We start from the raw sequence: 72,089 nt of genomic DNA, 5'->3' as shown, positions 1-72,089 counted from the left end.
CAGGACCACGATCCCCCGACCAAAGGCGGGCGAGCACGTCAGGTGGTGTTAATTGGCTTGCAACTTGGCAACCCAATTTTTTAATGTTAATGTTCAGTAATTCACTCAACAGACGGAGCTGAATAGCCCTATAGTATAATTTGATGTCCGGCAGACCAAAGCCGCCTCTATGTTTTGGCAGGGTTAACAAGCTATAAGCCAATCTCGGACGAGCACGCCTCCAAATGAAGCCCGAAATAATCCTACGCAGGTCCTGGAAGTAAGAGTCAGGCAAGTATATAGGTAGAGTCTGGAGAAGAAACAGCACTTTGGGAAGGATATACGTTTTAATTATATTTTTTCGCCCCATCCAAGAAACAAATGGAATATCTAAGTGTTTCAATTGATCTTTAATGTCAGCAAGGAGAGGGGCATAGTTTAATTGGAAGGCCTGATCTATACTGGCTGAAATCTTCACCCCTAAGTAGGTGATACTGGACGACCACTGAAAGGGATGATCCTGTGACAGCAATGAGATGGTCGCATCAGGGACACCAACCCCCAGTGCCATGCATTTAGATAAATTAATCTTAAAGTTGGATATATGGCCAAAAGACTCAAAAAGACCCAGGATAGCTGGAAACGCCTTTATTGGATCTGGCAGGAGGAGCAACATGTCATCGGCAAAGGCCGCGACCTTATGAGTCAACGAGCCAACCTTTAGCCCGGCAATGTCATCATCCTGCCTGATGGCCTGTAACAACGTTTCCAGACAAAGGATGAAAAGGGAAGGAGAGAGGGGGCAGCCCTGCCTGGTCCCATTGGCTATGGTAAAGGAGGGCGAGAGCACCCCATTGACTCTAACTCTCGCGTGGGGCGAGGAGTACAGGGACAGCACCGCACGGATAAAATGAGGAGGGAAGCCAAATTTGTTAAGAGTGGCTTCCATAAATTGCCAGTCGACCCTGTCGAATGCCTTCTCGGCATCAGTGCTAAGAAGGGTGAGCTGCTTGTTACTCTTCAAAGAGTATTCTATGGCTTGCAATACCCTGTAAGTGCCGTCCCTGCACTCCCGACCCCCCACGAAACCGGCCTGATCACCCCCTATCAGTCTCTGGAGCAAAGGGTTTATTCTATGGGCCAGAATCTTTGCCCATAATTTAGTATCTGCGTTTAGCAGGGAAATGGGCCTATAGCTGGAAGGAAGAGACAAATCCTTCCCCTCTTTAGGGAGCACCACTATATGCGCCTCCAAAGCCTGAGAATTCATGGCGGTACCAGTAAGTAAAGCGTTGAAATAGGAAACGAGTTGGGGGCCTAAGACCGGGAGAAATTTTTTGTAGTACGTGATCGGAAACCCGTCGGGGCCAGGGCTTTTTCCCTGGGGAATGGAGGAGAGGGTTTTCTTAATTTCTTCAAGCGTTATAGGAGCCAATAAAGAGTCCCTTTCTGGTTCCGACAGGGTAGGTAAGGCGAGAGAATCTAAGAAGTTTGCCACTTTTATTGACCTAGAACCAAGTACATCAGGAGTCTCGCACTGACGAATGTTATATAAAGAGCAGTAATAATCAGTGAACGCCTTAGCGACTTCTGAAGTATCAGAAACTAAAGCACCTGCAGTGTTCCTCATGGAGCTAATGTGTGTTTGCTCTTTACGTTTTTTGATCAGAGCCGACATTATCTTGTTGCCCTTGTCGCCATGGGCATACTGTCTGTGACGCAGTTTTAAGTAAGCATTAGCGGCCTTGGTGTTTAGAAGCGTTTTTAGTTCATTCCTCAGAGATAAAAGGAGCTTATGCTCCTGAATAGCCAGTGACTTTTTATGTGTGCATTCTAATGTCGCAATTCTAGATAGAAGGGAGTTGATGTCCGCAAGACGCTCCTTCTTCAGGAAGGCACCAATCGAGATCAACTCCCCCCTAATCACAGTTTTGTGGGCTTCCCATATAGATGCGGGAGATACCTCTGCGACTGAGTTGGTCTGGAAATAATCAGTAAGTGAACGTGAGATAGCAGCCATTTGTGAGGGAGTATTAAGAAGAGTGGGATTCAGCTTCCATGTCCACTCTCTAGAAGCAACCCCGGGCAGTGACAGGGACATAACAATAGGGGCGTGATCAGAGACTGTGATAGCGTGGATATTCACCCCATGCACCTGCTGCAAGTACCTGTCTTGGATAAGGAAGTAGTCGAGCCTCTGGTACGATCTGTGTGGGTTAGAATAAAAAGTAAAATCTTTAGCATCTCCATGGATAGACCTCCAGACATCACACAGGTTAAGGTCCCTCAGGCGACCCTGCAGACTCCCCAGGGCACGGTATGATATAGCTGATCTCCCTGATGATGCATCTAAAATAGGATTTAGAGTGAGATTCAGATCACCGCCAATTAGTAACAAACCAGTAAACATAGCAGAAATATCCCTAATGATCTTGGTGAGCCAGGGTACAGTTTGCTTGTTGGGGGCATATAAGTTGCACAAAGTGACCGCCACATTCCCAATTTTACAACTAAGAAATATATAGCGACCCTCCGGGTCTGCAACTATAGTGGGATCGGTGAGGGGGACATCCTTATGTACCCCAATACTAACCCCCCTGGAAGAGCTAGAATGACACGCATGAAACCATTTGGAATAGCTAGATCTGGATAAATTAGGAACATGCCCTGCTCTAAAGTGGGTTTCTTGGAGTAAAATGATGTCAGCCTTATGTCTCCTTAGTATTTGGAAAACCCGACTTCGCTTGATGGGATTATTACAGCCGTTCGCATTGAGCGAGGCTACATTGATAGTCAGAGCCGCCATGTCATTAGAACACCAGATAACCGCACGTACCGACAAGCTATGTCCTCGATAAACTTAACTGAAAATAAAAGAAACAGGCAAACATTGCCACAAAAATGTAGAGTAGCAATACACATAAATATGGAGCAAGTGTAGATATGATGCGCTCTATAATGAGCGAGAGAGGGGGGGAAGTAAGGATTCAAAACCTCTGGCCTGATCTGCCCAAGCTGCCAAGCATTTCAGACCGAAGCACATAAAGTGCAAAAAAGAAAAAGGTCTAATCCCGTGCAGGTAAAGATATGGTCAGTAACAACAATGGGTGAGGAGGGGAGGCAAAAATTATGGACAGACAAGGGGGAGGGAGGAGAGGGGAGGAGGGGGGGGGGGGGACAAACCCAACACTACATAGGGAAATCACATTAGGGAGAGGGGGAAAAGAGTAAGTATATAGCCTATTATATAGAACCTATTATACATAATCAGTACAATATAAAGCAATATAACCCATCAGTATGGACCGAAAAACTGGTCTAGGAGAGTGGTCCTAGAGAACCACACAGGGAGAGGGTGGCAGGAGTGAGGAAAAAGACCAAAAAAGGCCTCATCCTCACAACTCCAACCCCAACCCAATAACCTACAAGTAGAAAAGAAGAAACTGAAGTGACCCTTAAAAAAGGGCCTCAATCATTAGAGTCCAACCGCGATGTTCTGGGCTTCTTAAGCTTCTGCTTTCCAACGGTCGTCCACGGAGTAGGGAGTTGCGGGAACGTGCCATCATGCTGGACTGGAAGCCATGAAGGAATGACGATTGGTGGGATCCGCAGGGCATTCCAGAGCACAGGTAAGTCCTCGGGTGAACGGATTATAATGCGCCTATTTCCAGATGTGACCTGGACCCCGAAGGGGTAAAGCCATTTGTATGGGATCCTGGCTTCACGCAGAGCCTCTGTAAGTGGTTTCAAAACTCTCCTTTTTTGGAGAGTGGAAGGGGCGACATCCTGGAACAACTGGACTATGGAGTCTGCAATTTTTACTTCCTCCATACCTCTGGCTTTGTTTAAAATGGCGTCAGTGTCCCGAAAACTTAGTAGGCCGCAAATAATGTCCCTAGGATTATCCGCCGGAGACGGCTTGGGACGCAGGGATCTGTGCACTCTCTCCACTATGATGTTTTTGGCGCGCTCAGCACCCAGGAGGTAAGTAAAGAGCTCGTGCATAGCCGCAAAGAGATTTTCTTTGTCCGCAGCCTCTGGAAGGCCTCTCACACGGATGTTTTTGCGGCGACTACGATTTTCCTGGTCCTCTATTAACAGCAGGGCCGTGTTGATCGCCTCTGTGTGGGTCTCCAGGGTTTTAGCAACGGACGCCGCTTGTGAAAAGAGCGCGTCCTGCGATTGTTCCAGAGCCTCCACGCGGTTGCCTATATGGCGTATATCTACTTTAATAGAGGACAAGTCCGCAGCGATCGGGGCTAAGGCTCTCTGCAAGGCCATGTCAAAATAGTCCTTAGATAGGTGGGTAGAATCGCTCACCCCAAGTTGCGGCCGGCCATCTCCCTCCAGGGGCGGAGTGCATTCTCCTTGAGCCGCGTCCGGTCTGCGATTCAGCGCTTTCGGCGCCATCTTTTCTTCCCTAATGGGGAGCTGTGCCGCCCGCTTGTGAACGAATTTCTCCATACTGTTCACCTCCTGCTCTTCCCGAGAGCCTCCAGCTAGTACTCCTGTACCAGGCTTAGGCTGGATCTTGACCATGGCACGGGGATTAGAGTGCTAATGAGGCTGAAAGCAGCTTGGTGGCGGGAGCGCTCCTCTCAAGCAGCCGCCATGTAGCACGGTCAGGCTCCGCCCCCTCGACTTATAACCTTAGTTGAAGCTCATCAGAGGTGTTGGATGGGGTTGAGGTCAGGGTTCTTTCTTGGCCCATCATGTTCTTCCACATCAAAGTCATCCAACCATGCCATAATGGAACTTGCTTTGTGCACTGGGGCACAGTCATGCAGTAACAGAATAGTGCCTTCCCCAAACTGCTCCCACAAAGTTGGAAGCGTACAATTGTCCAAAATGTCTTGGTACGTTGAAGCATTATGGTGCATTCACACAACCATATAAATGGATCCGCATCCGTTCGACAATTTTGCAGAACGGGTGTGGACTTATTCATTTCAATGGGGCTGCCAAAGCAACACACTGTGTGCTGTCCTCATCCGTTGTTCTGTTCCACGGCCCTGCAAAAAAGATAGAGCATGTCCTATTCTTGTCCATAATCTTGTCCATGGACAAGAATAGGCATTTCTATCACAGTGCCGGAACACACATGGCCAGTGTCTGTGTTTTGCGGATCCACAATTTGCGGACCGCAAAACACTTACGGTCGTGTGAATGCACCCTTAAAGAGGTATTCCCATGACAGATAATGGGGGCATAGCACTAGGATATGTCCCCATTGTCTGATAGGTGCAGGTCCCATCTCTGGGCCCCGCACCTACACTGAGGACAGAGTGGGGAAAGGTGATGGAAGGCAGACTGCTCATGCGCAGCCGCCCTCTATTTATTTCTATGGGGCCGCCGAAAATAGCCGAGTGCCGAGTTATATGCCCACTCGGAACTAAGGAGCCTAGGCCTTCCCTTGAAGAACACCCCCCATAGTATTGTATCTCCTCCACCAGGAGGTCTAGTGGAAAAAAGGTTTCTACACAAGAGGATTCTTTACGGTAAGATCAGTGAGACTATGGAACTCTCTGCCTGAGGAGGTGGTGATGGTGAGTACAATAAAGGAATTCAAGAGGGGCCTGGATGTATTTCTGGAGTGTAATAATATTACAGGATATAGTTATTAGAGAGGGGTCTTTGATCCAGGGAGCTATTCTGATTGCCAGATTTGAGTGGGGGAAGGAATTTTTTCCCTAAAATAAGGAAAATTGTCTTCTACCTCTTGGGGTTTCTTTTTGCCTTCCTCTCAATCAAATTTTCAGGATACATTTTCAGGATAACCGGCTGAACTGTATAAACGTATATAGTTCTCCTTTAAATCTGTAGATCAGGGGTGCACAACCTGTGGCCCGGGGGGCCACATGCGGCCCTCGATACCATTCTTTGCGGCCCCCAACCATCTGGTAACAGATTTGTATGCCTATGTCTAGTGTCTGCTCACATGTATCGTTCATGTATTTTCCCATTAGATGGGAGTACTAGAAGTGTAACCAGACATTAATGATATATACTGTATGTTTAATATGCCATAAATACAATATTTTAGTTGGTAATACCTCCTTTAAGTTATATTTTCGGCCCTTGGAATAGGTTCAGGCTGACAATGTGGCCCCCAACCAGAAAAGGTTGGGCACCCCTGCTGTAGATAAATACTACAGCCCTTCTTTCATCATGTGATCCAAATTCAGAGAAATACTTGTACACCGTATGGAGAGAAGCCAAACACAACAGAGATATGGTTGGATCCGAGTTCAATAAGCTTCTCTGTCTAATAGCCCATGCCCCTTTACTTTTTGCAAACATCATACAAAAAGTAACCATTCACCGTTATACCGTACACATCATACTGCAGCAAAGCTTTGCCAATCACAATGAAATGGTTAATTGAACATGCACATATCTTAGCTGTTGTACATGGGCAGCACAGTGGTTAGCACTGGTGCCCTGCAGCGCTGGGGTCCTAGGTTCAAACCCAACCAACGAGAACATCTGCATGGAGTCTGTATGTTCTCCCTGTGTTTGCATGGGTTTCCTCCGGGTACTTTGGTTATCTCCCATACTTAGATTGTGAGCTTCACTGGGGACAGAGTGATGCTAATGTCTGTAAAGCTTTGGGAAATATGCCAACGCTATATGAGTACGTAAAATGAATAAGTATATCTTATCTACTACCTAGCCTCCCACACTTCTAGCTCAAACTGCAATTTTTTGGCCTAATCTATTCTTTTGCATGAGATATACCCAAGTGACCTTCTTTGGTACAGATACAATGGACTTTAATAGCCTTTTCTTGGTACATTAAAGGGAACCTGTCACATTGAACATGGCGTCTGCTCTGAATGCAGCCTGTTATAGAGCAGGAGAAGCTGAGCAGATTCATATATAGTTTTATGGAAAAACATTCAGGAAAACTTGTAATTTCCCCATTTATATCCGTGCTCAATTTGGACTTTGAAGTCCAGGAGGCGGTCCTATCAGTGATTGACAGCTATCTCTCTATGACTGTGTATACAGAGCTAGCTGTCAATCACTGATTGACGTGCGTGATAAAAAACTGAAGGTTTACAAACTACATCTCTTAGCAACCATCAGTGAAAAACGCATCGCACCCACACTTGCTTGCGGATGCAATGCGTTTTTCACTGAAGCCCCATTCACTTCTGTGGGACCAGGGCTGCGTGAAAAACGCAGAATTTAGAACATGCTGTGATTTTCACGCAACGCAGAAGGCCCCTTTCACACGGGCGAGTTTTCCACACGTGTGCAATGCGTGAGTTGAACGCATTGCACCTGCACTGAATCAGGACCCATTCATTTCTATGGGGCTGTGCACATGAGCGGTGATTTTCACGCATCACTTGTGCGTTGCTTTAAAATCGCAGCAAGCTCTATTTTGTGCGTTTTTCACGCAACGCAGGCCCCATAGAAGTGAATGGGGCTGCGTGAAAATCGCAAGCATCCGCAAGCAAGTGCGGATGCAGTGCGTTTTTCACGCACGGTTGCTAGGAGACGATCGGGATGGGGAGCCGATCATTATTATTTTCCCTTATAACATGGTTATAAGGGAAAATAATAGCATTCTGAATTATTTAACTCCCCTTAATCCACTTGTTCGCGCAGCCTGCATCTCTTCTGTCTTCATCTGTGAGGAATAGGACCTTTGATGACATCACTACACTCATTACATGGTCTATCACAAGATCTTTTACCATGGCGATGGACCATGTGATGGACCATGTGATGACCGCAGTGACACCAAAGATCCTATTCCTCACAGAACAAGACAGAAGAGATGCCGGCTGCGCAAACAAGTGGATTAAGGTGAGTTAAAATTAAATTTTTTAACCCCTCCAGCCGTATTTTACTTAGCATTCTGTATTCAGAATGCTATTATTTCCCCTTATAACCATGTTATAAGGGAAAATAATACAATCTACACAACCTTGAACCCAAACCTGAACTTCTGTGAAGAAGTTCGGGTCTGGGTACCACATTCAGTTTTTTATCAAGCGCGTGCAAAACGCATTGCACCCGCGTGATAAATACTGAACAACGGAACGCAATTGCAGTCAAAACAGACTGCAATTGCGTACATACTCGCGCGGGTTTGCCGCAACGCATCCGGACCTTATCCGGACACGCTCGTGTGAAAGAGGCTGAAGTGATGCGTGAAAAACAACGCTCATGTACACAGACCTATTGAAATGAATGGGTCAGGATTCAGTGCGGGTGCTATGCGTTCAAGTCACGCATGGCACCCGTGCGGAAAACTCGCTCATGTAAAAGGGGCCTATGTGTTTCAGCATGGTGTCCTGAATCATGGTAAAAGATTATTTTTAAGCAGATAGCTTTCCGGTCTCCATTATTGGTTTGTGTCAAAATCTACATGAATTTTGCAAAAACAATACATAAAAGACACCATAATGGATATTTAAAAAAAATGTATGTTTTAATGTGGAGTGAATGAAACCACTGCGGTGCAACAACGGCAATATGCGCTCTTTCACCTGAGCGGATGCCGTGCGGGTAATCCGCTGCGTGAAAGAGAGCCAAGTCCCGTTCCGGACAGCAGAGACACGGAGCAGTAACATGATTGATAATGCTCCATGCCTCTCTGTGAAATTTTATCTCACTGTGATTTTGTAGTAAAAAGATCACAGGGAGGCATGGAGCATTATCAATCATGTTACTGGTCCGTGTCTCTGCTGTCCGGAACGGGGCTTGGCTCTCTTTCACGCAGCGGATTATCTGCACAGGATCCGCTCGTATGAAAGAGCCCTATGACACTACAAGACAGAGAAAAGTCTTCTAGAACATTCAATAAAAACACATTTGTTTATTTTATTGATCTAAAACTTTATTGTAAGAACAAAAGAGTTACATTAAGTAGCATAGCATGAGATAACCAGCCGAGGTAGGACAACCCTCATATTGGGATGACTTGTCCTGCCCACAATACCATTCGGAAATAGGTTGGATGCAATGCTTCGACTATGGGCTGTGATGTAAGGCAATGTTCCAATGTGATGATACCAGTTCCTGGGGTGAGGTACCCTTGCATGATGCCACCCATGGGTGGATTATTGAAAGGCCTTAATACAATTTTAGCATGAAGATCTTTTGTTACCATGAGAGCCCTGTTCCTATCTCATCTTCTCTTTGGAATGGCATGGTCTTTAAGATCTATGCTGCCTTTTTTTAGACACCAGATCTCAGCTATCCAGGATAACAAGTGTTCTGGATTAGAAAAGAAGGGTCTGCTTTCTTCCATTCAAGTGAACAGGGCTGAGCCCCTGTACCCACCACAGCCCATGGACAAGTGTGTGCAGCAGACACACTTTTCTAATACTGGACCTACACTATTGAGTGATGTCATACCTTGATAGAGCACATAAGTGGACTGTCTAAAACAATTCTGGTCAGTAATATATCTACATATTCTAAAACCCCACCTGTGCTGGTGGTGATGTTTAATCCTAAGCATTTCTTGGTCGGTACTTCAAAACTGCTTTATAGCTACTCACACAGGGTCCATTCCTTGGCCAGACCATTGAGTCATCCACACCATTGCACCATGTACAGGTCCACCAAAACACATGCTCTGTAAACATGGATGAAACAGTACAAAGCTTAGAAGTTTTCTGAAGATTATAGGTCTTTGAAGGCCTTGTGTACCAGCTGCGATGCTACGTGGGTCATATAACATATTTAGATAGTAATAAAGTAAGGGAGTGGGAAACGGAGTAGAGCAGGTGTTCTGTAAAGGAGAGAAAGGGGAATAATACAATTGTTAGTTTATTTAATGAGAGAGATGGGCTGGAGGGTGGTAATTAAAGGAAAATGTAATGAAACACTTTGGGTGGCATTTGTAGAGATCTCCCACACAAGGTTAAGGGTTCCCAGGGTCATCATGTATGGTCCAGATGACCCTATATGACCTACACAACCTCAGATATGGAGGTCACATAGGGTCAATATGGGGCATCTGAAAATCTGCTGTCACTTCACACAGGCAAAAACATCATCTGCCAGTAACACCTGGTGAAAGTCACCCCTTACCACAATGTCCGAATCTGCTCAGAACTACAGATGGAATGAGGTTTTGGGGTGGTGGGCCATGAAAAGCATCACCAAATAATAAATCAATAAATGAATGAAAGCAAAGGAGTAAGGGTATATTATTGGGTATATAATTGACAACTGACAAAAATGGGAATAACGTTAAGATGACTACATAGTACATAGTAAAGCAGTCAAATAGAATGAGAGCAAAAATATAAAGTGCTGCATTAAAAAATACTTAAGGGTTGTGAGACAGTGACAGGTCTCACACAGGTTGGAGGCAAGGAAGGGGTGGATAGTGCGGTCCACACCCCTATTCCACCACAGGTGAGACCAGTTGGAGGTACTCAGGCTGGCATAAAGCACCTCCCAGGGTGTCAGCAAGGGGGGAGTGTGTTACCTGTAGACAGAGGCCTGGAGGCTCTGTCTGTGTGGTCTCAGCTGAGCTCATTACGGGACTGCATTAATTATAGCCAAATTTTTCTGTGCGGTGGCATTTACACCATAGATTCGGATCCATTCCCCACAGGAACTTTTATTCAGCGAACATCTTCAGCAAATTGCGCTATTACGCGCTGGATTTCAACCACTATTGTTCACATTAAGTCACTTTATATATATTTTTTCACTATGTTTATTAATGTAATCTCATTATAATCAAGTTTATATTGCAGCACTAGTCAATTTATTTCATCCTATCACTTTGTATAATTTATTATTGGAATCCCTATTTCTTGCTGCATTAATTTTATGGTCGACCATAGCTATTGTTTTAAATTGTTTTATATCTTATCCATTTTATGTCATTCAAATCAGTGATATTTTAAATAATAAAATCTGAGTGTGTGCCATAGCTCTGAGTGCTCGCTTCTATATTTCTGTTTATCGTTTTCTTACTTGAGGTGTGGCGTCCTCAATTTTAGTTTGAAGCACCATACCGTCCATTGCCAGCAGTGAGCCACTTCATTTAATTAATTCACTTCCCTGAAAGAGATGACGTCTGGATGGGAGCATATGTTGTTCTAGAACCTGAATATATTTTTCTGCATTGATGGTGCCTTTCCAGACATGCAAGCTGCCCATGCCACACGCACTCATGCAACCCCATACCATCAGAGATGCAGGCTTCTGAACGGAGCGTTGATAACAACTTGGGTTGTCCTTGTCCTCTTTGGTCCGGGTGACATGGCGTCCCAGATTTCCAAAAAGAACTTCAAATCGTGACTCGTCTGACCACAGAACAGTCTTCCATTTTGCCACACTCCATTTTAAATGATCCCTGGCCCAGTGAAAACGCCTGAGCTTGTGGATCTTGCTTAGAAATGGCTTCTTCTTTGCACTGTAGAGTTTCAGCTGGCAACGGCGGATGGCACGGTGGATTGTGTTCACTGACAATGGTTTCTGGAAGTATTCCTGAGCCCATTCTGTGATTTCCTTTACAGTAGCATTCCTGTTTGTGGTGCAGTGTCGTTTAAGGGCCCGGAGATCACGGGCATCCAGTATGGTTTTACGGCCTTGACCCTTACGCACAGAGATTGTTCCAGATTCTCTGAATCTTCGGATGATGTTATGCACAGTTGATGATGATAGATGCAAAGTCTTTGCAATTTTTCGCTGGGTAACACCTTTCTGATATTGCTCCACTATCTTTCTGCGCAACATTGTGGGAATTGGTGATCCTCTACCCATCTTGGCTTCTGAGAGACACTGCCACTCTGAGAAGCTCTTTTTATACCCAATCATGTTGCCAATTGACCTAATTAGTGTTAATTGGTCTTCCAGCTCTTCGTTATGCTCAAATTAACTTTTTCCAGCCTCTTATTGCTACTTGTCCCAACTTTTTGGGGATTTGTTGACACCGTGACATTTTGAATCAACGTATTTTTCCTTTAAAATGATACATTTACTCGGATTAAACGTTTGATCTGTCATCTACGTTCTATTACAAATAAAATATTGACATTTGCCATCTCCGCATCATTGCATTCAGTTTTTATTCACGATTTGTTTAGTGTCCCAACTTTTTTGGAATCCGGTTTGTAGTTTTATCGGAAAAGATTCAGAAAACTTGTAATTTATTTATATCCCTGCTCATTCTGGGCTTTGAAGTCCAGGAGGCAATCCTATCAGTGACTGACAGCTATCCCTGTATACACAGCCATGGAGGGAAGGCTGTCAATCACTCGTAGGATGACCTCCTTGACTTCAAAGCCCAGAATGAGCAGGGATATAAACAAATTACCAGTTTTCTGAATATTTTCTTAGATAATTATTTATCAATTTGCTCAACTCTTCCTGCTCTATAACATGATGTCAACGTGACAGGTTCCCTTTAACCACCTCCGGACCGCCTAACGCACATGTGCGTTCCGGAGGTGGCAGCGCTGCGCACAGTCACGCATATACGCGTCATCTCGCGAGACGCGAGATGACGCGAGTATGCGCCCGCGCGTGCGCAGTTCGTGCTGGCATTTCGTTCAGGACCATTTCGTCAGCAACCTGCCAGCCAATGATCGTGGCTGGCAGGTTGCTGATTTTTAAAAAAGCCAATCACAGAGCCATATAGCAGATCATATTTGTAAATATGATCTGTTATATGGCTGCCTGCTCCTCTGCTGGTTCTTTTCGTCGGTTGGATCCAGCAGAGGAGCAGGCTTCACAGTGAGTACACCAAACACTACACTATAGCCCCTGATCACCCCCCTGAACCCCAATTAACCCTTTGATCACCCCTTTGATCACCCCTGTCAATCACAAGTGAAAAGAAAAAAGTGATCAGTGCAAACTGTCACTTTTTTTTTTCACTGTTATTGACCGTTAGGTTTTAGGTATAGTTTAGGTCCCTTGGTTAGGTAGTTAGCGATCAGTTAGCGCCCAGCCCACCGCACCGCAGTCCGTTATTCGCTGATTAGCGTATCGCTAATCAGCATTTGTACTTTTATAGTATCTGGAAGTGATCAAAACTGATCACGGTCAGATCTATAATTGTATTAGTGTCACTTTAGTTCGCCCTCCACCCAAAACGCAGTGTTTGCCCGATCAGGCCTGATCGGTCGCCCACACGTGCGTTCGCCCACGCCCGCCCCACCGCAGTGACAAAAAAAAATTTTTTTTTTGATCACTGCACATTCACTTTACACGCACTGCGGCGATAAAAAAATCAGTTTTGATATTTTTTATCAACCGCAGCGGCCTCCGGTACTTCGCTAGCCTCCCCTTTGTAAGACAGGCTTGCTTTTTTTTTCTTGGGTAGTCTCAGGGAATACCCCTAAATTTAGTTGCCCACATGTCTAACAGGGGGTATTCCTCTGAAGAGGCCTACAGGCTTCTGACCCAGTCGGATGAGGAGTGGGAACCCTCATCTGATGAATCCAGCGGGTCAGAATACGAACCTGTAGAAAGCAGTGGCTCTCTGACCCAAAGTTCGGACGAGGAGGCTGAGGTCCCTGATACCACCAGGCGTACCCGGCCCCGTGTCGCTAGACCGCAGGTTGCGCAGGATCCGCTTCAAGAGCAGCAGAGTGGGGCTGGTGCTGTCGGATTACGTGGTGAGGCATACACCAGCAGCCCAGCCCTCCCTGGACCTAGTACCAGCACTGCCGTACAACCTGGTGAAGTAGCGAGCACCAGAAGGGCAGTTGAAGCTGGTACGGTGGCACGTGCAGTAGTGACCCCGTCGCAGCCACCGCAAAGACGTGCCCGTAGAGCCCCTAGAATCCCAGAGGTGCTGGCAAACCCTGATTGGCAGTCCCCAACTTCAGCCGCACCTGTAGTTTTCCCTTTCACTGCCCAGTCTGGAGTTCGGGTTGAGACGGCTCAGATCGGTTCGGCCCTGGGATTTTTTGAGCTGTTCTTGACTGCGGAGCTTTTAGACATAGTTGTGGCCGAAACAAACAGGTATGCCACACAATTTATCACCGCTAACCCGGGAAGCTTTTATGCCCAGCCTTTCCGGTGGAAACCAGTCCAAGTTTCCGAACTTAAAACTTTTCTGGGCCTCCTCCTCAACATGGGCCTGACAAAAAAGCATGAATTGCGGTCATATTGGTCCACGAACCCGATTCATCACATGCCCATGTTCTCTGCTGCCATGTCCAGGGCACGTTTTGAGGCCATCCTGCGGTTCCTGCACTTTAGTGACAACACCGCCTCCCGTCCCAGGGGCCACCCTGCTTTTGACCGGCTCCACAAAATTCGGCCCCTCATAGACCATTTCAACCAGAAATTTGCAGATATTTATACCCCAGAGCAAAACATCTGCATAGACGAGTCCCTGATACATTTTACCGGGCGCCTTGGCTTCAAACAATACATCCCAAGCAAGCGCGCCCGGTATGGGGTCAAATTGTATAAGCTCTGTGAAAGGGCCACAGGCTATACCCACAAATTTCGGGTCTATGAGGGAAAAGATCAGACCCTGGAGCCGGTCGGTTGCCCTGACTACCTGGGGAGCAGTGGGAAGACAGTTTGGGACTTGGTGTCACCCTTATTCGGCAAGGGGTACCATCTTTATGTGGACAATTTTTACACAAGTGTGGCCCTCTTTAGGCATTTGTTTCTAGAACGGATTGGCGCCTGTGGTACCGCGCAAACTAGTCGCGCGGGCTTCCCCCAATGGCTCGTTACCACCCGTCTTGCAAGGGGGCAGAGGGCCGCACTGTGTAACGAAGAACTGCTCGCGGTGAAATGGAGAGACAAGAGTGACGTTTACATGCTCTCCTCCATTCACGCAGACACGACAATCCAAATTGAGCGAGCAACCCGTGTCATTGAAAAGCCCCTCTCAGTCCACGACTATAACCTCCACATGGGAGGGGTCGACTTCAATGACCAGATGTTGTCTCCGTATTTAGTTTCCCGACGCACCAGACGCTGGTATAAGAAGGTGTCTGTATATTTAATTCAATTGGCTCTGTACAATAGTTTTGTTCTCTACAGTAAGGCTGGGAGAACTGGATCCTTCCTCAAATTTCAGGAAGAGATCATCGAGAACCTCCTGTATCCAGGAGGTTCCGTGGCCCCAACCACCAGTGTAGTTAGCCGTCTACACGAGCGACATTTCCCCAATGTCGTTCCTGGTACCTCAACCCAACCGTCACCCCGAAAAAGATGTCGTGTCTGTAGCAGGAGTGGAATAAGGCGTGACACCCGCTATTTCTGTCCTGACTGTCCGGACCACCCTGCCCTATGCTTTGGAGAGTGTTTCCGGAAGTACCACTCACAGGTACACTATTAGCATAGGGATCATCTCACCAGGATAGGCACACAGGGCTATTAGGGCCCATTCACTCACTGCTGCTGCAAACGTCTCCTTTCACATGGGACAAAGTGCATAACGCACTTCGCCACATCTTTGGGCGATTTGCGCTTTGCACATTATCCCATGGGGAAGGAGAGGTTTGTTCTATAAAGGTAAAAAAACAAAACAAAAAAAAAAAACAGGTAAGCAAACAGGTTAATGTTTAGTTCCAAAAGTTAAAGTTACATGTTCTGTTCCAAAGTTAATAAAATTATTGCGTTGTGGCCTGGTTTTTTCTTTTTTTTTTTTTTTACCTTCCAGGTGGACCAACCGATCGACCAGCTGCAGCACCGATGTGCATTCTGACAGAAGCATTGCGCTGCTGTCAGATTACACGCAAGTCGGTGTATGCGGCGCTGCAAGACGGGATTTTCTCCTCTGCAGTGACAGATACGTTTGCTGAGGCATACGAGCTGAGGAGGAGGCGGCGTTCCTATGCTTTGGCAAACACTTTGTATATATATAAAAATAAAAATCCCGGCAATGATTTATTCATCCACATCGATTGATGTGAATGGAGAAATCTGGTTTGCCAGGGCATACGAGCTAAGTGGGTATGGATGTAGGGCGGAGCTCCTATGTCCTGGCAGACGCCTTTCCCCTCCATTTTTTTTTTTTGGCAGAGATTTTTTCATCCACATTGATCGATGCGAATGAAGAAATCTGTGCCGTTCATTTTTTTCTTTCAGCCCAGAGGCTGAACGGAAAAAAAAATCTCATTACCTGTATGCTCAATATAAGGAGAATAGCAGAAACTCCTAATGCTGGCCATACATGTAATGATTGCGGAGACCCTCAAATGCCAGGGCAGTACAAACACCCCACAACTGACCCCATTTTGGAAAGAAGACACCCCAAGGTATTTGCTGAGGGGCATATTGAGTCCATGAAAGATTTAAATTTTTGTCCTAAGTTAGCGGAAAGTGAGACTTTGTGAGAAAAAAAAAAAAAAATCAATTTCCGCTAACTTATGCAAAAAAAATAAAAAATTCTATGAACTTGCCAGGCCCCTCATTGGATACCTTGGGGTGTCTTCTTTCCAAAGTGGGGTCACATGTGGGGTATTTATACTGCCCTGGCTTTTTAGGGGCCCTAAAGCGTGAGAAGAAGTCTGGGATCCAAATGTCTAAAAATGCCCTCCTAAAAGGAATTTGGGCCCCTTTGCGCATCTAGGCTGCAAAAAAGTGTCACACATCTGGTATCGCCGTACTCAGGAGAAGTTGGGGAATGTGTTTCGGGGTGTCATTTTACATATACCCATGCTGGGTGAGAAAAATATCTTGGTCAAATGCCAACTTTGTATAAAAAAATGGGAAAAGTTGTCTTTTGCCAAGATATTTCTCTCACCCAGCATGGGTATATGTAAAATGACACCCCAAAACACATTCCCCAACTTCTCCTGAGTACGGCGATACCAGATGTGTGACACTTTTTTGATGCCAAGGTGGGCAAAGGGGGTCACTTGTGGCGTAGTTATACTGCCCTGGCAATTTAGGGGCCCAAATGTGTGAGAAGTACCTTGCAATCAAAATGTGTAAAAAATGGCCTGCGAAATCCGAAAGGTGCACTTTGGAATATGTGCCCCTTTGCCCACCTTGGCAGCAAAAAAGTGCGACACATCTGGTATCGCCGTACTCAGGAGAAGTTGGGGAATGTGTTTTGGGGTGTTATTTTACATATACCCATGCTGAATGAGAGAAATATCTTGGCAAAAGACAACTTTTCCCATTTTTTTATACAAAGTTGGCATTTGACCAAGATATTTTTCTCACCCAGCATGGGTATATGTAAAATGACACCCCAAAACACATTCCCCAACTTCTCCTGAGTACGGCGATACCAGATGTGTCACACTTTTTTGCTGCCAAGGTGGGCAAAGGGGCACATATTCCAAAGTGCACCTTTTGGATTTCACCGGTCATTTTTTACACATTTTGATTGCAAACTTCTTCTCACACATTTGGGCCCCTAAATTGCCAGGGCAGTATAACTACCCCACAAGTGACCCCATTTTGGAAAGAAGACACCCCAAGGTATTCCGTGAGGGGCATGGCGAGTTCCTAGAATTTTTTATTTTTTGTCGCAAGTTAGTGGAATATGAGACTTTGTAAGAAAAAATAAAAAAAATTAAATCATCATCATTTTCCGCTAACTTGTGACAAAAAATAAAAAGTTCTATGAACTCACTATGCCCATCAGCGAATACCTTAGGGTGCCTACTTTCCGAAATGGGGTCATTTGTGGGGGTTTTCTACTGTTTGGGCATTGTAGAACCTCAGGAATCATGACAGGTGCTCAGAAAGTCAGAGCTGTTTCAAGAAGCGGAAATTCACATTTTTGTACCATAGTTTGTAAATGCTATAACTTTTACCCAAACCATTTTTTTTTTTGCCCAAACATTTTTTTTTAATCAAAGACATGTAGAACAATAAATTTGGCGAAAAATTTATATATGGATGTCGTTTTTTTTGCAAAATTTTACAGCTGAAAGTGAAAAATGTCATTTTTTTGCAAAAAAATAGTTACATTTTGATTAATAACAAAAAAAGTAAAAATGCCAGCAGCAATGAAATACCACCAAATGAAAGCTCTATTAGTGAGAAGAAAAGGAGGTAAAATTCATTTGTATGGTAAGTTGCATGACCGAGCGATAAACGGTGAAAGTAGTGTAGTGCCGAAGTGTAAAAAGTGCTCTGGTCATGAAGGGGGTTTCACCTAGCGGGGCTGAAGTGGTTAAAGGAGTTGGCCCAAGATTTAAACTGATCACCCATCCACAGAATAGAAGACTAGTGTCCGATCCTGGGGGTCTGATCACTGGGACCCTGCTGATCACGAGAACATGTCCTGTGTTCCCCGTATGGATCGGCAGTCAAGCATGCATGCTGCCGTTCCTTCATCTCTATGGTACAGTTGGAGATAACCGGGTGCTGTTCCCGACTTCTCATATGTCCCATAAAGATGATTGGAGCAGCAATGCGCATGTTCCTCCACCTGTGGATAAGTTTAAATCTCTTGATTTAACAATCTTGAAGAAGAAAATCCTCCCACTGCAGCCACTCTGGTGCTCCCACCAATTTCTGTTGTCTTGAAATGATGTCACAACCCGCATTTGACAGCTGCAGCAGCCATGTGCAGGTGGTCGGAACATCATCACTGCAGGACAACAACAGAAACGAGCAGGAGCACCGGAGTAAGCAAATAACATACACCCTAAATTAAAGATATACCTGACTAGTGAGATGTTCTCTTTAAAGTCAAAGTTGACCCCAACACCTTTTTGTTAAAGCGGTTTTCCAGGACCCACAAACCCACCTTATTTACACACATGCGCCTGCAGAAGAAAATTTGGAATATACCCCCTATTCCATAGTTGCATGGATGGAACCCGGTCACATGTTGCTCACCTTGTGAAAATCTGCTTCAACTGACGTCACATCCTTTACCACAGTGTTCCCCAGCTCCAGTCCTTAGGTCCCACCTACCAGTCATGATCTGAGAATGACCCACAGAAGGAACACCTGTGAAAAATCCTGATGCATTGACATAGAAACATAGAAACATAGAATGTGTCGGCAGATAAGAACCATTTGGCCCATCCAGTCTGCCCAATATACTGAATACTATGGATAGCCCCTGGCCCTATCTTATATGAAGGATGGCCTTATGCCTATCCCATGCATGCTTAAACTCCTTCACTGTATTTGCAGCTACCACTTCTGCAGGAAGGCTATTCCATGCATCCACTACCCTCTCAGTAAAGTAATACTTCCTTATATTACTTTTAAACCTTTGCCCCTCTAATTTAAAACTGTGTCCTCTTGTGGTAGTTTTTCTTCTTTTAAATATTCTCTCCTCTTTTACCGAGTTGATTCCCTTTATGTATTTAAAAGTTTCTATCATATCCCCTCGGTCTCTTCTTTCTTCCAAGCTATACATATTAAGGTCTTTTAACCTTTCCTGGTAAGTTTTATCCTGCAATCCATGGACCAGTTTAGTAGCTCTTCTCTGAACTCTCTCTAGAGTATCTATATCCTTCTGGAGATATGGCCTCCAGTACTGCGCACAATACTCCAAGTGAGGTCTCACCAGTGTTCTGTACAGCGGCATAAGCACTTCACTCTTTCTACTGCTTATACCTCTCCCTATACATCCAAGCATTCTGCTGGCATTTCGTGCTGCTTTATTACATTGTCTTCCCACCTTTAAGTCTTCTGAAATAATTACTCCTAAATCCCTTTCCTCAGATACTGAGGTCAGGACTGTGTCGAATATTCTATATTCTGCCCTTGGGTTTTTACGCCCCAGGTGCATTATCTTGCACTTATCCACATTAAATTTCAGTTGCCAGAGTTCTGACCATTCTTCTAGTTTTCCTAAGTCCTTTTCCATTTGGCGTTTCCCTCCAGGAACATCAACCCTGTTACATATCTTTGTGTCATCAGCAAAAAGACAAACCTTACCATCGACACTAATGATATCACCTGCTGAATACTAAGGAAATCCTGAAAACCGGACCGTTAGGTGGGCTCTGAAGACTGGAGTTGAGGAACACCGCTTTACCAGGTTTACAGTTGGGCCTATGGATGGGATGGGAGGAATAGTTCTGTAGCGAGGGACAGGTCTATTCCTCTCCTTGGAGCATGCACAGATGAGCTGGATTCAGGAGTTTGCACAAGCACCAGGTAGAGGAATAACTCTGGCCCCAACCACAGCAGAAGTGACATCCCATCCATTGCCCAGACTAGAAACCTGGTAAAGGACGTGACATCAGCAGAAGCGAGATTAGAGGAGTATTACATGACCGGGTTCCTGAGCGGCCATTCCAGCCAACTTCAGGATGGTAAGAATATTTCAAATTTTTTGATCTACAGGTAAGTTATGTGCAATTAAGGTGGGTTTGTAGGATCTTCTGGGTCCTGGAAAACTCCTTTAATCTAAAAGGGTTAGAAATTCTGTACTGATTAATATCTTAAGGGTATGTTTATGCAGTGTATGAAACCACCTCAAATTTGCCTCCCATTGATTTCAGTGTGCCAAAATTTATAGAATTTATAGATTAAAAAGCTTAATTCCTTAAGCCTCATTCACAGGTCCGTGTCCATGATGACATCAGTGACAAGATGGCCAGTGTTTCATCTGTGAAGATGTCCGTGAAGGATCCATATTTGGTTGTTCTGCTCTGCTGAAATGTAATTTCCAGAGCACCTCCTATCAGTGGTCCATGAAGGGCTCATGCACTTGACCGTTGGATGTTTTGCGGGTTGCAAATTGCGGATCCACAAAACACGTATACTGGCCATGTACATTCCGCATTTTGCAGAATGAAACGGCCAGCCCCTAATAGAATAGTCCTATCCTTGGCCATAATGCTGACAGTAATAGGACATGTTCTATTTTCTTTTTTTGCAGATTGGCCATGCGGTCATACAGACACGGATTGCACATGGAGTCATTAACGTTTTTGCGGCTCCATTGAAGTGAATGGTTCCGCAAAAAAACAGTATGGACACTGAAAAAAAATACATTTGTGTGCACGAGCCCTTAACACAGATGCCATCCGTGTTGTGTTAATGGTTTTTCATGGACCCATAGACTTCAATGGGCATGTTTGGTCCACATCACGGACCAAAATAAAGCATGTCTCCATGGTTGATGTGTGAATAAACAGAATAAAATCAATGAGCACGTGTGGAGAACACAGACAGCACACGTGATTCACTGACGTGTCAATAAGGCCTTATTTTGGAGCAGAATCAGCGCCTGAAATTCCAATTAAAATGAATGGGAAGCAGAAAAAATTGTGCAGAAAAAGTGCAGATTTTAAAGTTAAAAATTAATAAAAATGAATGATATAAAAAAAAGTGTTAAAACTATCTTTGAAAGAAAAAACACGAGTATTTTGAAATCTGCATCCAAAATTTGGTTGAAAATGAACTGATTTTGGAGGCGGAATCAGCGCCTGATTTTTCTGCCTCTATATCATGTGAACATGCCCTTACAGTTTTATTAGGGTCTGAGACACTGTCAAATCCCTTTTATAGACATGACGTGAAAGTGTATCTGTACTTTTAAAAAGGTTTGATATGTCATAGAGACATATCAAAGTTTTTGATCGATGGGGGTCTGTCTCTCCTTGCTCCTTTAGACAGGCTCAATAGAAACTCTATGAGCCTGTTTCCAGACCATCTCCAGCAGTGAGGAGAGACAGCACTCTGTGTGATTGCTTCCATCTCCTCATTTTAGCCATAGGCGGGGAGGGAGCGGGATCAGCAGTCAGACACCCACTGATCAGAACCTTTGGGATGTCACTATGATTTCAAAAGTACAGGTACACTTTTATGATAAGATTCTGTGCCTGCTGCCACCACTAGGGGGAGCTCAGGAGCTTACTGCATAAAGTAGAGTTGAGTAAACTCCTATCTCCCCCTAGTGGTGGCTGCCATCATTTAACTCCATATCTTTGCAGGAGATTTGGAGCTCTGGATCAGAAAATCTGCGCTCGTCATTAGCACCAAATGTTGGAGCTGAAACATCATGACATGGAATGGTGGAGATTCCTTTAGATCATTTCATGTTTACCGATATCAATTCTATTTTCTGATTCCAAGCAACTCTATGGCCTGTAAATAAACTCTCGGCTTACTGCTGTACAGGATAAGTGTCTTCTGTTCATTTCTCTTCTATTAATTGTACCAGCAAATACACAAAGCATAGTAATTCATCAGCATAAAGTACAAACAGCACAAAAGCTTAGATTATTGCACAGAACAGTCTGTTGACGTTTCTTCTTCAGTTTCTTTTTCCTTCATAGACTTGTAATTTTTTTGTAAGCTCATCTAGTGCATTGAGGTTAAGGGACAATATACACAGATCCATAGTCCATACCCATGCACACGGTTGTATAGATAGAAGAAAGGGGCCCCTATTGGAGCAATTGAAATGAGCCCCTTATTGGAGCAGCTTCACTCCTGCACATTCATCTCCATGATGTCTTCAGCTCCCTTTCCATCCCCTGCAGGGATTAAGGCGGCCTGACATAGGACCCGTAACGTTGTGGAGGTTGTAGAGGGCAACCTCTGCATATGCTTACACAATTCAAGGTCTGAGGGTTGGTTCCAAACTGATCTGCCCCCATGTAATAGCCACTAACACTGCCTACATGGTATATACAGCCTGGCACATTTCGTCAACGCTTTGTTGGCCCTGGATCGTAGAGGGGACTAAGCAGCGTAACCCACCATATTCTAGTATATCCATAATCGGGGATGGATTCAAATGTTAACAACAGGATCTCAATTAGGGGCGTAGCTGTAGGGGGTGCAGAGGTAGAAGTCACAACTGGGTCCAGGAGCCTAAGGGGGTCCAAAGACCCTTGTGCAACATAAGAAGACACCTGCATTATAGAAAGTGCATGCAGGTCAAGTTACACCTCTGGCTCAAGAATTTGGCATGGGGGGTCATTTCAATGTTTGCCTAAGGCAGCATGAAAGCTATTTGCTACCCTGCCTATGCTGTTACACAGTTAATATTTACATTAATGTATATGGGAATGTATATAGTTTATTCTTTTGTACCATTTTCTATGGATATTTCTATGATTAGTTATCTAGTGGCCTCTTTTGGTAATGCACTTGTTTTTCATGTTCCATTCCCTGAGATCGATGACTCATTTCCTTTTTTGCAACGCTCAACCCTTTTTCTGGAGTACAGCACTTCCTGTGTCATGGATGCAGCTAACAGGCCACATGTAATAGGGACACATGTATTCTTAGTGGTACGCTAATGAAAGTATCATCTTTTGACCGCATAATACTGAGATCCATTCATTCTGCTGTATCCTGTTGTTGGATGTACAGAATAAAGCAACTTGTGGATGAACACAGTATTGGTGAGTTCAGCTATCTGATGAGGATAGTCTGCAGTGTTTATATCCGCTTATACAGGCCAGGCATAGAGGTCTTACAAGGGATAGATCGCTATTACAACAATCAGAGTCAGAATACTGCCCCTGGCCACAAAGTCCGCAAAGAGGGAAGAGGGGCCCAAGCAGCTACGACCCTGATCTCAATATGTGTGCAAGTTGAGTATACAAGTGGTGCCTAGTATAATAATCAAATAACACAATTATAATATTCCAAATGAAGGATACACTGATGTGAAATATAACTATATGAGTGCTATAGTCACCTACCACCAGCAGTCCCATAGAGAATAAACAAGTGACAGTGTGTATGATCGTCCTACCCCTCCATTCAGATGTGGCAATGGGACCCCTGTTCATGGGATCGGTGGAGGTCCCAGTGGTTAGACCCTAATGGATCTAAGAGATATCCTGTACCCACTGGATAGGGAATAGCTTGCTCTAACACTATGTATACACTATGTATATAATATCCCAGACAGTGCCATGTTTAGCGGTATCTGTCAGCATTTTTACAAACCGGCTGTCAGCACTAGGTAGAGGTTGGGTAGAGAAGGGTAAACATACCTGCAGAGCTGTTATTATCAGGAGTAGTGTGAAAATGAAGTTTCATTTTGCCAGATTCTTCTGCAATTGCCCAGAAGGCGGAGCATCACTGTGAAGTGCTCTCTGTATTGATCTGCTTCACAGCACCTCCCCTCTGCTCGACTGTAGCATCCAACCAGTAGATCACTACAGCTGTCACTCAGAGCAAATCAATGCAGAGCGCACTTCACTGTGAAGCCCCACCTCCTGGGCGCTTGCAGGAGAAAATCCTGGCAGAATAAAACTTCATTTTCACACCACTCTTGATAATAGCAGCTCTGCCTCCTGGGCAGTTACAGGAGTAAAACCTGGCAGGATAAAACTTTATATTCAACACTACTCCTAATGACAAAAGCTCCACAAATGTCATGTTTATCCTATTCTCCCCAGCCCCCTATCAAGACCTGTCAGCAGTTTATCATAGTCAAAACTACTGACAGACTCCCTATAAACTGTTCTCCTTTAAATAATAATGCCACCCATGATGCAACATAAGGGTCCATTCACACGTCCTGTTTTTTTTCATCCTGAAAAACGGTCCGTTTTTTGCAGATCCGTTGTTCCTGAAAATGTTTCCGTATGTCATCCGTTTTTTGCGGATCCGCAAAAAACGGAAGCATGTATACATTTCAATAATCAAATAAAGTTGTTTGGATTTCTTTGAAAAAAATTTGAAAAAAAAAAAAAATATATATATTTGTTATGTGTTTCCAGGAACGGAATCCGCAAAAAACGGATGACATACGGAATGACATCCGAATGTCATCCGTTTTTTGCGGATCCATTGACTTTGTATTGTACCAGGATCCGATTTTTCAGGACAAGAATAGGACATGTTTTATATTTAAACGGACATGCGGAACGGAACAACGGAAACGGACAGCACACATTGTGCTGTCCGATTTTTTCCAGGACCCATTGAAAATGAATGGGTCCAGATCTGGTCCTGATCTGTTCCTGAAAAAACGGAACAGATCAGGAAAGAAAAAAAGGACGTGTGAATGGACCCTTATATAACCCATGATGCAACATAGTACTGTCCCAGACTGTGCAAAATAATGATATCCAACACTGTTGACCATAAAAATCACTGGGGATGTAAGTCACTGAGATACTGAGTGAGGTGTTGGGCTGAGGCGCAGTGGAGTGAATGACATGGATTCCCTGGTCTGTCCTGTTGGTGCTCATTCCTACAGCTGCATGTCCAGATTTCGTAGGGAAGGGTCAACGCCAGCAGGATTCACAGCAAATGCCTATTTACATGTGAAGATGAAGGCCACAGTACAGTGCACCATGATCTGTGCACCAACCTGGAGCGGGATGAGAGGAGAATCTAATATTCCCCCTCTTTTTTGGAGCATTTGCTTATATACACCACTTATAAACCCAGCCTATGGCAAGAATAAACACCACCAGGGACTTCGGATTCTGATTCTCCCCGGTTTGGTGATCTGGCGCTGTTTATAATAACCCAACCCTGTCCATAATACCTAATAAGGTACTTGCAAATGGGTTGTCCATGTGGTCTTACCGACATAAGGCATGGCAGATCTCTTTGATAAGTCATAACCAAGAGAGTAGCTGTAGAGGGTACAGAAATTAAAGTCATTCTAGTCCGCCGGTAATATAAATGGCACATTGTAGATGGAGGACTCCGATACGCACAGTATTTTGAATTATAGCCCAGGAGCTTATAGCTACGCCTATGTGAAGACCTGGAACCCCTAGCTGATTGCAACAGCCTCTCCAGATGTTTTCATCTGCACAGCACCACACCTGGTGTAGTTATGGTACTGCAAGTCAGCTCCATTCACCTCTGCACAAGGCTGTATACCTTGGCTTTTTTTTATCATCTGTAATTATAGCTCTCACGTGCCATACAAAGGATATGTTTTGTAGTCAGAGACTCAATATAAGTGTTGACTTGGCCTTGAAAGGCGACCAGATTTTCACATTTGCAGGGATCTTCTATCTGAACAACACTTCGCGCCTCCTCTGTAACAACAGAAGAATGTTAATGCAGGCAATAAACATACGCCAGTCTATGTCCTTATAATAACTCTCTAAGCGAGCAGTCCGCCGAGCCAAGAGCAGTTATTATGGCCAAAGGCCAACAGCCTTATCCACCAATGCAAGAAAAGAGGTCGGTATGTGCCAAGGTGTGTCCTTACAAAGAGAAGATGTTGTAAGCAATAAAAAGAAGGTATAACTAGCAGCATACATTAGATAGAATATTATAGGACGACATATAGAAGAGTGGAAAGGGAGGCTCCACGTCTGCAGCAATGAGGTGTATTACATACCGTACTTCTGAAGCCACCATGTCTTCTGAACGTAACCCTCCATATACAGAGCATAGTAGACAGTGTTTTGCGCTCATGTACAGTAATGTAGATTTTGTCATTCTTCTTTTATTCCAGGGCTATATGCGCTCCTCACTCGTGGCAGTGTCACAAATCGTAACTAATGACAGTGAATGTGGTTGTGTTGGGACCTGCAAGGAACGTGGTAGTCACATGGCAGCCATCAGAAATCCAAACCTGCGGGATTTCAGCAGGGCCACATTCAGTATCATTAGTTGTGATTTCAGGGGTGCAAAATTTCAATTTGTTGTAGACCCCTAACTCTTCATGTGCTGAGCTGACAGTAATAGGAACACAAAGAGGCGTTCCACAGTGCCCATTATGTGTCTGGACAGCCAGCCACTGTTGCTGTCGTTTGCAATGGCTTTGTGAACAAGAAATCTGTACAGTTATAGACTAAAACTGTATCATCGTTAGTGGAAAATCCAGGTTCTTTAGGGATTTGGGTTCAAGTATGGTGAGTACTGCCTGGTGGTGAGCACTTCAGACCTGCCTTTGCTGTGGAGCGACACACTGCCCCTACAGCTGTTGTGATGATCTGGGATACATCGTATACGACAGTCGGTCACCTCTAGTAGTGATACGAGGGACACTAACAGCTCAGTGATATGTGCAGGACGTCCTGCGGCCACATGTGTTCCTCTCCTGGCAGGACTTCCAGCTGGCGCCTTTCAGCAGGATAATGCTCACAACACACAGTAAGGGTTTCCCAGGAATGTCTCCTCCAGATCACAAGACTTTCTTCACTGCCTGGTCACCAGATTTATAACCAATCGAACATTTATGGGACCAGCTGGGACACCAGCTTCAGTAACCTATGAGTGTGCAGGACCTACAGGCCCAGCTACCACATCTGTGGGCAAATGTGCCGCAGGATACCATACAGAACCTGTATGCCTCCATGCCCAACCATATGTCTTACTGTAACCACTCTAGAGGCCGTATCTCATCCTGTATCCAGGCTAGAGGCCGTATCTCATCCTGTATACAGGCTAGAGGCCGTATCTCATCCTGTATCCAGGCTAGAGGCCGTATCTCATCTGTATACAGGCTAGAGGCCGTATCTCATCCTGTATACAGGCTAGAGGCCGTATCTCATCCTGTATACAGGCTAGAGGCCGTATCTTATCCTGTATCCAGGCTAGAGGCCGTATCTCATCCTGTATCCAGGCTAGAGGCCGTATCTCATCCTGTATCCAGGCTAGAGGCCGTATCTTATCCTATATACAGGCTAGAGGCCGTATCTCATCCTGTATCCAGACTAGAGGCCGTATCTCATCCTGTATACAGGCTAGAGGCCGTATCTCATCCTATATACAGGCTAGAGACCGTATCTCATCCTGTATCCAGGCTAGTGTCACGCCTTGACCTGTGAATGTGCGGAGGTCTGTCAGACTGGCTGCACATGTCTGACTTCTCTGTTTTGGTTTGGTTTGGTTTGGGTTTGAGCTGGATCCACCTTCCCTCAGGTGTACTGGGTTTGATTGTTAGTGAGGCTATTTATCCCTCCTTCCCCCAGTGGCCTGTGTGGGTTATAGTTCTTTCCTGTAAGCTCTGGATGTGTGGTGGATCGTCTGCTCCAGCTCTGCTCAAGATAAGTCCTCTCCGTTATTTTCCTTTGTGTCTTTTATCTAGGCCTCTAGGGAGACGCTTGCTTCCTCTGGGTTTGAAGAAGCAGGTTGCCTCTTCCCTTTTCCCTATACGGGGCATGTGCATATCCACCATTAGGGTATGCACATGGGCACAGCAGTTTAGGAAAAACTTTTAGGGATTGCTAGGAGTTGACCCTTTTCTCCCTAGCTTTTGGGCCTAGTCATTTGTTCTGTTTGTTTTCCTGTGTTTGGTTATTTCCCCGCTTACCTACCTATTGTGACATTATAACCCGCCAAAAAACTGTCATTTCCCTGCTGTTTGCGAAATGAAGGCTATGGATGCTTTGGTTGATCGCATACAGGGATTATCGGTGGAGGTTGCTGACCTCCTCAGTTCTGTTGCACGGTGTCAGAATGCTCTGGTGTCTGGCGCCATTGGAGGAAATCAGGTCTGCTTAGAGCCTTAAGTCGCTCTCCCTGATAGGTTCTCAGGGGGTGGTGATGACTTTATTCGGTTCAGGGAGTCCTGCAGGTTGTATTTTTGTCTGCGGCCGATGTCATCTGGTGACGAGAATCAAATAGTGGGGATCATTATATCTCTGCTCAAAGGGGACGCTCAGTCCTGGGCTTTTTCTCTGCCGACTGGTTCACCATCCCTCCGGCCGGTGGATGAATTTTTAAGAGCCTTGGGCTTGATTTATGATGACCCAGACCGAGTCTCTATGGCTGAATCTAAGTTGCGCAGTTTGTTACAGGGAGAACGTACTGCGGAGTCGTATTGTGCTAGAGGACGTATTTCATCCTGTATCCGGCTAAGGGCGCCCAACAGGGTCCTAGAGCCTCCTTCCAATTGTACAATTTTCCTATAATACACTTCTCCTTTCGTTCTAATTTGCAATCACTTACATTTATCATCATTACAGTCACACATAGAAAGCTTCATTTGATCCCAACACCTTTATTTTCTTCAGTGAGTCAACTATTCCGCAGCTTAAAAAGTGACAACCGATTGATGAGCCAGAATGTGTTCCAAGAAGTTGTCACTTTCATTCCCCCACTTAATGGGGTTGTCCAACTCCATGAATGTACTGCTTGCACTAATATTAGTAAACACATGACTGCTGCAGACAAGGATTGGCTGCAGCAGTTATGGAGTATCAATGTGTCATTGCTGGAGCAGGAAGAACAGAGACCAGCAGAGAAATGGGTAAGCATCAGAACGGGAGTGGCAGGAGAAAAAAATTCATGCGGTTGGACAACCCTTTGAATAAAAAATTGCATTATTCAATGGGGCGACAGTGATCATGTCAATAAAAAAAAACACATTCCATGGAAGAGGGAATAAAAAATTACTGTTTCACCCTGACTGAGGCTCCCACCGCCAACCCCCCTCCCTTCCCCCAGAAAAAAAGAAAAATTCGCTGAAGAGCTAAAATCTTACGTGAACAGGTCTTCTCGTCGGGGTTGAGAGAATAGCCATCGCGACACTTGCATTGATAAGACGTAGTGGATGCCACACAGATCTGTTCACAGTCGTGTCTCCCCAGTGCACATATATCTACACCTGTCACGGTAACACAAAGTCATACGGTATTTTTTTATATGTATATTCCTAAATAAATCACAACACCTTTCACAGAGAATGCTGGAGAGACATACATGTGCAAGCAAACATGGCGCATCCGACAAGAACTTCTGTGCTAAATAATTTGCCAATACATCCTTATAGTGACTGGAGCTCCATGTTTCTGATACAGAGCTCCAGACCTAATGCTACTAAAGCTGTAGGCCAGTTTTCAGGCAAGTTTTTGCACAAACATGTGCTACTTTTTGAAATTTTCTGTCACAGCACTTTAAAGGGAGTCTGTCATCAAAGTTTCACCTTTTTAACCCTTGCCATAGCTTTCTAGCAGCCTTACAGTTAATAAAAACGTTACCTTTATGAGCAATCCTGGACTTATAAAACCGGCAAAAAACATCTTAGTAGCATATGCAAATGAGGTCTCGAAAGTGCCCAGGGGCAGCGTTACCCTCGTAGGTGCCCAGCTAGCTCAGCCTTATCGTCGCTTCCCCCCGCCCATCCTTTCCCTCTGACCGCCCATCTACTTACTTCTTGTTTCGCCGAGATCCCGCGCCTGCGCACTCAGTCCGTCGGCTGGCACATGCACACTGCGATGCCCATTCCTTGTACAGCATCACAGTAATTAATGCGCATGCTGATGGACCGCCTCCTTTGTGGTGTTTTCGCCGGCGCATACACATTAATTACTGTGATGCCGTACAAGGAATGGGCATCGCAGTGCACATGCGCCGGCTGACGGACTGAGTGCGCAGGCGCGGGATCTCGGCGAAACAAGGAGTAAGTAGATGGGCGGTCAGAGGGAAAGGATGGGCGGGCAGAGGGAAAGAATGGGCGGGGGGAAGCGACGATAAGGCTGAGCTAGCTGGGCACCTACGAGGGTAACGCCGCCCCTGGGCACTTGCGAGCCCTCATTTGCATATGCTACTAAGATGTTTTTTGTCGGTTTTATAAGTCCAGGATTGCTCATAAAGGTAACGTTTTTATTAACTGTAAGTTTTTATTAACTGTAAGGCTGCTAGAAAGCTATGGGAAGGGTTAAAAAGGTGAAACTTTGATGACAGACTCCCTTTTAAAAGAAAAAAAAGTGGGCAATGCTTAGCAGAAAGAACGGGACCTCTTTGGCTCATCACATTTCACATAATTTACACCATAAGACTGTGTAAATTATCACTGAAATCTATGCCAGATAGCGTAAGATGCAACAGGTTTATTAAGAGGTGTGCATGTCTTTAACCCCTTCCAGCCATCCACTGTACATGTACATGGCGGTGGAAGTCAGCTCATCTCCTGTTTTACACTCACCGATAATGGATTTTGAGCCCAATTGTGAACCCGGCATCTGAGCAAATACCGGGAGTGCCCCGGGAGCCGTTCAGTTCCTATGGCAGCCTCAGGCCTTCTTAAGGCTCGAAGCCTGCCATCAGTGTTGGACTGGGGTGCCTAGGGCCCACTAGTAAAATTTATTTTGAGGGCCCACCGTATGGATACATTCAAATATTACCTGCTCACACAGCAGCAGACAAGGTTCCCTGCAGCGACTTTGAGAAAGTAGGTCCCCCAAAAAAGGATACTGGTTGGTCTGCCTCTGTACCTAGAAGCCATCTCAGCCACCCGATGCATCTATGATAAACTGGGTGGTTTCTTAAATAATCTACTCATTTTTTTATATGAACATAGATTGGTTGAGGTGCTGTATACTACCTATCTATATGTAGTACAATCACTCTACTGTGTTATGTGCCACTTGTGCAGGGGGTAGTAGACTAGGGGCCCACCAGGGGATTCCCCTGTACCCCTGTGGGCCAGTCCAAGCCTGCCTGGCATAGTCAAGTTCCTATGCTTGATAGGAGCGGGTGATTGACCCATAGACTGCGATGATTTACCAATGCAGTCTATGGGAGAAGCAATCAGACAACCGCATGTTAAAGTCCCCTAGGGGGAGAAAATAAGTGTAAAGAAAGTAAAAGATAAAATTTTACATTTTTTTGACAAAAGCCCCCATAATAATATATAGAAATTCAAATCAAATAAACAATAAAACTCATAAACAGCATTGGTATAGCCACATCCCAAAGTGCCCAAACTATTAAAATGTTAAAGTATTTACCCTGTATGGTGAATGGCATAATAAAAAATATAAAAAATAGCCAATTGGCCGTTTTGTGGTAGTCTCACCTCCCAAAAAAATAAAAAGGGATAAAAAAAAGGGATCAAACTACTACCCATAAAACAATGGTGCATTTTTGTTTCCAATTCCACCTCATTTAAAATTTTTACCAGCTTCCCACTACATTGTATGCAATATTAAATTAGAAAGTACAACTTGTCCTGCAAAAACAAGCCCTCATACATCTATGTAAACAGAAAAATAAAAAAGTTATGGCTGCAGGAATGGAGGGAGTAAAAACGAAAATGGAAAAAAACTAAAATTGTTGCATCACGAAGGGGGTTAATAAATTTAGTGCATGTTACTCCAACAGATTTTGGCGTGTAAAAGTCCAGTCTTTAACCCTATAGGGTTAGGCTACTTTCACGCTCGTGTTTTGGCTTCCCGTTTGTGAGATCCGTCATGGGTTTTGCCCTAATGCATTCTGAATGGAAAAGGATCCGCTCAGAATGCATCAGTTTGCAAAAGTTCAGTCTCCATTCCGCTCTGGAGGCGGACACCAAAACGCTGCCTGCAGCATTTTGCTGTCCGTCCTGGGATGTGGAGCGAAACGGATCTATCCTGGCACACAATGTAAGTCAATGGGGACGGATCCGTTTTCTCTGACACAATCTGGCACAATAGAAAAGGGATCCGTCTCCCATTGACTTTCAATGTAGTTCATGACGGATCCGTCTTGGCTATGTTACAGATAATACAAACGGATCCGTTCATGACGGATGCATGCGGTTGTATTATTGTAACAGATCCGTTTTTGCAGATCCATGACGGATCCGCCTAAAACGCGAGTGTGAAAGTAGCCTTAGATGATAAAATTCTGTCTGACTACGGCCACTGGAGGGAGCTTTTTTACTGCATAATTTCAGAGTGTAAACAGTATGATGCTCCCTCTAGTGGTTGCTGCAGGCGGCGGCCCTGGAAAAATCTGTGAGGTTGTGACAGCTGGGAAATGGAGGTCCTGTGTCCTCTCACATAAAGGGAACAGTCGTCGAGCATGTGCACTGCGGATCCATTCCTCTCTGGGAGCGGTGGAGATAATTGAGAGCTGTATTTGACTGTCAGTCCCATAGAGAATGGAGCAGCAGCAAAAATGGTACTAAACCCTTTGCACACCATGATGCACATGTATATGAGAATAGTATGGAATAGTCTCCAGAGCTGAGCCTGCTCCGTACATGGTGGCCTGGTTACAATCCTGGCAAATTTGGGCTATACCGGGCCAAAAATGGGCTGGGTTTATGCAAGCCACACCTATAAGTGGGATTTAGGTATTCCAAAGACATGGCCCCGAATTTACCAACTACAATTTTGGTAAGTATGAGGTGAGTGACACCCACCTGCTTGAAATGTGACAGGAGGACATTTGTGCCAATGCTGTAAAGTAGAACTGGTGTAGTTTCCCATAGCAACCAATCAGATTCCACCTTTCATTTTCCAAAGGAGCCCTAAAAAATGAAAGGTGGAATCTGATTGGTTGCTATGGGCAACTAAGCCACTTTTGCTTGACACCAGTTTTGATAACTCTCCCCCTAAATTCTCATAATGCAGCTTTATACGAGTCACGCCGTCTCCTTACGTGAGCAGGTCTTCTTGTCCAGGTTCAAGATGTAGCCCTCATGACACTTGCAGTGATAGGAAGTAGCGGTGGCCTTACAGATGTGTTCACAGTCGTGGCGGCCCGGAGCACAGAAATCGACTCCTAGATAACATCAAATATGGAAGAATTCAGCAAATCTGTTCAGGGCATTAATATACAACTCTCCTTCATAGAAAAAGACAGGATTTTTCCCTAATTTACATGACTCATGGAATTCATAGAAAATAGGGTTTGAAGATAGTCCTGATAGTCCCATGATTGTCATCTTGTAACCTAACCAGCTGTGGTGGTCTGTACTCTTCTGACCTGATATCCAATTGAAAAGGCAGACCAGACACTTAGGGCTCATGCACACGACCGTATGTAGTATGCTTTTCTGCACAAATCCGCACAAAACCACACAATAAAACACATATAAATCTGGATTATTTATTGTGGTTTTGGTGCTTTTTTTGTGTGCATTTTTATGCGGTTTGTGGTGCACATTTTCCACAGATCTCCCCTTTCCACTGAAAAGGGTGAAATCTACAGAAGAAAGACGCAGCCACAGTTGACATACTTCAGATTTCAAAATCCGGACGGCAGGTCAAATTTCCGCAGCGTACATGGGATCTGTCTAATCTCATTCACTTTGCTGGTGCTGTATAAGGCCTCATGCACACGACCGTTGTTTCATTCCGTGTCCGTTGTTCCGTTTTTCGTGATTTTCTGCGGACCCATTGACTTAAAGACAGAGATAAAGATACAGATCAAGATAAAGAAAGTCAGACTACAGAAAGCTAAGTTGCAGCCTACAGCAGAAAGCAAAAGTTCCTATTTAATCCAGCCAGTATAGCAGAGCTGAATGAGTTCAGATGTAGCAGAGCTGATTGTGTTTGCCAGCCAAAAGTTAAGCCAAAATCTGCTGATAAGCAAGATAAAGGTTGGAAGATTATTTCCTGATGCAAGTTTACTCAAGTAAAACTGTTAACTACTTCAATACCAGTCTGGACTCAATTTATTCTGCAAATCCCTCAATTTTTTACCTTTTTATCACTGCGAACACGCTTGGGGTTCCGGATATCCAGGTAGGAGCACCGTGACAAGTGCAAAAGCCGCACCTAAAGGGACACTATAGGCAACCCTTACACCACTCTGGCATTCCTACACCTGGAAAATGAACTTTGTCCTATATGGTAATGAGCCACAAAGTGTCTACCAAGGCATTTCCAGACTGCCTAAGCCCGCTTTGTCAGTAATTTTTTTTGTGAAGGTTATAGCAGAAAAAATGAACTCACCAGCTTTTTTTTTACCGTAAACGAAAATCTGGAAAATAAAAGTGCATAAGAAGCCACTAAACTTTATTTTAAATTATTTCTGCAAAGAAAATAGTAATGCCTTTTATGAACTTCTTCCAACAGTGGAGGTCTGTAGAGTAGTGGTCAACTTGCTGCCTGTTGTTCAGAATGTTTGGGGTCCAGTTTCTACTAGAGACCTGTGCAATAATTTATTTAGTAAACGTCTGTGTTTGAAGAAAGCCTCTCCACCCAGCCCACATTGAAGGAAACTCCATTAGTATTCACTGCACTGAAGTGAAAACTAATGAGCCTCTGCCAGCACTGCCCTGAGGGCATCCACGGAAAGAACTGCGCAGGGCACTAACCTACCTAATGGCTCTACTCCTCCTCAGATGTGGTGGTTTCATGGGATTAGTTTACTGTATTTACATTGTGGTATGTTTCCCATGTGCTTTACCAGTACCAGAAGCATATGGAAACTGCAGCAATTCATGGTAAAACCTTATGCATTTTTCCACACGGTTCTTGGACGTGAGGCTCACATCTCTTCATGTATGAACACCCTAAAAGGTCTCAACATGATATCTTCCAAGACGTAATAAAAAAAAAAAATTCGGTGCAATTTCATGAATCACTGATTTTGGAAGTGGAAGATTACTTACCACAAAGAGACTCCTCAAACTTTGAGGTGAGCTTCTCAATGACTCCATACGTTTCCACATAAAAAACATGATCATCTAATGGATCACTGGCCATCAGCTTAAGAGACTGTATATCGGCCCTATCTACTCCCACCGCATATATCTCTATACCAGCATCACGAGCCTTGGCAGCTACATCTTGTACCCTGTCTTGGGGTCTGCCATCTGTCACAATGATGGCCACTTTAGGTATGTTGAAGGACACATGGCGAGCTCCTGATTCCTCTGTAAATGCTTCATCTAGGGCTGTCTGTATGGCGAGCCCAGTCATGGTGCCAGTGGACAGCGGTTTAATCAAAGAGATGGCCTTTTTCATTTCAGGCTTGTTAAAGTAGGTCTTAAGGAAGAATTCTGTCTTCACCGTGCTGGCATAGTTCACCACGGCTACACGAGTTGCACGCTCACCGATATCTAATGTGTCAATCATATCTGAAAGGAAGATCTTGACTTTCTCAAACTCCTGAGGGCGGACACTGCGGGAGCTGTCAATTATAAACACCAGATCCATGGGGCGGCTCTTACAGGCATTGTCTGTAAAGATAGGAGCCGACAAGTTATATTTTAGATGCAGCTACATTTATAGACATTGGGGCGGATTTATTAATGCAGTCCTGCAATTAGACAAATAAAACTAGACCAGACAGGCAGAAACTGCGCCAAAATTTATCACCATGGTGCATACTGTATGATTTGACGCAACTCGGTAGATGGAGCCACCTCCTGGCTAACTTAATGTACACTTATATTTTGCACCACGGTATGGCATTGTTCATATTTCCGTGTCATTATTATGTACGTGAAAAAAACGTCTTTATTTAATCCGTGAAGATGTCCGTGAAGGATCCGTGGATGGTCTGTGTGTCCATTTTTACTCTCCGCGTGTCATCCGTAATCCACGGACATTGCTCAACTTAAAATGAATTTCAAGGGCATTTCCTATCTGTATTCCGTGAAAAACCGACGCACCACAGGTGCCATCCGTGTTGTATTCTTGAGTTTCACTGACCTATAGACTTCAATGGGTGTGTTTTGTCCCCATCACCAACCAAAGTAGTACATTTTAAGAGAGAGTGTCCCTATAAAGGTAGCCTGTCAAGACATTTGACCATATAAAACTGCTGACAGCACTAGGTAGGGTCTGGGGAGAGTAGGTCAAACATATTTTTGTGGAGCTTTTATTATGAGAGGAAATGTGGATATGAAGTTTTATTCTGCTAGATTCTGCTCCTGCAAGTGCTCTCAACCACCTGCATTGAGCTGTTTCACAGTCCTTCTCTCGGCTATGAGAGACAGCTGTAGCAACCAACTAGTAGTCCACTACAGCTGTTACTCAGAGCAAAGGTGGGCTGTGAGCAGCTCAATACAGTGAAGTGTTGCCTGCTGGGCACTTGCAGGAGAAAACCTGGCAGAATAAAAGTTCATAGTCACACTACTCCTGATAATAAAAGCTCCACAAAAGGTAAGCTTATCCTGCTCTCCCCACCCCTATCTAGTGCTATCAGCAGTTTTGCACAGTTCATTTTATGATGGGGCATAGTGGTCCTTAAAGAGGTTTTCGAGATAATCTATCTTTTGGATAGGTCATCAGTATCTGATTGGTTTTGGTCCGACACCCAGGAACCCTGCCGATCAGCTGTTTGAGAAGACGCGATGCTCCCAAGCCCAGCTGCTGTACAATGTAAGGCGCTGTGCTTGGTGAGCTGAGAGAAGGTTGCAGCACTGCTGCTAGTGCCGATGTCTTCTCAAACAGTTGATCGGCTGGTATCCTGGGAGTCAGATCCCCACCGATCAGATACTGATGATCTATACATAAGATAAATCATCAGTTAAAAAATCTCAGAAAACCCCTTTAAACACTGCCTGATCTTAGAGAGAACTGTGCAGTCATATAGTTACAGCTGCATGGTCCTCTCTATCCCCTGCCTGTACTCAAGTCTGTAATGGATGCAGGAACCGGAACCATCTGTTTTCAGCCTCTTGTTACATCTTCACAATGATGGAGCCTGGGGAGATGAGTAATCACTGGAACTGAGGTATGCAGCAGTAACCCTTCCCATGTCCTTAACCAGGAAGTTTAAATTTAACTATTTGGCTGCTCTAGACCACCAGAGATCCTTATATTAACCATTTCACTGCCATAGACTGTGAGGGAGCCTTATATTAACTACTTCACTACCCTAGACCACCAGGGATACAGACTTGAACCCTTCCACTGCCCTCGGCCTTCAGGGATGTCGACCATAACTTTGCTAGATCTGGATGCCGTTTAATACTATTTGCCTGGATGATTTCTGGCCGTGTATATGCGTCTGCATTATAGCTCATTTTCAGGGCTCTGTAGTTAATATTTATTTAATGTGGCCCGGCATTAACCCACTTACAGTGCTGAGCACCCAGGACCTAACTGCCCTGCTTCCTCGCTACAGAGGTTTACAGGAACATTGATTTAAGAGAGAACCTGAGCTAGACTTTCTTTTGCCACCATGGCCCTGTTTTTAAACAAGGCAGAGGGGCTTGTTGGCGCTGACCTGGCCTGAGGAAATGACCCACCAGTCCCTCCTAAGCTAAACCACAAAAATGATATAAACACAGATCCAAGTTCATGGACTCACACAGAATAAGTAGAGGCTTCACGTGATAATATATAGATTATTGTGATGCCTATATGGCTGGAGGCAGAAGCTGGCAGCCAGCACTCGTGTGCTTCCACATAAGGTGCACATTGGAAGGACCTCTGGGAGCTCCATTATCCACATGGTGTTCCTCACAGCTCCTCTATCAATCAGGACTGTTTGCCTCCTGAGCTCAATGTAAACATTTGCCTTATGAAGGAAACTTGGCCATCCTGGACTTGTACTGTCTATGTTTGCTCAGACATTAAAGGCGTTCTCCTTTGCTTTCACTTCTTCTAACATCTTATGTTTGAGACGTTGCCCTACACTAACATTGAGATTATCCTACATATCACAGCCCGTGAATGTTCAATACTTACGGACAGAACGTAATAGAATATAGCATATATATATAACCCCTTTAACAAAGGTGGTGGATCTCTCATTCAAGATACTAGTAAGGACAGTAGCTACAGAGTGTTTCTCACTCTGGAGGACTCAGCAAGTCCATGGATTACATAGACAACCATTGGGAACTGTGTTATAATTCATTTCCCCTGTGGAGGCACTGTAGGGTGATTGATCACTTGTTGCTAGCTTCCTTTACAGATTACAGCTAATTGATAGGGGTCTAAGAAGCAGAACACTCTATGATTTGCTTATCAACAGGGGCACCTTCTAACAAAAAAAGGTTGCTAAAACCAGACAACCCCTTTGAGGCTATGGGTTTGAATTTGATCAGGTTAACATGATAGTGGAGGGAGGTCATTCCTCTTACATATCAAAAACAATACAGGTAAGCGATTGGCTTCCCGACTATCTAATGTTTATGGGGGTCTCCGAGCAGCAGGCATCGGGGGTGATAAGGATTTAAATATGGTAAGTCACAGCCAGAGGTTTCTGGCAGTGGCTCATTTCCCTCTCTCCATTCAGAACACATGCATGCTTGGTTGAGCAAGCAGGAGTGTGTTAGGTAGTCATAATAAACAGCTGTTATTAGCTGACCAGGGTTCTTCATGTATTATGTATCTTCATGTATAAATTTGTATTCACTGAGCTCCCTCTAGTGGTGGCTGCAGGCAGACAGTTTTATAATACACTACCATACATGAAGGGTAGCATAGGATTTAAAACAGTATGGGGGAAGAGTTATAACTGTATTTATGCCAGTTGCCCGGTTAGAAAAAAAAATAAAAAAAAATAAATAAATATATATGTATATATATATATATATATATATTCACGGGGAGGGGAGCGATGAGCACTATGATATCTATGTATGCCTCCGATTATGAAGAGAGAGGGATGTAAGGTGTAATAGAAACAAAGTAATCACAGAAAAAAAAACTGTTCATCTAGTCAGAGCTAATATTTCCTTTTTTTAGTTATACAGGTACTTGTATACATTTTCAATAAACTCTATTTATCTATCTTCTAACTCATTTTCTAAAAATTAAAATTTTATATATATATATATATTAATCAAAATAAATAATAAATAAAATATACTATATGCATCTAAAAATAATGTAATGTGTGTATCAGAGGCAATAAAACGGCAAATGCCCGTAGAGATGAACGGGTGAAATGATTCACCTTTCTTTCTATTCAATTTGTAGATCTAAAGCACAGCAAAACGACGTGCCAGTTGCTTGTCAACCGTGAACTGTTTGGCAAGACAGCAAAACGCGTTTCAAATGTGTTCATCTCTATTAGTATCCGTTTGAAATGAATACAGGGACACATAATTGTATCTATGACAGGTCAGTGATTAGCACTGGTGCCTTACAGCGCTGGGGTCCCAGGTATGAATCCAACCAAGGACAACATCTGAATGGAGTTTGTACGTTCTCCCAGTGTTTCCCCCGGGTTCTCCAAAGACAAACTGATAGGGAACGTAGATTTTGAGCCCCATTGGGGACAGCGAGTGATGCTAATGTCTGTAAGGCGTTGCAGAATATGTCAGCGCTAGATAAGTGCAGAAAATAATAACTACTTGGAAACATAATGGCATCTACTTGATTGAAACGAAATTCCTAGTGATACAGTGAAGCTCCTACCTGTTGGCCGGTTCACTTGAAGGGTCCTGGGGCGCACTTTTGCAGTGTGAGGAGGGCTGGCTAATATTCCAGGTCTGGGTACCGGAAACACTGCGCTACCATGGACCATAGGAGGGAGGACGTAGCTGTTATGCATGGGGTATCCGTACATCCGGTAATGGGTCCCATGAACAGCCACTAGGAAAAAGCCAAATGTATAAAGAACAGCCCTGCTCAATAACGGGTCCATGCTGAGGAGAGGTGCAGGGTCTGCGCCTGCAAGCTGCTACACTGAGCTAGTGTCTAGTAACCCAGCACTGACCACTGGGAATCCCACCCACTGCTCCTCAGTTCACGGCCAGGAGAAAGCCCACCCTCACCTCCCTACCCCACCACCTTGCACTGGCAGGTTAACCCCTTATACAGAGGCTTCTATGGAAGCACAGAATCATCACTTTCCAAAATTACAAAAGAAACAAGGTGGACTCCCGCACATCAGCTGGACGTCTTCTGATTCACGCCAATGGGGAGTCCGAGTCATTTTTTTTAATTGAAGAAATGAAGGCTGAAGTTATTCATACTTCAGACTTAACAAATTTTGTCTCCGCGCAGCCCATACATTTTAATGCTGTACAGAGACAGGACTCCGTACAGCATTAAAAGGAAGTTGGGGAAGGAATCGACTTCGGATCTTGGATCCGAAGGGCGATTCGCTCACCCCTAAAACTACGTTTCATTCGGGGAAATTTTCTGCATCACAATCTGCTTCGTGTGAAGGCGTCCTTAGGCTTGTATAAGCAGATGAGCAAGCACTGTATAACGGAACCGGATCAAAGTCCAGTACAACGTAACGGGCAACTACACTACTCAGAACACACTGGACAACCAGCAAGTCTCAAGACTGAAGCGCGTTAGGGTAGAATGCTCCAAATTTATTAAGAGGTGCACATCTCTTAAAGCGAAACTTCCATAATTAACCACATTACATGTGACTGTCCTGGTCCTATACCGGCCTCTGTATTAGACTTTTATCACAGCAGAGTCACTGCAATACACGGGCACCGTTCCGTGTGCATTCCGCACCACAGATGCAGACCCATTCATTTCAAAGGGTCCGCAAATCCAGAGATGCGGCACTGAACACTACGGAGAGCTTTCTGGGGTTCCGTGCTTCCGCACTGCTCTATCTGTTTTGCGGAACGGAGGGATCGTGGACCCATTCAAGTGAAAGGGTCTGCCCCATGGACGGTGCCTGTGCTTCACACGTTCGTGTGAACGAGCCGTAACTCTGAGTCCGGCCATGACCGCGCTCCCTGTGGTGACCCCAAAAAGAGCATCATACAGTGCACTAATCAATGCAATGCTCTTCTGTAAGAATCTTCACCTAGGCCGAACAAAAAAAAAATATAAAAAAAAGCTGACACACGGTTACCCCAGTTCTACACCTACTGCTATAATGAAGATTACCTTGCATCATCAACCCCACACAGCAGCAGTAAATTGACAGTAGGCTAACTGTTTTTATAGTTTTAAGTCCTAGATGACTGCTAGAGACTTACAAAAATTTTGTATCCAATTTCCTATAGCATAGTGCTGCTGAAATGAAAAAGAAAATACCCAAAGAAATGTATGGAGCAGCCGCACACATGCATGACCGACTACGCCGTTAATTTCCAGGGGATACAGGCCCCCATTCTCGTGATTAGTGGGCGTCCCAGCAGTAAGATCATTATCCCCTATCCATAATTTAATCTAACTGGAATACTCTCAGGCTACTTTCACATTAGCGTTCCAATAATACAACCGCCTGCATCCATCATGAACGGATCCGGTTGCATTATGTCTTTTATAGCCATGACGGATCCGTCTTGAACACCATTGACAGTCAATGGCGGACGGATCCGTTTTCTATTATGTCAGATAAAACGGATCTGTCCCTATTGACTTTCATTGTGTGTCAGGACGGATCAGTCTTGCTCCAGACCAGATGGCGGACAGAAAAACACTGCTTACGGAATGTATTCTGGTGCACTCCGTTTCGTTCAGTTTAGTCCCCATTGACAATGAATGGGGACAAAACTGAAGCGTTTTCTTCCGCTTTGAGATCCTATGACGGATCTCAATAGCGGAATTGAAACCGCTAATGTGAAAGTAGCCTTAAGCTTTTTCCAAAAAGTGGGCGAGGCACGAGGGGAGGCGGTCTGAATTTAACATGTGCAAGTCCAGCGTATTTATGAGAGCGCCCTCCTCATAGCCAGCCGTCAATCACCACTGAGAGGAGGCAGAGACCTTGCACCTCTCCAATACACTGGACTCTATGGTGGTCATTTACCAAAGACTGGTCTTTGATCTCCCCCCCCCCCCCCCCTTCCCCGTGGGTTGCCAAAGATGTGCCTAATTTATGACGAGATGTGCACTTGTCATAAATTTGTCGCACCTTCAGCAATTTGTGCACCTGATGAAAAATGATTCCAGGCTATTCGCCAACATTTACGCCTGGCTGTTTCCATTCATAAATGTTAGTAAATTTGTCACGAACGAAAAGTCCTACCTTTATATTTCCCACTCTCGGCTTTGCTTAAAAAAAAAAAAAAACCTGCATGTGCGATTCTACATGTAGCGTACGTGGAGTTTCCCATCCTCACAATATGTCGCTGGTGCAAAACAGCTGACATTTTTACAGGCGCAGCGTGTGGCAAGGCAGTGTCAGGACACGGGGTGGGGTGGAGGAAGGAGAACAGTAGGACTCTGTTCACACATGTTGTAGTCCATCAGCTTTTTACTTGTCAGAATTAGCTTTTCTCTATGGGGAGGGCTGGCACAAAAATTCAGAAGGTATTAGCTTAGGCAAGGGTCATACCGTTGGGGACAGTTTGAAAACTGTTCAATACATACGATCATTTTTTGCAAATGATATCAACAAATGACTGCACATCCTCATTCACTCCTTTGTATCATGTCCACCTGGAGTCGGTATGGCTCAGTCAAGTCAAAGGAGCCTGAATGATGTGGATTTTAACAGAACTACAGATAGAGGTAAGACCCTATGCGGTCTTAAAAGGGGCATTTCCATCGTCGATGACTCCTCCACGACTCTCTGGAGGTGGCTGGCATTACAAACAATAGGAAGGTCAAGTCGATAGGAGTAGAAGGCCTTTCACACGAGTGTGACGGATTGGCTCTGGATGCGTTCAGTGAAACTAGCACCAATTTGCAAGCAAGTTCAGTCAGTTTTGTCTGCGATTGCGTTTAGTTTTTTCCGCGTGGGTGCAATGTGTTTTGATACGTTTTTCACACGCATAATAAAAAAAAAACCTGAAGGTTTACAAACATCTCTTAGCAACCACCAGTGAAAAACGCATTGCATCCACACTTGCTTCCGGATACAATGCGGTTTTCACTGAAGCCCTATTCACTTCTATGGGGCCAGGGCTGCATGAAAAAAAACAAAAAAAAAACAAACCACGCAGAATATAGAACATGCTGCATTTTTCACGCAACGCAGAACTGATGTGTGAAAAAAATAAAATAAAACGCTTGAGTACACAGACACATTGAAATGAATAGGTCAGGATTCAGTGTGGGTGCTATGCGTTAACGTCATGCATTGCGCCCGCGCAGGAAAACTCACTCGTTTGAAAGGGGCCGCAAACAGTGGGTCCGCAATATGCGGGCACCGGCTGTGTGCTTACCGCATCACTTGACGGAGTGCTTTTGTGGGGTTTCTCTCTGTGCCTCCGCACCACAAAAATAAAACGTGTTCTATTTTTTTGCGGTGTGGACGGATCACAGACCCATTCAAGTTGAATGGGTCTGGATCCGTGTGCACGGATGGTGCCGGTGCACTGGGGTACCGCAAGTTGCAGTCCCCAAGGCACAGAACGGCCAAGCAACGGGCAGTTATGGAGCTCTTCACTGGCCGTTTCACAGCCAGATGGACCCCATTGAAATCAATGGGACCCTTTTTAACAACTGCGTAGACAGGGGTGCACCCCTCTAACGGCTGTTTACAACTAGTGTGCCTGTTTTTAAGTAAAAGCTTTTCAGGGGTTAAAATATTAATAAAAGCAAGTGTCACTGCACGATCAAGTGGATGTTTCCATAGTTCTGACCACCTCCAGCTGCAGGATCCAGGTTCAGGGGGAGGTGTGGGGGTGTCACCCCTCAATGGGATTATAACAAAATATACAATAATATAATGACGAATACTGAGCAAAATCCTCACAAAAACAACCAGGCTTTGTGCCAGTATTCATTTCGGTACTTTGGCATACAAGTCTGAACGAGGCATAAGACTGACCCTAGAGCTTCGCTCTGCGTCTGATGTACAGTCAGGTGACTGCGTTTTCAGCCCCTTTGCAAACTGATATGTCTCCATGGTAACAGACAAGCTAACTGCTAGCCATCTACCTCTCAATGATTAAAATAGTAATAAAAATTTGTATTTCTTTTTATTTATTCAAGAAAAATATTTTTATTCACTCTTTCACTGCTGAGCGGATCACCAGGACACAGTCACCGGTATGTCAGAAGGTTCTCCGGAAGTGAAAGGCATGAAATGACAGACAAGGAGAAATGACTGACAAAATAAAAACCAAAACAACAAAATATTATAATTAAAAAAAAATAAAGTACCAAGAATCATTATCTTCCCCCAAAACTACTTCCCCCTCGTAAACGTTAAGCAGTAAGAGATTGTCTGAAAAGGTAAGTCATCTTCAGGTTACAGGTTAAGGCAATGTAAGCGTCGGGTTACATAAAAAATAACGAAGTCTCTTCAGAATTGGGGTGGGGAGGGGGTTGGTTTATTCTGTGGGACAAGCAGGGGCAATATTAAAACACTAGGCCAAGCGTGGGAGGAGACCGGAGAGGTTATACGTCCTTCTGCGTTTGGATGTAAGGTGGGGGAGGGTCCTTCTCCTTTTCTGGCATCTTTATGGCCATCTCATACGTTGGTAGGATGTACTGCAAGAGAAAAAGTATTGGTTAGTGCAATAATCACTATTAAAATCATGGGCTCACATTTTTCCTGACAAAATAAAAGTCAAAAAGGGTGGTTTCTGGCGGTTTGGTTACACCACCCATCGGATGCTACTATAACGTGAGGTCTATCTGTCCACGCAGAGCTCGGTTGCGGTTGGACTGGGTCTGTGGCTCCTCTCCTTCTGAAGTTACTGCCCTGAGATCTTCTGGTTCTTCTCAAGTGTCCATTGTGCCTGTACTATCCTCCATTTCTCCAGCATCTACTCCTCCTGCCAGGAGATGGAGCAGAGCAACTTGAGTAGAACAAGAAGAAGGTCGGAGAAGCCGAATCAGAGAGCGAAAAGGACTGGTACGCGAGTCCTGCAAGTATGCTCGTTACCATACGCTAAACGCGCCTGCTGATCCTGATGTGCCTACTCTTCATTAGCGATCAGGGTGTAAAATCTCAAAGCAATGGAGTATCCTTATGAAGAACACTGGATATTGAATAAATGCTCATCATCTACTACCTTCCACTCACTTCCATGATCTCAGTTTTCCCCAACAGATCAAAGAGGAACCATCACAACGACAACCCCCATGATGTCTAGTGCACTGTGGCTTGAACTCAGTGTTTATGGGTGGTCTCAAACTGTCTGCAGCCTTTAGATCAGGGATGCTCAACCTGCGGCCCTCCAGCCAGGGCTGTGGAGTCGGTAGATAAATGGTCCGACTCCTCCGTTTTTGGTACTTCTGACTCAGACTCCTTTGTATTTAATATGCGAATGTCATTACCACAGAACTACTGGCTAGGAAGCCGCTGTCTTCTCCTGTGTGTGCTGATCTTCTGCTGAAGATAGGGCAGTGGGGGGATCCAGGAAGGGGCATTTATTGTAAAACATGATTTCCCCAGTAGAATCCCATAGTCATGATTAAAGTTTAAGCTAGCAATCGAGTTTACAAGTTTTTATAGCCTTAGCTGAATGACAGCAGTTTTTCAAATGGTTTACAGCTTCAGTCTTGAGCTATTGACTATCCGTTCCCGTCACTTATAAAAGTGTCTCTAGTCCTGCAAAAAACATTTACTTAATCAGTTATTAACAGCGGAACACAACACAATGGAAAGTATAAGGCCTCGTTCACACTTCAGTGTTTGGTCAGTGATTTGTGAGCCAAAACCAGGTGCAGCTCTAAACATAGAACAGGAGCAGATCTTTCCCTTCTACCTAATGTCTATGGAGGCTCCACTTCTGGTTTTGGCTCACAAATCACTGATGGAAATCACTGACCAAACACTGAAGTGTGAACTAGGCCTAAGTATTGCCGCTCCTTAACTGTGCGTTGCGTGCCATATGGTGAAGCATGTGAAAAGCATGCTTCTTCATGGTCACTTAACGTGTTTGTTTTGCGGTAACGTGACGCACTACATGCATTGGCCTTTATTCTTACAGTAGAAAAGTACCGTATTTTTCGCAAAAGTGGGGGAAAAATAGCAGTGCGTCTTATGGGGCAAATGCTACGACCGTCCGGTGAATAGGCTGAGAGGGAGGAGGGGCTGGGGGCCGGCATCTGTTTCTGTAATGGCAGCGGGGCCCGATGCAGTCACTGTATTCTACTACACCCACAGACCACCATTAGTTCAAAACCCACCAAAAGCACACCTTTTGGTTCAAAATATTTTTTTTCTTATTTTCCTCCTCAAAAACCTAGGTGCGTCTTATAGGGCGAAAAATACCGTAATTAATTATAACTTTTTGTGAATTGGGGCATTTAAACTTGCTTTTTTATTCCAATTTAAATCTAGTAGGAGTCGGTTCATTTTTTGCCGACTCAGACTCCACAGCCCTGCCTCCAGCTGTTGTAAAACTACAACTCCCACAATGCCCTCGTGTAGGCTGATGGCTGTAGTCTGTTCTAGCATGCTGGGAGTTGTAGTTTTGCAACAGCTGGAGGGCCGCAGGTTGAGCATGCCTGCTTTAGACCCAATAAGAACAACCTTGCTCTCATCTGGCCATAGAATGTTGCGCCGCTTCTTTTTAAGCCAGTCAATGGGGGACATTTACTAAGCATGTTGCATTATGGCGTAAAGTGCGGCAAAAGAATGGTGTCTGGAGTTGCGCCAAATATATCAATTGTTTTCTCCAGAATTTTCACCACAAAGAATGCATCACGACAGAAAGGAGTTATAAATGTCAAAGTGGGCAGATCCATCAAATTGGCGCATATTACGCCTCATTTATCATCCTCTTATCGGCAGAATTGGCTCAAATTGTTGCGGACAATGAAGCCAGCTTATGTGGTGGCGTTTTGTGTAAAAAGTCGCATTTATGGCAGAAAGAGGCAACTTGTCAAAAAGTCGCATTTATGAAAATAAAAAACTTGTGAGAACAAGTGATAGGCAAGTATCAAAATAGGATGATATAAATGAGCTAAACAGGGGTTTGTCAGTAAACTGACATTCAACAAGAACACAAACGTCCCGAGCCCAAGACAAAAGTCGCAATTTACCACTGGAAATGTCGCAAGTGTGTTTTAAAAGTGCAGTCTGGAAGGATTGGCTGAAACGGTGAGTTTTATTTTAAAAAAGTTGCATTTTTATGCTATTGGCATTAAAATGTCGCAAATCAGGGGAAATAGGCAGATAATCAAGTTTATATTTAAAAAAAAAAGGCATATTTTAAAAAGGGCCATGCACCTTGTGATACAGAAGGTGAAACAAATCAGCACTTTTCTTTTGTAATGTTAGTATTTTTTTGGTGCAAATTATGTCATTATTGATAAATGTCCCCCACTGTGTTCTTTGGCAAACTGTAACCTTTTTGGTACTTTACGAGGGTTTATTGCAAATAGTTTGGCTTCACGTAAGCGTCTCGATTGTTTCAGTTCTCAGAGGTAACTGAAGATCTTCTAGGATTTCCCTGGAGCTGATCGGATGCTTGTCATTCTATGATCTACACGGATGGTAGGATTTATTTTCCTACCACGCGTTTTGGGTTTTGTTTGACATTTTAGCTGAGCAGCCAATTATTTTCTGCACTTCTTTCTAGGTTTTCCCCTCTCCAATAAACTTCTTGATCAAAAGTTTAAATCAATTACACTCAATTAGCAGCGCGCATGTCATGACGGTTGATTCTGTTAGTTGCCCATTACTTGGCTACACCTAGCAGTGCTCCAGACAAAAAAAATATTAAAATCTCAAGGAGCCATTGGCTCCTAATCTGAAAAATTTAGGAGCCAAATGAATTTTTTAGTCGCCAAATGTAAAATACATACAAATTATAATAAAAAAATAAAAGGCTTGTCTGGCTACAGTGCGGGGAAAGCGGACTGGGGTGACGTTACGCAGTCCGGCATGCTGCCCAGGTGTGGCATGGCACAGTAGGACCCATCCCTTGCGGCTCTTTAGCGTACAGGGGCCCCAGTGAACACTGAACAGACGCGACCACTCTGGGGTTCACCTGAACCACCCTACTTCCTTGGTGTAAGAGCAGCTCAGTCAGCCCCAACTCCGGCCCCAGCTGGCTGAGCAAGGCCTACAGCTGAGCCCATAGCCGGTAGTTATCCAGGCAGTTAAAGGGAAGGGCAGACTTCATGGGCCCCCTTGTAGGGAGGCTTCCAGTAGGGCCCTATTGGGATTGTAGTAGGGGGGCTGTAGCCGGTAAGTGGGCCCATAGTTTGGGAAGGTGCATGATCAGAGTCCTGCAAGGAGCAGGTGGGCTGCGGCTGCGCGGCTGCCCCTTATATCAGCCTAACGTTACTTTAACGACCAGCAGCCCTGCAGCCTTAACACCTTCACTGCCAGCCACACCTGAGCCTCCCCAGTGTGGTGGCATCTCCACATCGTAGGCTGTACAAATGGCGGAGTGCTCCCTCATACCGCTGCACGTGCACCAACTGATGGAACTGGTCACAATCGCACTTATCAGGCTCACACCAGAAAAGGTTCCCCCCCAATTCAGCATAAAATAGGAGATGCGCAGTAAAAGTTAGGTAGGTAGGCGGGGGGGGATACTGGGCAGCGGCAGCCATTAGCAAGTGGCGAGGTGATCAGTCATCTCACCACTTGCTAATGTTAAGTATGTAAAGGGTTAATAGGAGCCCCACGCTGGTCAAGACACTAAAAAGCCAGTGAACCATATATCTCTTTCAAAAGTCCGTGCTTAGTAGGAGGGGAGGTTATCTCCTTCTACTAAGCACGGATTATTGAGAGATATGGTTCACTGGCTTTTTAGTGTCTTGACCAGCGCGGGGCTCCTATTAACCCTTTTACAATACCGGATCAGTCTTTCCGGTTGTCATCCAGAAAAACAGATCATACACATATATATTATATAATATTTTTTTTTTTTTACAGATTTAATGGTCTGCACATGCGTGGACGGAAAGAACGGATCCGTTTTGCCGGAACACTTGGGTCCGGATCCAGCATTAATGCATTTCAATGGAGATTCGGCATTCCAGAACAGAACTCAATACCGCAAAAGAAAAACGCTAATGTGAAAGTACCCTTAGACTGCTATTATTTGGCACATAACTGCATATCCATCTGTAGTTACCTGAGGAGGGGTCTCAAAGGCGGGGTACACGGCAATCTCTGGCATGTTCCTGTTATTGATGTACTTGTAGCAGTTCCACACACAGTTGATCAGGTAGGCCTGGACATAGAAAACACAAGAGGGTTATGCTTGTTGGATCGTGGGGCAGCTGGGCAGGTTCTCTTAAAATCTCATCTACGTTGCTGGTACTGTAAAATACTGTGACCTTGCGGTATCCACAGAGCATCCATAACACCCGATAACACTGAGCCGAAGCAGCAGGTAACCACGGCCCATGGTGCAATGCCTGGGAAGCTCTCTACATAGCAACAGCGTCTTTTGAGCCTTACCTTGAGAATAATTATTAAAGTCCCAGAGAACAGGACAATGAAGAGGAGCAAGCTGGAGTCCATTGCAAGCAGGTCATCTTTATATGGGAAATCCGGCTGGAAGAGAAACAGAGTAATAAATATAATACCAGTATACTCACAGACTGGAGAAACAGGGAATCTTAAAACCAAGGAACACGTTCCAGTTCTCACTAAACCCGCAGTCATGTTTGGGTATTTCTCTACTTCTGGGAGATTGGCTTCAGGACTCCCCCCCGACAGACATTTCCAGGAATGGTTTCCATTGTGACAACCTTTTCTTATCCCTTTTTTAATTTGTTAATGGAAGGTGAGACTACAACTTCGCCATCAAAGACCAATACTTCTTAGGCCCCATTCACATGTCCACAATTTCGTTCCCCATTAAAAAAAAAAAAAAATAGAACATGTCCTATTCTTGTCCGCAATTGCGGACAAGTATAGGCATATTCTATTAGTGCCGGCAATGTGCAGTCCAAAAAATGCGGAACGCACATTGCAGTATCCATGTTTTGCGGATCCGCAAAACATGTTATGGATGTGTGAATGGACCCTTATGGTGATGCCCATGAACCAGCTTTATTCTAAGGTGTGTTTTTTTTTTTTTTGCCACCTTAGGCCTTGTTCCTACGTCCGTGTACTCCACGGCCGTCACACTGATGTCCTGAATTTAATGGCTCTGTTCAGATGTCCGTTTTTCAGGACCAAACATGCCCAATAATGTTTATAGGTCTGTGAAAACCACAGACAGGACACGGATGCCATCAGGGTTGAGTCTTTTTTTTTATGGACCGCTGCATGGAAATGCTCTGGAAACTCACTTTTCGGTCTAGTAAATGCTTGAGAAAAATGGATGACACATGGAGGGCAAAAACCTCACATGGCAGGGGCACGGTCACAGACGTGAATAAAGCCTTAGGCCTATTGCACACGACCGTATAGCTTTTTCAGTGTTTTGCGGTCCGTTTTTCATGGATCCGTTGTTCCGTTTTTTGTTTCCGTTGTGTTTCCGTTTCTGTTCCGTTTTTCCGTATGGCATATACAGTATACAGTAATTACATAGATAAAATTGGGCTGTGCATAACATTTTCAATAGATTGTTCAGGAAAAAACGCAACTGAAACGGAAGACATACGGATGCATTTCCGTATGTGTTCTGTTTTTTTTGCGGATCCATTGACTTGAATGGAGCCACGGACTGCGATTTGCGGGCAATAATAGGACATGTTCTATGTTAAAACTGAACGGAAAAACGGAAACGGAATGCATACGGAGTACATTCTGGTTTTTTTTGCGGAACCATTGAAATGAATGGTTCCGTATACGGAACGCAAAAAACGGCCAGTAAACGGGAAAAAAAAAAAAAACGGCCGTGTGCAATAGGCCTTAGAGTTAGGACCAGTTAAACGACCAGTTGCAGGTATGGAGCCAGTCAGAGAAAGCTGATGGTCCCGGAGGGAAAGTAGAGGCAGTAAATGAATTAGGCTACTTTCACACTTGTGTTGTTAATTCTGGTATTGAGATCCGGCAGAGGATTGCAATACCGGAATTAAAGAGATCAGTTTTGATTTTGCACATCAGGATGCATCCGTTACGTTAAGATGCGGTTGTGAGACAGTCACTAAATACATTGAAAGTCAATCGGTGACAGATCAGTTTTTTTGTAGGCTCGCCATTGACTTACATTGTTGTCAATGACTGATCCGTTTTTAAGGCCAGACACAAAACCACAGCTTGCAGCAATTGTGTGTCTGGTCACAAAACGGTACGGAAGACGCCCTGATGCATCCTGAACGGATCTTTTTCCATGGTGAATGCATGAGGACTAAACTGTTTTCTTCCGGTTTTGAGATCCTCTGCCGGATCTCAATACCGGAAAACACCACAAGTGGGAAAGTAGCCTTAGGCCCCTTTCACACAAGCGAGTTCCACGACTTGACTCGCAGCGTGTTTCTGTAAGAGCTCCCGCCCTGACCTCCCAGCAGTGTCGGGATCGGATAGCATTATGTTGCTTTATGATGCTACGTAGCCCTTAGAGGTCTGAAATGTATTATAACACTGACATAATGCTGTCAGTGTTATGCAATACATTCCAGAACTTTAAGGGTTACATAACCCTGACAGCATTATGTCAGTGTTGTAATACATTTCAGACCTCTAAGGGTTACGTAGCATCATAAACCAATATAATGCTATCCGATCCCGACCGTGCTGGGAGGTCAGGGCGGGAGCTGTCGCAGAAACATGCTGCGAGTCGTGGAACTCGCTTGTGTGAAAGAAGTCTTAAAGAGGAACTTTTTATGGGTCCAGACATTCTGAAATAACTAGCAGGTTATGTAGGGCAAAGTTCGCCCGCTGTGCCCCCCGTTCGCATTTCCCGCCTGATATGCTAATTAATAGCATCGGTACAGGGAGGAGGAGACGGCCCTGTTTCTCAGTAGGCGGCACCTTCTCCCTGGCTGTAGCGCTGTCCAATCACAGAGTCATAGCCAGGGAGAGAAAAAAAATAAAAAAAAACACACCACACAACAACAACTCACCTTCTCCCTGGCTGTGACAGGTTTATGGGACAGCAGAAGCTGACAGGAAGAGAGAATGGAGACTGGCACGTGCACACCCTGTCTCCCCATACAGATGATCGTGGGGGTGCCGGGTGTTGGTACCCCCGCCAATCTGATTTTGATGACCAATCCTGAGGATAGATCATCAGCATCTGATCGCCGGGGGTCCGACACCCGGGACCCCCGCCGATCAGCAGTTTGAGAAGGCAGCGGCACTCCAGCAGTGCCACAGCCTTCTCACTGTTTACCGCAGGCCCAGTGACGTCACGACTAGTATCACTGGCCTGGGCGGGGCTAAGCTCCATTCCCTTGAATTCAGCTTTTCCTAGGCCATGTAATGTGAATGGGGCTGAGCGGTGGCACCAAGCACAGCTGCAATAAAACGTATGGCGCTGTACATGGTTAGCAGATGCCTTCTCAAACAGCTGATCAGCGGGGTCCAGGGTGTTAGACCCCCACCGATCAGATACTGATGACCTACCCAGAGGATAGGTCATCAGAGGATAACAACTCTCAGAAAACCCCTTTAAACAAGGAGGTTGACGTATTCAATGTGGTTGTCTGATTGGTAACCCCAAGAACCCTGATCTCCACTTAATATTCTATTTTTCTAAAGATTTCAACATGGACTACAACACAGGAACCATTACAGACAGCAGATTACACTTACTAATTGCTCCAAATAGTCCTTAATTCCCGGCAGGTATGTGAGGGAGCTGATGGCGAGCAGGCACGTGAGGGCGAAATCAAACAGCTGGTAGCAGAAGAAGGGAATCAGCCAGCCGCCGCGGTGCTGCAGGGGAAAGACAGGTCAAGTCGTGTATCACCACCCCCACCTCAGTACATGTCCCAGTCAGGGGATTTTGAGGAGGATCTGACAAACGAAATATCAATATGGATTTTAACATGTCTTATGGAAAACAAGCAGTGGACAGAGGTGTCCGGCAGTGGCTTACTCCAATTTACCCCACATGCATGGTCAGCTGAGCCAAGTGTAGGGGGTTCTGGAGGTGCAAGACTAGCGCATGTTCAGACGCTTGCAGAAATTCCTGTGACATCTAAATGGGGCTGTTTCTGAAACACGTGCATGCATTTACATAAGCCCCATGGGACAGCTGCAGAAAGGTCTCTAAAAAAAAAAATACTGTGTGTGACATGGAGACTGAGTGGTCAATGAAAGTTCCTATTGAGCAACTGCAGAGAAAATGTGAGGAGTTCAAGGGTCATTCCCATCTGGACACTTATGGCATATACAAAGTATGTGTCATAAATGTCCACCTCTGTGACCTGCGCTTACCGAGGGTGCCTTCTTGTGGTAATTTGCAGGACTCTCCGTGCACATTATAGGACTTTTGAAAATAGCGGACTAAGCGTGCTTGTATATACTGAAGTGATTGGAGAGAGCCACCTCTCCATCCCTTTCAGCATAAGACAAGGTACAATTTTAAAGATGAGAACTGAACTATGACGAGTGTTCATAAGGTCAAAGATAAGAAGCCATCATCTGAGCAGCCTAACAGGAAGCATATGACTGGATAGAGCATGCTAATAGAGAATCTCAAGGCTGTACAGAGAAAGAGGCTCATTTTTAATAAATTTTAGCTCAAAATGAGTACAATGCCATAATAAGACAAAGTGTCCCTAAAAAGGTGTATATAGACTTTAGTTGCCATCATGTGGGTACTCACTGTGATTGCTCCGTAAACCATCATTGCACTCATTGTAAACATCAGCAAGGATATGGCAAAAAGGACACAGGCGTTTTCTGCAAAATAAGTCAGCGGGACGTTACACAGGAAGAAGGACAAGCACACCACACATTTCTTAGGCCACTTTCACAATAGTGTTTAGGGTTTCCATTTGTGAGATCCGTCTTGGGGTCTCACAAGCGGTCCAAAACGGATCAGTTTTGCCCTAATGCATTCTGAATGGAAAAGTATCCACTCAGAATGCATCAGTTTGCCTCCGTTCAGTCACCATTCTGCTCTGGAGGCGCACACCAAAACACTGCTTGTAGTGTTTTGCTGCCCGTCCTGGGATGTGGAGCCAAACTGATCCGTCCTGACACACAATGCAAGTCAATGGGGATGGATTCTTTTTCTCTGACAACAGAAAACGGATGAGTCCCCCCCATTGACTTTCAATGGAGTTCATGACGGATCCACCATGGCTACAGAAGACATAATACAACCGGATCTGTTCATGACGAATGCGTGCGGTTGTAATATTGTAACGGAAGAGTTTTTGCAGATCCATGAATGATCCGCAAAAAACGCTAGTGATAAAGGTAGCCTTTCACGCCGATTGACCCTATTAACACACTTATGTCCACGGCATCCCCCCTATTAAAACTGTTCTTACCGTTAGTTCCCTGCTAGCATCATTCGTCCCAAAAACATTTTTATTCTGTATGCAAATTAGGCTGTGAAAGTGCCCAGGGCGGCCTTACAACAGCCGGTGCCCAGGCCCCTGGGTCATTTTCATACCAATTCACTCCCCCTCCTCCGTGTCTGCCCGCCCTTGGTCTCTTCTCTATCTTTCCTCCTACTGTCCGTAATCCCACGCATGCGCCGATGAGCGCGATATCGGCGCGTGCGCATTGAATGACCACAGTCTGGCCGGGGCATCACAGTTTACTGTGCGCATGCGCCGGCCCGGGCCTAACTTACGTTCTTGCCGTGATCACAGCATCACGGCAAGAACGTAAGTTAGGCCGGTGCACAGTAAACTGTGATGCCCCGACCAGACTGTAGTCATTCAATGCGCACGCGCCAATATCCTGGTCATCGGCGCATGCGCGGGATTACGGACAGTAGGAGGAAAGATAGAGAAGAGACCATGGGCGGGCAGACGCGGAGGAGGGGGAGTGAATTGGTATGAAAATGACCCAGGGGTCTGGGCACCTTCACAGCCTGTTTTTGGGACGAATGATGCTAGCAAGGAACTAACGGTAAGAACAGTTTTAATAGGGGGGATGCCGTGGACATAAGTGTATTAATAAGTTAATAGGGTCAATCGGCGTGAAAGACTCCCTTTAACTACAGTTGAGGGCGGCTACAGTTTGTTACAATGTATCAGTCTAGATTTCTAATTTGAGCTAAACATTGTAGCATCACAAGACAAATGCCAAGTGTTTCGTGATTTTTTTTTTAAAAGTTTTTTTTAAGTTACATTTTTTCTGGTGTTTAAGTGCTATAGAAGCCTTTGCATTTTAAAAACAGAAAAGATACTGACCTTCAAAAACCAAAAACTATAAAGAATGCACAATATTTTACTATAGAAGCAAAAATGTGTTGCATATATGTGAAATGGGATGTCTGAGGGCTCATGCACACGACCATGGTTTTGGTCTGTAGCTGATCGGATGCAGACCCATTCACTTCAAGGCCACCTCATTACAATCAGTGGGGATCTGGCGGTGAACTAGAGAACAGTGCAAATTCTGACAAAGGAGAGCAGTGTCAAACGCTGCTGAACGCAGTGACGGGTGTCTACTTGCAGTTTAGGCTACTTTTACACCTGCGTTCGGTGCGGATCCGTCTTGTATCTGCACAGACAGATCCGCACCGATAATGGATCCTAGCGCCAAGTCAATTCTGGATAATGAGTTCTGCGAGTAAGAGTAGCATGAATACTGCCGCTCCTCCCTATGCTTAGCCCTCCAAAAGGACCCACATAACAACGGGTGGCTGGAGTGAACTTATCAAGAGACTTATCCAAACATATTAAAGTCTCCAATCATTAGTACGGGAACATTAGGGAATCTCGCTGGTGTAAGACGGGGGAATTAGAGATATATATATCTATACTAGTCTCAACCTGAACTGAAAAAAAAGAGCAAATCTTCCCATATCATCAATACCTGTGTCTCTAGCCACGAAAGGAATGTTTCTATGGCTGAGAATGCTGACTCCACGCGCGGGAGCGGTATAGGTGGAACGAAACTCATGGCCCATCCACACTTTATCTGGAGTTAGGTGTGTCTCAGACAGAGGATTGCAGCTTGGTATGTTTGTAGAGCATGGAAGAGAGCGCGTCTTAGAAGACTGGCCGATTCCCCTTACATTTCACTCAAAAATCTTAAGGGTACCCATCACCAAACCAGTTCCACCACACCATTCTCCTGCTGCTGCTGCTGCTGCTGCCGCCTACCCCCGGGAAGCCACAATATGGCCCAACATCATATACTTAGTCGCGCCCCCCCCCCCCTCTAAACCAAAACACAAAACAGACATTTCTCTCTATGTTACCTGAACCCTTAGTGTATACAAAACCACCAAGACCGACAATAGACCTGTTCCTGAAGTACTACTTGGCTTCGGGCCCTGACTTTCCATATTACTGTAACCCCGCCATACTGTAGAACAACCTTAAACTGTCAAGGCCGAGGATCGAAAGGGGCCCGGCCCCCCCCTCCCACCCCGAACATAAGGGCACTCCCCAATCAAGCTCAGCAAGGATATAACTATGAGGAACTAGTACATGTCCCTTTGGTCCTCAGCGACTCAGACCACCTTTAGATATAGAATATGAAATTATATATTAGTTTTATTTTTTTCTTCAGGCGTTGCCACGGAGATCCAGCCATTGATACGCCGCATCCGGATTGTCGAACATATGCGTCTTCCCTTTCGCCACCACTCTCAATCTGGCAGGATATATCAGAGTAGGGTAGTTGTAGGGCTCTCTGCTGTTTATTGACGTCTAAGAAACGTGCTCTCCTTTTCTGGACTTCCGCAGAGAAAATGCGATGTCCACTTATAGTAAGATCTGCACGGTCTCTTGCGCCTTTTAAAATTGCATCTCGATCTCTAAAATGCAGGCTCTTAATCAGCAAAGGCCTTGGCGGTGCCCCTGGTGGTGGCGGGCGGAATGGTACGCGTGGGCCTGCTCAATAGCGAAAAGCGGAGACCGCAAAACACTGAAAAAGCCATACGGTCGCGTGAAAGAGGCCTAAGTCTGCAAATCGCGGAACCCAGCCGAGTGCATGCTGCCATTTTTACTCAAAAACGGACAATAGGACATGTTCTATTTTTTAGTGGGGCCGCAGAACGGACATATGGATGCAGATAGCACGCGGTGTGCTATCCGCATCTTTTGCAACCCCATTGATATGAACGGACCCGCATTCAATCCAATTTTTTTTGTGTATTGGTTGCCAAGCCATTCATCTCAATGGGGCCCCAAAAGATGTAGACAGCACACCCATGTGTCCTTTCCACAGCCCCCATGCACACAGGCGCAGTTTTGGTCTAAAGCCTCGGGATCTAAACCAGATTTTTCGGTGACATGTTTTCATCCCCCTTACACCCCCTGTATTGGCATTCATATCGGAGAGGACCAACCCCTTTAGAGGGTCATTTTTAACAACACATTGGAGCGGCTGTCCTAGATGATAAAAGCTCACCGGCCACTTTCTCCGAGGCATAGTAGTTCCCAATGACTTCATACTGGATGTCCACTGTAGGCACGGTATCGGGGTGAGTGACTTTCACAGTCAGAAGTATTCCCATGAGCAGGTTGACCACCTGAAGGCAAGAAAAGAGGAATTTGGTTAAAACCTATAAAACATGCAGGTTACATGGGTCGTTCGATATCAGATTTGCTGTGAGAAGGGATATACCCCAGACAACAGCGGTGTATAGGGAACGTGACACTAAATGTGAAGATCTGATCTGCGGATACATAACGATACAGTGCAAATTACCAGCGAGTGTGGAATCCCAACATCTCACCCTGGAAAATTACTGCTAAATACTCCCAGAATTACTCAACATTCATTTCGGTAGTTATTAATTTGTTAGCTTTTATGAAGAGTAGTGTGAATATGAAGTTTTATTCTGCTCCTGCCCTCTGTATTGAGCTGCTTTATAGCCCTTACCATCTGTTCTAAGTGGCAGCTGCTGCAACGATTTCCTGTCACAAGCAGCTCAAAGCAGAGGGCACTTCACAATGAAGATCCACTTCTTGGACACTTAAGCAGAAATAAAACTTCATATTCACACTACTCCCATGTAATATCCACAGTCCTCCACCTATCCCTGGAGTGCTGCCCTGCCGCCCCCATGCTACCAGCATGCAGCAGCCACAAATGGTTGGAATTATGGAAACCGCATTGCAACGGCCGCTCGGCTGTTTCCGTAGTCCTGGCCATCTCTGGCCGCTGCATGCAGAAGGGCCAAGGCCAGGGCTGCCCCTTTAAGATTGTGTTGCACCATTCTGACTATAGAAAACCGAACCAGAAGGGTTGTCCCATAGCCATACGAGGTACGGTGTAGCTGGCCAGCAGGCCTAGCGCGGTGTCACTGCAGCTGCCTATTATTCTCCAGTTCCCAGGCAACAATCTCATATCTGTAGGGGAAACACGTTATGAAACTAAGTCAATAAACCCGCCCGCACCAGCAAAACCAACAAAGACAGACAGTGACTGACGCGGAGGAATCTGGCCAGACTGCATTTCCTGGACCGACCACGGCCTGGGAAATGTGAACTCAAGGCGCCATAGTGATCTAGGATGCTGCGAGCTCCAGCAGGTCTAATGTCCCCTACGGGAACTCACAGCGGCAGATAGGACTATGACAAAGGCACAGTCAGGGAAAGGAGGCCGTCACACAGCGTTTCACAGACTGCCCACCAAAACCTACAGGTCTTCCGGGTTTAGACTCAGTCCGCCACCAATGCACGCCGAATTCCACGTTGGTTATACATGGATTTGGACGCCGATTTCTCACCATGCAAGGCAAAGGGCGACATCCTGAAAATAATCTGCCACAAAACTAAAGTTGTGAAAAAGAAAGGAGCAAGAGTGGAATCTCGTCGCTGGTACGGAGCGGCCGCTAGCAGGGGAGCGCTTTTTATATTATGAACATAGCTTTCCAGGGCCCAGCTAAAATGGTGACAGTCCTGAAATGGAGATTTCACTTTCTCCATTGCAAAGTGTGAAATCCACGGCGGATAAACCGCAGCATAAACCTTCAGTTCTGTACTGCCGACCCAACCACGCTGTGGATTTAGATGCAGAAGGTGAAGTGCGGTTCTTAAAGGAGTTTTCCCTCCATCGTCAGGATATGCCCCCATTGTCTGACAGGTGCGGGTCCCACCCGCACCTACACCGAGAACAGAGCCCCGAATGTTGTGGAGGGCGCAATGTGCTCCATTCATTTCTATGGGGCCACTGAAGTTAGCCGTCGGCCCCCATAGAAATGAATAGGAGCGGTGGCCGGGCAAGCGCAGTATGCTCCCATTCTCTATGGGAAGAGCGCCTGGTAAGATTAATTCGGCCACCACCTTCCCTGCTCCATTCCCAGCGAGGGGACCCGCACCTATCAGACAATGGGGACATATCCTAGCGATATGCCCCCATTGTCTCAGATGGGAATACCCCTTTAATATCTCATCCACTTTCCAGGTATTGTACAATGCTGCAGACTTGCCGTAGCATATCCCGAATCAAGAGATGTTGTCTGGCAAGTTAAAAAAAACGAAAGAAAACCCAGAATGGCTTGTCCACTACTAATCCACATCTGAAACCCCTGTAACTACCTTGCTCCTGTAGTCCGCCCCGTCCTCTCCCCAGGCTGCAGTAACAGCGTATTGCTCTGGCTGCAGCAGCAAAGTCCTACATACCGCTGCAGCTAAAACTGTACGTCCCCGGCTGCAAGCTGCTGGATCGGAGGGGGCTGGAACAGCAAGGCTAAAGGGGATTGATTGCCCTGTAACCATGGATACGCTGTGTTCTTCCTGGGCCAGTGACGTCACATTCATTGCTCACGTGGCCTAGCCACAGCTCAATCCCATTTAAGTGTATGTGCACTCTTCCGCCGCATGCTCTGCCTTTACATCGTCTTGTTAGTTGCATTATCATTGCATTTTTGGCTGTGTGTCAGGCGGTTTGATGGTGTCTTTTGGTGCTCCAGTATATTGGTTTATATTTCTCTTGTGGATTGTTTATGTATAGACTTAACGGTGTGGTAGCACTGTATTGGGTTTTTCTCTAGTTGTCTCCTGACGAACCTAATCTATATGGGGAAACGCGTCGAGACGAGAACCTTTAATTGAATCTGGGTCACATATGGAGCTGCGGCCAGTCACAGCGACATGCCGCCAGGTGACCTCGCCGCTAAGGCTAGTGAGCGGCTGTCTTGGGACTGCAAGCATCGCTGAGAGGAGCCTCTTTACCGGAAACGCATGGTAGGAGAGTGGATTTCTTTTAGGTACAGCACAGAACTGGTCAAGTGTAAGAAGGGGTTGTCCGTTTTTTTATTATATATATATATATATATATATATATATATATATATATATATATATATATATATATATATATATATATATATATATATACACACACACACACACACACACTCAGGATAGATCAGCAATATCAGATCGGTGGGGGTGCCAGAGGTCCTCCTCCACTTAAAATATGACTAAGGGGTTGTCTGCTTTTTTATATTGATGACCTACCCTCAGCAGGTGTCTGACTCCAAGCACCCCCACCGATCAGATGTTTGAAGAGAAGGCACTGCTCGTACAAGCGCTGCCTTCTCATCATTGTTTACCTGCTCGCTGTCGCCACTGCAGTGGTGAGCAGGTGCAGTTACAACTATGGCGCCCCCATTAACTTCAATGGGATGCAATATGTCTGAAGGATCTCATTTATCCAGGTCATGGTATACCTGTAAAGAGTTTCAATGGGATGGCTCTATGGAGGCATAGAACGCCATCGTTGTAATTACACCTCCTCACCTCGGCGGTTGTGACGGCGAGCAGGTAAACGATGAAAAGAGGGCACCATTCTTATGAGCTCTTCTTTCTCTTCAAACAGCGGGGGGGTGGGAAGTCGGGTTGCCATGTGATGTTAAAGGGGTTGTCCAGCATTTAGTAAGTGGTCGCTTGTCCTCAAGATGATGGACAGGGGTTCAACACCCTGCATCACCGGCACTGGAGCTACACCGCATTGTCAGCATTGTAGTGAACCGCAAACTACGCTGTAGAAACCAGTGTCAGGCAGCTGCTGCCAAGGCCAGTAAGATAATGGGTTGCATCAAAAGGGGCATAGATGCCCGTGATGAGAACATAGTCCTGCCACTTTACAAATCACTAGTCAGACCACACATGGAGTACTGTGTACAGTTCTGGGCTCCTGTGAACAAGGCAGACATAGCAGAGCTGGAGAGGGTTCAGAGGAGGGCAACTAAAGTATTAACTGGAATGGGGCAACTACAGGACCCAGAAAGATTATCAAAATTAGGGTTATTTACTTTAGAAAAAAGACGACTGAGAGGAGATCTAATTACTATGTATAAATATATCAGGGGTCAGTACAGAGATCTATCCCGTCATCTATTTATCCCCAGGACTGTGACGAGGGGACATCCTCTGCGTCTGGAGGAAAGAAGGTTTGTACACAAACATAGAAGAGGATTCTTTACGGTAAGAGCAGTGAGACTATGGAACTCTCTACCTGAGGAGGTGGTGATGGTGAGTTCACTAAAGGAATTCTAGAGGGGCCTGGATGTATTTCTGGAGTGTAATAATATTACAGGCTATAGCTACTAGAGAGGGGTCGTTGATCCAGGGAGTTATTCTGATTGCCTGATTGGAGTCGGGAAGGAATTTTTATTCCCCTAAAGTGGGGAAAATTGGCTTCTACCTCACAGTTTTTTTTTGCCTTCCTCTGGATCAACTTGCAGGATGACAGGCGAACTGGATGGACAAATGTCTTTTCTGAGCCTTATGTACCATGTAGTGCAGGGCGCGCGCTGCACCCACTGCCTCCTGAGGATAAGCCATCACTTACTGAAGGCTGGACAACCCCTAGAAACACATGCAAGAGCTCAGCCAGTGCAGAACATCGCACACCGCTGTGGCAGCGTCCCTCTACATACACCGGACCCTGAGGGTAGTAGTCCATTCAGAAAGTCCTGCCAATTGTTTTCTCTAGTTCAATCACACCACAGCATCACATTACTGACAGAAACCAGTCCCACTGCATTCATCAGTCACGAGTGTCCAGAAAATACCATCATCAGAAGTCAATGGAATATAAAAATGACTTCAAACAGATTCATTCTGATCCTTGTCAGAAAGTAGGGTTAAAATATAAAATTCATACAATTTCAAGAAAAACGTAATTTATTAGCCTACTACGCTCACATGCCACATCCGCTGGTAGTTTTTGCCGCAGTCTTACAAAATCGTGGAAACATGGAGCATGTTTGTCACCGCGATGGAAAACTGTGGCAGAAGTCGCAGCAGGCGTGAAGTGCTCCGTGTCTACGGCAAATGGTCCGTCTGAATGAAAGCTCAGAAAGAGAGTCGCGGAGTCTGGCCAGCTTCAGGCCTCCCCACATACAGGTGGTCTCCGCACACCGCTCACGTAGCCACATTCACACATCGGTGGTTTTCCCACAGAATGCGGCTCTCTTTTCGCCCACGATTACGGATCCCTCACCCACATTATAGTCCATGGGTCAGTGAAAACCGCAGAAACATGGATGTGCTTTTCACGAGTTAAAGGGGTTCTGCACTTTCAATTAACTGATGATCTATCCTCTGGATAGATCATCAGCTTCTGATCGGCGGGGGTCCGACACCCGGGACCCCCGCCGATCAGCTGTTTGAGAAGGCAGCGGCGCTCCAGCAGCGCCGCGGCCTTCTCACTGTTTACCGCCGGGCCGCCCGCCCACTGACGTCACGACTTGTATCAACTAGAGTGGGCGAGGCTAAGCTCTGTTCACTTGAATGGAGCTTAGCCGCGCCCACTCTAGTTGATACAAGTCGTGACGTCAGTGGGCGGGCGGCCCGGCGGTAAACAGTGAGAAGGCCGCGGCGCTGCTGGAGCGCCGCTGCCTTCTCAAACAGCTGATCGGCGGGGGTCCCGGGTGTCGGACCCCCGCCGATCAGAAGCTGATGATCTATCCAGAGGATGGATCATCAGTTAAATGAAAGTGCAGAACCCCTTTAATGCTAGGAGATGCTCATAGCAGTATATGTGGTATAGGGATGGCACGGGGAGGGTAAAGAGCGGACACACGGCTTCTTTATGGACATCTTCATGGATGCACCACTGACCGTCTTATCACGGATGTCATGGCGTGAATATCTCCCTATGTACTGCAAAAAAAATAATTTTGTGGTGAAAATCCGCAACATAAAATCGCCATCCTGTGGATTTACAGTTTACACAACTGGTTCAATTGCAGACAAGAATAGGACATGTTCTTTTTTTTGCGGAACGGATGTGCGGTTGCAGACAGCACATTCCGACCCCATTGAAAATTAATGGGTCCGCACCTGTTCTGCAAAATTGCGGAACGGATGCGGACATGTGAATGGACTCTAAGGCCTCATGCACACGACTGTTGTTGTGTTCCGTTCCGCAAAATGGGGTTCCGTTCTTCCGTGATCTGTTTCCGTTTTTATTCCCGTGTGTCTTCCTTTATTTTTGGAGGATCTCCAGACATGAAGGAAAGTAAAAAAAAAGTCTAAGTCAAGTTTGCTTGAAAATGATAGAAAAAAAAACGGACACGGATGACAATCTTGGTTTTTTTTACGGACCCATTGACTTGAGTAGGTCCGCGTACCGTTGTCCGTCCAAAAAAATAGGACAGGTCATATTTTTGGGACGGACAGGAAACACAGATCACGGACGACAAACGGTGCATTTTCCGAGTTTTCAACGGACCCATTGAAAGTCAATGGGTCCGCAGAAAATCACGGAAAACGGAACAACGGACACAGATGAACACAACGGTCGTGTGCATGAGGCCTAAGGCCTCATGCACACGACCGTTGTGTGCATCCGTGGCCGTTGTGCCGTTTTTTTTCACGGACCCATTGACTTTCAATGGGTCCGTTGGGGGGAAAAAAATAAAATAAAAAATAATCAGAAAATGCACCGTTTGGCAGCCGCATCCGTGATCCGTGTTTCCTAGCCGTGAAAAAAATATGACCTGTCCTATTTTTTTCACGGCCAACGGTTCACGGACCCATTCAAGTCAATGGGACCGTGACAAATCACGGATGCACACAAGATTGTCATCCGTGTCCGTGATCCGTGTCCGTTTTTTCCTATCATTTCAATGGCAAACTTGACTTAGATTTTTTTTTTCATTTTTCATGTCCGTGGATCCTCCAAAAAACAAGGAAGACCCACGGACGAAGAAACTGTCACGGATCACGGACCTCGTTTTTGCGGACCTTAAAAAAAAACTGTCGTGTGCATGAGGCCTAAGGCTATTGTCACACTTGCGTTGTTGTTTTCCCGGTATTGAGATCCAGCAGAGGATCGCAATACCAGAATTAAACGGATCTGTTTTGATTTTGCACACCAGGATACATCCATTCGGTTAGGATGCAGTCGCGTGAAATAAATATAAAAAAAAAAAAAAAAAAAAAAAAAAAAAAAAGGATCGGTCACCAAATACATTGAAAGTCAACACTGACTTACAAATTTTTTCAGCGACGGATCCATTTTTTCCCGTTTTTACGACCGGACACAAAACCACAGCTTGCAGCGGTTTTGTGTCCGGTCACAAAACAGAATGGAAGACGTCCTGATGCATCCTGAACGGATCTCTTTCCATTCAGAATGCATGAGGAGTAAACGGAAACTTTATTTTCTGGTATTGAGATCTTCTGCCGGATCCCAATACCAGAAAACACCACCACAAGTGTGAAAGTAGCCCAAGGCCTCATGCACAGGAACGTTGTTTGGGTCCGTATCTGCCACATTTTTTGTGGCTCGGATGCGGACCCATCCACTTCAATAGGGGCCGCAAAAGAGGCGGACAGCCCTCCGTATGTCCGTTCTGCGGCCATGTAAAAAACAAAATAGAACATGTCCTATTCTGGTCCATATCACAGTCAAGCATAGGACTGGTCTATTGAGGGCGGAACGCACATGGCCGGTATCTGTGTTTTGAGGGTTTGCGATTTTCAGATAGCAAAACACAGTACAGCCGTGTGCAAGAGGCCTATTCACCTGCGATCCACTCCAGCACAGAGGATCCCTGTACACCAAGCAGCACATGACCACTGAAGCCAGTGAATGGCTGCAGCGGTACACGTGATGTTACACTTAGATCCACAGTGGAAGCATCGGTGTCAGGACCTTCCGTGCTGGAATGGAGTGTCCGGGAATATGCAAGTGGCTTTTTTTTCTCTTCGTAAGGCTACTTTCACACTAGCGTTTTTCTTTTCCAGCATAGAGTTCCGTCACAGGGGCTCTATAGCGGAAAATAACTGATCAGGCATATCCCCATGCATTCTGAATGGAGAGTAATCCGTTCAGGATGTCTTCAGGTCAGTCATTTTGACTGATCAGGCAAAAAAGAAAACCGTAGCATGCTATGGTTTTATCTCCGGCGAGGAAGGAAAAAAAAAAAAAAAAAGGGACTTGCCGGATCCGCCATTCAAAATACCAGATCCGTCCTTCCGGTCTGCGCATGCGCAGACCTTTAAAAATTAGATAAAATAAATACCGGATCCGTTTTGCCTGATGACACCGGAAAAACTGATCCGGTATTGCAATGCATTTTTCTTTTTCAGACTGATCAGTCTGAAAAATGCCTGATCAGTCAGAAAAAAAATGACATGCGTCTGCATACAGTTTGCAACTGAACTGCCTGCATCAAACAGCGCAAGTGTGAAAGTACCCTTAGGCCTCATGCACACAGTTTGCAATTTGCAGCATGAGGCCTAAAGGAGAGAGGGGGGGGGGGGGGGGGGGGGGGGGGTGAACCCACACACCTCAATGAAACTGGTTTTCACGAGAAGACTGCCCTGACTGGTTCTCTCCTCAAGGTTGTTACCTGCAGAGACCAGTGGCTCTGGGGCAAAGTCAAGGCCTTACTAGACTACGAGCCCTGCACCCCCACCCTTCAATCAGGAGCATACTCAGTCTAGGAATCGCCCTCCAGGTCATACACAGCACCACAACGGCTCATGAGGCTGCGAGCTCCGGCCCGACTCTGCGTCCACTACACCGCGCTCCAACCGTCGGTACAGCAGACCCCGCGGTCAGGCAGGAGCTCACAGCCCCAGCAATACAACATTGTGAATAGGAGTCAGAGGAGCAGCGTTCAGTGCGGCCGTCATACACCACGTGCTTCCCGGACCAAAAGAGTGTGTGAAACTCGCCCTAGGAGAATTAACCCTCTGCAGTGGATTTTCTATTTCTGAGAAGCGGCAGAACGGGACCTGATACGGGTGAGCCCACACTGGGCGGCACAGACACGGCCATGACGCAGCTGAAAATCGTACAGAGTCACTGTTAGATGGCCTCGTGATTTTGCCAAAAAACATCTGTGTCATTAGTAAATCCGCAGTCATCTACCAACCAACTTAGAAACCAACGGGGGTTTTCTACCATACTGTCGCCCGTGTGGCCTCACCCTACGGTGTTACCCCTTTATTTTGGAGCATTGTTAGCGGTTTTAAATGGCTCGACAAACCCTCTGCCCGATCTGCTAAGAGTGTTAACTGGCTGCTGACTGTAAGGCCTCATGCACACAAACATCCCCCCTGTTTACGTTCCGTTTTTTGCATTCCGTCATTTCAATGGATCCACAAAAAAAAAACCAAAAAAAAAACGGAAGGCACTCGGACGTCAGCCGTATTTTTTGCGGACCGCAAAATACTGAAAAAGCCATACGGTCGTGCGCAAGAGGCCTAATGGCGGTGTGGTTTGCCTGATGGCGGGTTTACACGATGCTATTGTGCCAATTATGCTTGCTTTTTATTTGTTAACGCGTTTCCCTGTAAAAACTGCGCAGGCAATTCCCACGCTGCGATTACAGAAGTGCAGCAATAGTGGTAAAACACGTACATTTTTAAAGAGGCAACGCGTAACCCTGCCCTAAAGCCGCCCAGCCTTTTTTTTTTTTTTTTGCGGATTGCACACATTTCTGAGGCGCCACAAAAAATAAAAAGCGGAAACACACAGATACTATCCGTGTGCTGTCCGCATCTCTGAGGGCGGGCTGCAAATTATAGATCCTGTCCTATTCTCCTCCATTTTGCAGACAAGAATACAGTTGCAGGATGCACATGGACCGCATCTGTATTTTGCGGATCCGCAACTTGCGAGCCTCAAAATGGATCCGGTCGTGTGGAGGAGGCACCCCCGCTTCTGGTCCCATCTGTGACTCTCGCTTCCCCTTTCCTAGACATGCACCGATGGGTGACGGTTAGGCGGCTCCTGACATGTGCCAACCACATCCATGGAGGTCTCTGCTGCTCTGCACTGGTCACCATCATAACCAAACTGGTCACCTACGGCCTGGCCCCCATCCTACGCACCGTACAATTCAATTATCTCCCCCCCCCCCCGAATATATCCGCATGCTTTCTATAGGATCGTTTAGGGGCATCCAGTGAATGGCAGCAGACATGCAAAATGAGGATTTCACATTCAGAAGAGAATCAGACATCAGTCTCTTGAGTTTCTCCCAATGCTTTTAGGTTAGCATCAGTCTGGAAAGGACTCCCTGCGAGGCTGCCAACGACGTCATTCAATACAAAGCAAGGAACAATGGACAATGTCCGTGAAAATGTCACCGCTAACCAGCCAACGAGCTCATGGGTAACAGAGGAAATCCTGAAATCTCCCCTATGGTAAAGTCTCTGCTTGCTGCCAGGGAATTGAAACATTGCTGCTCACAGGTACGTGGCTTGTTAAAGGGGATTCCTGCCCGATCGGTGGCAAGATAAGAATGTCTGCAGACCCCACCACTTGGTGCCTGCTCCTCCAGACTGCGAGGACAGAGCTGCTACTAAAGGACTTTCATGGACAAGATCTCCCCAGTCCCTCATCCAGGACACGAGGACGGTACTCAGAGCTCACTGTACAGGGGGACAAGGTGACGTCATGGGCAGGAGAAAACAGAACGAGCAGCAGAACGACTCTACTGGGGTGAAGGTCGGAGGACATTACACCGCCGTACATTGGCAGGTTACTGCAGACCTCAGCCCTCTATTATATTACACTAGGGGCCAACGCAACATGCCGAGAAGTCAAGATGAAGGTGCACGGATTAGGAATATGGCCCTCACTGCCCGCTGTAGACCCAGACTGTGCCATGGGGACCTTAATATATGTAAAAAAATAGATAAAAACACATGTCAGCAGGATCAACTCTATCAGACATGGTAAGGTTGATCCTGCTGATTAAAATGCTACTTATCGTGTGAAAATCGGTTGCGATGTTCTTTACGCAAATGAGAAGTTCAGTGAAAGAGGAGGCGTACGCCGCTACTGTGACTAGGCCCCTCCCCTCAGTGCCCCAGGGCTCTGCACCCTTTACTTTTGCACGGTTTGTGTTGTTCCTCACGAAAATCTGCGCGAATAAAACGCACGTAATCCGCATCGTGTGCAGGCAGCCTAAAGAAGAAGTCTTTTCTTGGGAGCGCAGCGACTGATTTTCACAATCCAGGAAATAGGATCAACCCTGCCAGGCAGTAGACCTGGTTTAATAGGGTTGATCCTGCTGAACAGTGCTCTTTCAGCATGAAGATACAGCGTCACAGTTATAAGTTAACATTAGTATTATGGATTTACACCACAGCTACAATAACGGCGATCGTCTCTTAGGGTACTTTCACATTAGCGTTTTTCTTTTCCGGCACTGAGTTCCGTCCTAGGGGCTCAATGCCGGAAAAGAACTGATCAGGCATATCCCCATGCATTCTGAATGGAGAGCGATCCGTTCAGGATGTCTTCAGTTCAGTCATGCTACGGTTTTATCTCCAGACAAAAAAAAAAAAAAAAAAAACACTGAAGACTTGCCTGAATGCTGAATCCGGCATTTTTCCCCATAGGACTGTATTAGTGCCAGGTCCGGCATTCAAAATACCAGAACACCGGATCCGTCTCATGCGCCGACCGAAAAAAAGTGAAAAAAAAAATAAAAAATGCTGGATCCGTTTTGCCGAATGACACCGGAAAGACGGATCTGGCATTTCAATGCATATTTTTTTTGATCAGTCCGTCGCCATACGTTCTGCCAGGTCCCTCTGCCACAAGGGTGAAAGTATAGACAACCCAAATATTGTTGGCTGAAGAGTAATATGTGCTGATAAACAGAGAACCTATATACTGCAGACATGTGTAGTAATCAATCTTTATTAATTAAAAGAGAAACGTAAATAGCAGAATGATGCGAGGATAATGTAACAAGTATAACGGAGACGCCATCGATCCTCAGATTGTAAATACAAATGGTACACGGGGCGAGGAGTCACCATCTCATTCCTCCCTTGGTCAGGATGGGCTGCTCCACTGTTTTGTATTGCTTGTTGCCTGGGGGTCAGTCATTGCTGGCAGTTCTGTGCCAACCTCCTTGCAACACTATTGCGACATTTGTGACATGTGGCGTTTCACATTGTGGCTCATCTCCTGTGTGATCACTTCTACGTAAGGCTGGCGTCTCCGTTATACTGGTTACATTATCCGCCTGCATGTTTACCACTATATGTAATCGCATCATTCTGCTATTTACGTTTCTCTTTTAATTAATAAAGATTGATTACTATACATGTCTGCAGTTATATAGGTTCTCACAGGTGTGAAAGTAGCCGAAAGTTACAGGACGGCAGGGATCTGCTGCCAAGAGCCGTCGTGTTCCCGGGGTATGCAAAATGGGCACAGGATAGCCCAGACAACACCGCAGGAGTCCTGTGCCCTCCCCCCCCCCCCCACTCATGTACACCAGTCCTGTGCCCTCCCCCCCCCCCACTCATGTACACCAGTCCTGTGCCCTCCCCCCCCCCCCACTCATGTACACCAGTCCTGTGCCCTCCCCCCCCCCACTCATGTACACCAGTCCTGTGCCCTCCCCCCCCCCACTCATGTACACCAGTCCTGTGCCCTCCCCCCCCCCACTCATGTACACCAGTCCTGTGCCCTCCCCCCCCCCACTCATGTACACCAGTCCTGTGCCCTCCCCCCCCCCACTCATGTACACCAGTCCTGTGCCCTCCCCCCCCCCACTCATGTACACCAGTCCTGTGCCCTCCCCCCCCCCACTCATGTACACCAGTCCTGTGCCCTCCCCCCCCCCACTCATGTACACCAGTCCTGTGCCCTCCCCCCCCCCCACTCATGTACACCAGTCCTGTGCCCTCCCCCCCCCCACTCATGTACACCAGTCCTGTGCCCTCCCCCCCCCCACTCATGTACACCAGTCCTGTGCCCTCCCCCCCCCCCACTCATGTACACCAGTCCTGTGCCCTCCCCCCCCCCATGTACACCAGTCCTGTGCCCTCCCCCCCCCCATGTACACCAGTCCTGTGCCCTCCCCCCCCCCACTCATGTACACCAGTCCTGTGCCCTCCCCCCCCCACTCATGTACACCAGTCCTGTGCCCTCCCCCCCCCCACTCATGTACACCAGTCCTGTGCCCTCCCCCCCCCCCACTCATGTACACCAGTCCTGTGCCCTCCCCCCCCCCACTCTCGTGTACACCAGTCCTGTGCCCCCCCCTCACTCTCATGTACACCAGTCCTGTGCCCCCCCCTCACTCTCATGTACACCAGTCCTGTGCCCCCCCCTCACTCTCATGTACACCAGTCCTGTGCCCCCCCCCTCACTCTCATGTACACCAGTCCTGTGCCCCCCCCCCCCTCACTTTCATGTACACCAGTCCTGTGCCCCCCCTCACTTTCATGTACACCAGTCCTGTGCCCCCCCCTCACTTTCATGTACACCAGTCCTGTGCCCCCCCCCCTCACTTTCATGTACACCAGTCCTGTGCCCCCCCTCACTTTCATGTACACCAGTCCTGTGCCCCCCCTCACTTTCATGTACACCAGTCCTGTGCCCCCCCTCACTTTCATGTACACCAGTCCTGTGCCCCCTCACTTTCCTGCCCCAGTAGCAGCTGCCCCCGGGCTCTCACTCTACATGAAGTGTCACTGCCGCCCGCCGGCCCTTACCATGTACTTGGTGCCCAGGATGATGGTTCCGGTCCGGACATGACAGCAGCCGCAGCACCGAGTGCTGTACAGCCGGTCCCGGCTCCGCTTCACATTCATGCTGCGTAGATCTCGTCCTCCGTTATCGCTTCTTGTCGGGCTCAGCAGCAGACGTCACACGTAACGTCCTCCGACAACTTCTGTAAGGCGGGGCCTGAAGACTTCGGGCGCCATGTTTGAAAACGGCAACAATAACGCTTCCTAGATACGAGCCGCCATCTTGGAAATGGGAAAAATCTGTTATTCTGTCCGATGACCTTCCGTGTTGTCGTAGCGCGCTTTTTGGCCACAAGGTGGGGCTGCTCTGTGGTTCTGCTGACGATGGGGGTAGAAAGTTGTGTCTTCTGTACAGAACTTTCTGAAAGTTATGACTGGTTATGATATGGCTGACTTTAGGAAGGGGGAGGGGGAGCAAATGTCAATCTCATCTTGCAGCAAAAAGAGCATAAATTAAAACCTGCAACATATCGCTTTATACCGCAGATCTCCACCGTAGATTTTACTCTTTGCAATGCTTTGTGAGAAATCTGCAGTCTTTTTTGCGACAAAAACCCATGTAAGGCTACTTTTACACCTGTGGCAGAGGATTCCGTCAATCCGGACACAGACATCTGACAAATGCATTGAAATACCGGATCCGTCTCTCCGGTATCATTCAGAAAAACTGATCCGTCAATCAGAAAACTGCAGCATGCTGCGGTATTTTCTCCGGCCCAAAAAACGTAAGAGGGACTGAACTGATGCATACTGAACGGATTGCTCTCTATTCAGAATGCATTAGGATAAAACTGGTCAGTTTATTTCCGGGATTGAGCCCCTAGGACGTTACTCTATGCCGGAAAAGAATAACGCTAGTATGAAAGTAGCCTAATTCATTTGCCAGATCTGTGGCAAAATCAGTAGCAACGCTTT

The 72,089-nt window shown here is 45.8% G+C and overlaps 2 protein-coding genes across 2 annotated transcripts; both read right to left on the bottom strand.

The window, feature by feature from the left end:
• Nucleotides 1–22,126: 22,126 nt before the first annotated feature.
• On the bottom strand, nucleotides 22,127–40,023 carry MATN3 (matrilin 3). Its single transcript, XM_044290897.1, has 6 exons — nucleotides 39,795–40,023; nucleotides 35,084–35,653; nucleotides 33,124–33,246; nucleotides 29,240–29,362; nucleotides 25,734–25,838; nucleotides 22,127–22,176 (listed from the first exon to the last, which is right to left on the bottom strand). The coding sequence occupies exons 1-6, from the start codon at nucleotides 40,021–40,023 to the stop codon at nucleotides 22,127–22,129; spliced, it is 1,200 nt and encodes a 399-aa protein (XP_044146832.1).
• Nucleotides 40,024–44,205: 4,182 nt separating this feature from the next.
• Nucleotides 44,206–71,296, bottom strand: LAPTM4A (lysosomal protein transmembrane 4 alpha). The gene is made up of 7 exons (XM_044291927.1): nucleotides 71,139–71,296; nucleotides 57,607–57,727; nucleotides 53,888–53,964; nucleotides 52,870–52,992; nucleotides 49,621–49,716; nucleotides 49,292–49,390; nucleotides 44,206–44,738 (listed from the first exon to the last, which is right to left on the bottom strand). Exons 1-7 carry the CDS (start codon nucleotides 71,235–71,237, stop codon nucleotides 44,646–44,648), a joined length of 708 nt encoding a protein of 235 aa, XP_044147862.1. The 5' UTR covers nucleotides 71,238–71,296; the 3' UTR covers nucleotides 44,206–44,645.
• Between the last annotated feature and the right edge of the window lie 793 nt (nucleotides 71,297–72,089).

This window comes from Bufo gargarizans, chromosome 4 (assembly GCF_014858855.1).
Source record: "Bufo gargarizans isolate SCDJY-AF-19 chromosome 4, ASM1485885v1, whole genome shotgun sequence".
NCBI classification, from domain to species: Eukaryota; Metazoa; Chordata; class Amphibia; order Anura; family Bufonidae; genus Bufo; species Bufo gargarizans.
The sequence above is the reverse complement of the archived record's forward strand: the minus strand, read 5'-3'. Positions and strand labels throughout refer to the sequence as shown.

Excerpts from the sequence above, each read along its gene's own strand:
- MATN3 (XM_044290897.1), bottom strand. The coding sequence starts at position 40,023 with ATGGACCCGTTATTGAGCAGGGCTGTTCTTTATACATTTGGCTTTTTC. Across the intron at positions 25,839-29,239 it reads CGACGAGAAGACCTGTTCAC|AGGAGGCGCGAAGTGTTGTT; the intron begins GTAAGATTTTAG and ends CTGTTGTTACAG. Across the intron at positions 22,177-25,733 it reads TGAGTCTCTGACTACAAAAC|TAGATGAGCTTACAAAAAAA; the intron begins ATATCCTTTGTA and ends ACCTCAATGCAC.
- LAPTM4A (XM_044291927.1), bottom strand. The coding sequence starts at position 71,237 with ATGAATGTGAAGCGGAGCCGGGACCGGCTGTACAGCACTCGGTGCTGC. Across the intron at positions 57,728-71,138 it reads TCCTGGGCACCAAGTACATG|GTGGTCAACCTGCTCATGGG; the intron begins GTAAGGGCCGGC and ends TCTTGCCTTCAG. Across the intron at positions 52,993-53,887 it reads TGGTTTACGGAGCAATCACA|CACCGCGGCGGCTGGCTGAT; the intron begins GTGAGTACCCAC and ends TTTCCCCTGCAG.